This window comes from Phodopus roborovskii, unplaced genomic scaffold (genome assembly GCF_943737965.1).
Source record: "Phodopus roborovskii unplaced genomic scaffold, PHOROB, whole genome shotgun sequence".
Lineage (NCBI taxonomy): Eukaryota > Metazoa > Chordata > Mammalia > Rodentia > Cricetidae > Phodopus > Phodopus roborovskii.
Window position 1 is genome coordinate 1,371,863 of NW_026126646.1, and position 70,566 is coordinate 1,442,428.

The 70,566-nt window shown below is 50.0% G+C and overlaps 2 protein-coding genes across 3 annotated transcripts; both read right to left on the reverse strand.

The window, feature by feature from the left end:
• Positions 1 to 1,317: 1,317 nt before the first annotated feature.
• On the reverse strand, positions 1,318 to 20,642 carry Tmem201 (transmembrane protein 201). Of its 2 annotated transcripts, none has more exons than XM_051173829.1 (11): positions 19,991 to 20,140; positions 14,883 to 15,003; positions 14,061 to 14,255; positions 12,956 to 13,132; positions 11,591 to 11,940; positions 10,906 to 11,112; positions 6,019 to 6,251; positions 4,057 to 4,128; positions 3,292 to 3,585; positions 2,590 to 2,727; positions 1,318 to 1,785 (listed from the first exon to the last, which is right to left on the reverse strand). In XM_051173829.1, exons 3-11 carry the CDS (start codon positions 14,217 to 14,219, stop codon positions 1,679 to 1,681), a joined length of 1,737 nt encoding a protein of 578 aa, XP_051029786.1. In that variant the 5' UTR covers positions 14,220 to 14,255; positions 14,883 to 15,003; positions 19,991 to 20,140; the 3' UTR covers positions 1,318 to 1,678. The 2 variants fall into 2 exon arrangements, with proteins under 2 accessions (XP_051029786.1, XP_051029785.1); XM_051173828.1 differs by lacking the exon at positions 19,991 to 20,140 and adding an exon at positions 20,412 to 20,642 and having other exon boundaries at positions 1,323 to 1,785; positions 10,906 to 11,109.
• Positions 20,643 to 25,716: 5,074 nt separating this feature from the next.
• Positions 25,717 to 53,272, reverse strand: Slc25a33 (solute carrier family 25 member 33). The gene is made up of 7 exons (XM_051173830.1): positions 53,084 to 53,272; positions 41,166 to 41,345; positions 35,318 to 35,395; positions 33,232 to 33,332; positions 31,671 to 31,737; positions 27,683 to 27,963; positions 25,717 to 26,179 (listed from the first exon to the last, which is right to left on the reverse strand). Exons 1-7 carry the CDS (start codon positions 53,137 to 53,139, stop codon positions 25,980 to 25,982), a joined length of 963 nt encoding a protein of 320 aa, XP_051029787.1. The 5' UTR covers positions 53,140 to 53,272; the 3' UTR covers positions 25,717 to 25,979.
• Between the last annotated feature and the right edge of the window lie 17,294 nt (positions 53,273 to 70,566).

Below are 70,566 nucleotides of genomic sequence, written 5' to 3' on the forward strand. Positions count from 1 at the left end.
CGGCCTGGCACAAGTCAAACACGGCCTGGCACAAGTCAAAGGTTGGCATGTTTTTTTGTTTTAAGATTTTTTTTTTTTTGCTTTTGTAAAGAAAAATAACGTGTTTTATGTATGAATCAAAACATTAAGTAGAAGCCCCTTGTGGGTGCACAGGGCGCCAGGCTGACCTGCTGGCCTGCAAGAGGGAGCGGCCAGTTTCTCCCGGGTGCTTCCTCAGGGCAGGGCACAGGATGCTGGGGAACAATTTGGTTTCAATAGACAGGAAAAAAAAAAAAAAAAACTTGACACACCCACTATACAACTGCAGACCAAGGAGTCCCACACCCAAGCTGGAACCTTTGGTGGCAGCTGGACTCATGGAGCCCTAACCGCACGCTGGGGTGTGAGACAACCCAGGATGTCATCAAGAGCTCCTAGGGCAGGAGTGTGGAGGTCAGGTCAGGCCACCTTCCCTACAGTTAAAAAAAAAGAAAGAAAAGAACTCTAGAAAGCACCCAAGCTTAACAAGCGGCCTCCTGGCAGGGAGAGCGGGAGGCGTGTTTTAAAGCACATGCCTCACCTGGCAAAAAATGTGTAGAAAAATAAAGTTACATTTTATCCCTGAATGACAGTGAAGACCCTTCCCTGCCCCATGCCCCTCCCCCACAACAAATCCCAAGCAATGTAACACAAAGACACACATATACACACTCACACACATACACACATGTACCTGGGGCCAAGGCCTGGGCTGGGGGATGGGACTAACCCCCACAGGCACATGTGACCCCACAGTATTGAGAAGGGTCAGTGTTAAGTCAAGGTCCCTCCTCCCTCCTCATGGGACAGATGTGCTCCACAGGCCTGCAGTGTCCCCAACAGGGAAGTGGTTGGGCATGGAGGCCAACGAAGGTGGCTGGAGCCACAGGTGGGGGGGGGGGGCAGGACGAAGGAGAGAACAGTAGGGCCTCAGAACTGAAGGACACAGGGGTCTCGGTGTGGGGAGGGGTCCAGTCTCATCTGAATTGGCAGCTCACGAGGCACTGATGGGCCGGGCCAGGACTCTGGATGACGTGCGTGCGCGGCGAGAGTCTTAGACAAATGGGCACGGGCGGTGCTGGTGCTCTCAGGGCGACAGAGCTACTTGCTGAGAGTCACCAGAAGTCACAAAATAGGTGTGAGAGGCAGGAGTCGGGGACAGGGGACACAGGTACTTAATGCAGCCCCAGGCTCCCCGCCTGCTCAGCCCTGGCCAGAGCCAACAGTCAGGGGCAGGGTGGGCGCCAGGGCCGCTTGCCCCGGAGTGGGCAGGTGTAAGGATGAAGCGACTCAGGGTTCCACATGTCTCCCAGGGGTTTTCTTCATCTGGTTTTGGCGGGGCTCTGGTGTCTGGGAGCGGAAGATGCGCCTCTGGGCAGCGGTAGGGCAGAGGCAGCCCGGCTGGTCCCTGCTGCAGCGACAGCACCCGTGTCCCTGGGGCTGGGCAGCTGTCAGAGATCCCTGGCTTCAGGGTCAGAGTGTCAGCACCAAACACAGCTGATATCTGCAGTCTGTCCGGGGACAGCAGGTATCCTGAGGTCAGGGACTCAACCCAGGGGGTCAAGGGCCCTGGTGTCAAGGCAGAGACAGAGCCCCTCAGGGAGGGGTCTGAGCGGCAGTGGTGGGAGCAGCAAGGGCCTGGGCCGTACCCTCGGGGCAATCAAGGTGACCGGCGCAGGCTCTGGTACAGGTAGGCTGAGGTGAACAGTGCATTGATGGTCAAGCTCACAGCCAGGAGGCCCCGGACAACAGTGGGGCCAACACGAGCTGCAAGCAGGACATAGTCAGAAGCAGTGTGGCTGCCACCCCAACCCTCATGTAGGGTGCTCAGATCTACCCCAGCTGGCCAGGCCACATCTAGTCTTCCCTCCAGGAAAGTCCTCCCTGCTTGGAGGACCTGGCGCTCTCCCGGGGGTCCCGGTTGGCCCTGCTTCTCTGAAGGTCTATCTTTCCAGAACCTACCTGTGTGGCCACATGGACCTTACATCAGACTGTCTGTGACTGTACCCAGGTAACAGGGGGGCAACCAAAGCACCCATGCTACAAAGGAAGAAATGGGGGCTTGTGGGGGACTGCCAGGCTCAAGTCTCAGAGGTGTGAAAAGTAGACTCAGAGCTGGGAATGGTGGCATGTGTCTATGATCCCGCACTGGGGAGATAGAGGCAGCAGATACGGAGATTTAAAGGCATTTTTAGCCTAGTGAGTTCAAAGCCAGCCTGAGCTATAGGAGACCTTGCTTAAAAACAACATAATAACCAAAAGTAGAATGAGGTCCCAGGTCTTTTCATCATGGCCTCAAAGTCACCAGACCAAACTCCAGATTTGGTTCAGGGGCAGGAAACCTCACTTGCTGACCTGTCCCTTCTGCTACCAGTGTCTTGTCTCCCCTATGTGGGGGAGGTCACCAGGATTCACGGATGGTCTCACATCCCACCTGTCATTAAGCCAGGCCCTGTGCCCAGGCCCACAACCTGCTACCACACTGAGACTCTCCAGAGAAGTGTCATCCTGGATGTCTTCAGTGGCCAATGAATGAACATCTGGGATCTGTTCTCCCACCCGGCCACAAACCTTTCCAGGGAGCAGTCTCCTCTGAGCACCCTTTGGTGGTGGTGTCGACCACACAGGTGGAGGACTGTGATGAGTCATCCTCTTTCTTGATGGAGTGGCTGCTGCAGGCACCGTCTCTCGCCAGCATCGATCTCATGTCTGCAGAGGGAAGACACCTGCTGTGCCCACAGCTCAACCCCAGGACTTCCCAGCAGCTCTGCTTCTGTCCTAGGGCAAGGTCCTCGAGTTCTAACTGCTCATCTCCTCTGAGCAGCAGAGGGCCGGGCCTTATCTGGACTCCGTGCTGAGGTCAGGTCAGGGCAGCACTCAAGTGTGCCGACTGGCACCAGCAAGTGCCACAAGGCAGCGAGGCTTGAGGCTGAGGGTCAGAGCGGCTCCAGGGCTATGGACCATCTGCCTGTCCCCTCCTCTACACTGCTTAGCTCATGTGGTCAAATCTACCCACATTTACAGACCCAAGAAAGCCACATACTCCGTGTCAAACACTAAATTCTAACAGGGTCCAATTAACTTTTAAAAATGCTTGGTAGACAACGGAAGCACCCTTGACAGGCACAGACTGACAGCACACATCAGGCTTCCGAAGGTCACTTCTAAGAGCAAAGGGTAAAAGCACCCATTGGAGAGGATCCAAGGTCACCAGAATCACACGGGTATTTGACTACAGAGGCCCCATTACACACGCTTCAGGCCCACACATACCCATGTTGTGTTTGGTGTCCTGCGTGCGATTCCTTTGGGGGAGCTGGGGAGGCTCAATGAAGAGGCTGCCGTTGGCCGGCGAGTGCTCCTCCGAGCTGCTGGGGGTACTGGGCGATTCCCCGGGGGTTGAGAAGAGCAGCAGTTTCTGCCCTTTCAGGTTGAGGCGGGCAGGGCTGATGAGGGGCCTGCGGTGGCGCAGGGAGCCAGAGCTGGAGGCCACGGAGCTGGCGACCGAAGGCGTTGGGGAACGGAGAGAAGAAGAAGGGAAGCTGCCCGACAGCAAAGAGAAGTAATCTGCAGAGGGGGGATGGAGAAAAAAGTGACCAGATGGGCATCTGCACAGTGACACTGACGTTTGCCACCGCCCACTGGGACCTCATGAAGGAAGGTAAGGTGCAGGCTGTGGATAAGTGGGAAGCCCTACAGAAATCTGAGGGAGGAGGGGCTGCGGCCACACCAGAAACTGAGCAGCAGCGGGGGAGGGTTGGGATGTCCTAGAGCCTTGCATCTCTTAGACCTCCCTGGGCTGAGCTGGACCAGCAAGAGCAAACTCTGCTCTGCGGTCAGCTGGCCTGAACTCTAGGGCTGCAACTGGCACCTGGCTCTATCTGTAAACACAGCATGCCGCTGTCTGACCCCAACCTCCCCAGCCTAGGTCTAGAACAGTTCCACCGGCCCAAAAGCTCGCGGTTAACCTGCCTGGGGGGGGGGGTGGCTCCTGGAAACAGCTTTCCAGTCCCTTCTGCCTGCTCTCCTCCTCCTTACCTGAAAGAGAAACCTCCCCAGGTGGAGATACCCGAGATGGTGGGCGGCTCCCACTGAACAGGTATCCTGAGTCTAGGCAGAAAAAGAAATGCAACATAGCCAGACCCGAGGGTGATGGCCACCACCCTCTGTCTCCACATCCCTGTCATGCAGTACGGCATGCTTCCATGGAAACAGGTGCTGCCATCCAGTTAAGTTTATGGGTAGAGTCACGGTTAGGCTTGGGGTTAGGGTGGTGGTTATGTTTAGGGTTAGGGTTAGGTTAAGAGTTAGAGTTTAGGTTAGGGTCTCAGTTTCAGGTTTCCTTGGTCAGGTCCTTCCAAGGACCCCACACCATAGCTGTCACTTGACCATAGCTGTCCCCTCCCTGCACAGCCAGCGGAGGCCTACCAGCACCTTTAGCTGTGGACTGCCTGCACTGCCCTCAAGCTTCATGAAGAGCTTGACACTTGCTCTGAGGAACAGGAGGGAGAGGCTGGCACTATTCTCTTACAGGAACCTGGCTCACAGGGTAACCCAAGCCTTCACACTAATGACATTGCCATCTCTACCCATCCCTACTCCAAGGCCTAGACTCACAGCCCTGCTCAGCTCAAACACGCACTCCTGCAGTATACAAGTGTTTCTGGCAGGGAGATCACTCCACCTGCACACAGCAGGTAGAGAAGCAGCCTGAATCGAGGGGCCTGGCAGCCAAGCTCACATCCAGCTTTGAATGCAGGGGGACCTTGAGCAAGCCACCAAAGATTGGGGTTTTCACGAAGTTGTCAGCGGAAGCCTGACTAAGAAGAAGGGGGATGAACCAGAACCACATTCTGCCCTAAGCTCACTCGACATCCAGAAAGCCACAGGACACTCCTGAGATCTCAGGTAGGTTCCCAAAGGCAAGTGAGAATTGTCATTAACATATCGGGATTAAACGTGTTTAAAACTGGGTATGGGGCTTGACAACCTGACCCCACATATATGATCTGGCACTTGCGTGCGCGCGCACACACACACAAAGGTCTGGCACTTGTGCACACACACCCCTGCCCCAAAACTTTAAGAACAAAATGAGCAAATAAGTCATCTTCCTAGCAGATTCTACTAGGAAAGAGGGGGAAGACAGAGTCCCTCCAGCCAGGGCTGGGACTTGGTCTCTTCAGGCTCCCAAAGACAAGCAATGAACAAAATCCTTGCCCTGCAGGTGCACGTCTTCCAGTAAGATGGGGAGAAACACTCTCTGAGGACTTTTAGGGAAGGGGCAGGGGTAGACACAGGGTTACACATACCCCAAGCTGGTATCAAACTGGCTATATAGTTGGAGATTGTTGTAATTTTTAAAAAGTGGCTCTAGAGAGAAAGACCCCACTTAACAGAGTTCAAGTGGAGAGGCTTTTTGTTAAGGAAAACGGGGAAAGGGAAGGGAGACCAGCCTCCCGGGACAGGAGCAGGAGAGAGGAAAGAAAGGTGGGGGGGGGGGGGGCATATCCTGTATGAACTTCAAAGGCAGGCCAGTACAGATGCCTACATACTAACAAAGATGACCCCAACTTCTGATCCTCCTAGCTCTGCCTTCAGAGCTCCGGATTTACAGGTGTCCACCACCAATGCCGGGTCTTTACAGTGTTGGGGATAGAACCTGGGACCTTGTGAATGCTAGGCAAGTACCCTACCAACTGAGCTACATCACTAGTCCCTTTCTGAGCCCTTTAAATATATCACTTCAAATAACACAACCACTCACGAGGAACATTCTCCTACAGGCCCATATTTTAAGGAAGGAGGGAAACAAGGGGTATGATCGCTCAATGTAGCTGCTGAGCAGGCTCACTGGGTCTGAGCCCGGCCGGCCCTGCCCATCTATCTCCTCAGCTGGAGATGGAACTAACTCTTTGGAATTGCCCCATCTCCTCCTCATAGGATCTCCGCCCAGCTGTCCTCAGCCCGAGTCTGTCACCAATACTTGCAAGGTCTTACCTGTCCGGGTCAGAGAAGGTATGGTTCCCAGTGACAGGGCCCGGCTGAGGCGGCCTGGCAGCGAGGAGGGGGAGACCCGTCGGGGAGATCGGAACAGCTGCTGCTTGGTGAGGGGCAGGAAGCCGGGTGGAGTGGGGATGAACAGGGATGCCGGTGAGCTTGTGATGCTTGGGCAGGACATGGCCAGGCTAGGGCTGGAGGGGAAAAGGCCGGCAGAGTCTCCTGAGAAGTACCTGCAAGGACCCACGGGGCACAAAGAGTTGCGAGTGAGCCCGGAGGACCCTGGAAGTAGCCTCTGCACACTCCCAGGACATGAGGTGGGCCTGAGTTGGGGGTCCCAGAGGAGGCGTGCGTTAGTTGAAGCAAAGGGGCAACTGTCCACTGATTAGGAGCAGGTGGCTGGGAGACGCCAGCATGACCCACCCCATCCCGCATGCCCCCTCCGGCCCCTCAGGCTCACTGCAATCTACCTCTACTATGAGTCTCAGCATTAAAGTGACACTGTTACCCTGGCCGGTCTCATGCCAATCCCCTTGGTCCTGCCTGGCACTCAGTGAGGCTCACTGGACTTGGGCTCTTCTGGCCACCGCCATTCTTTGCCTAGAAGCTCCCAATGGAACGGCTAACTCGGGGACACTTTGGGTGGTTCCCAACTGGGCTGGGATGCTGCTATTACCTCTCTGCTGCAAGCCTCACGAGGCTGCCTCCCGCAGCACAGGGGGAGATGGCCAGGCCCAGAAAAGGCTCTTAACAGTGTACATACCAAACTCAATCTTAGAAAAGACCCCCGAACAACTATCAAGGTGCCCGAAAGACAGAAGGTGACAGTGTCTCTTTAACTCGAGAACAGAACAAATCACACAACAGAACCTGATGGCCGCAGGCCAGAATATCAACCATGCTTTTGATTAAGGCATCCAATTACAGAGGGGAGAGGGGCAGAGTCAGTTAATACATTAGTCTGCCATCTGGAAGAGCTTCCGGTATCCAGCCTTACCTCAGTCCCAAGGGACAAATGAGCCCAGCAGACAATGTGCCGATGGACGGGCTGGTAGGGTCAGACCTCATGGTGAGCAGGGGTCGAGGTCCCCATGCCGTCATAGCTGAGGGCTAGGGGCTACAGCTAGCCAAGCTCCGTACTACCTTTCCCCATTATTTTCAGTTTTGTGAGAGAACCGTATGTAGTCATATGGTGAGCGCCCAGAGAGATGACCTTCCCAGTCTCTTGCAAAGCACCATGAAGCCACCTGAACTTCCAGCTCATGTTTGGGGGACACAGGGAGTCAGGGCACAGCAAAATTGCAGCGGGGCATTCGTGGTGCACCCTAGCTCTGCTCCTTTGGGGGCTGCTGGAAGCCCCCACTCTCACTCTAAGACTCTGGGGAGTACTGTGCCTTAAACAGAAAAGCTGGGTTTTGTGGGATGGGGTTTGCATCGGTGGTAGAGTATTTGCCAAGTGTGTGTGTGTGTGTGTGTGTGAGAGAGAGAGAGAGAGAGATCTGAGTTTGATCTTAAAAAAAGTAGTTTATCTTTCCATTTTAGGATTACAAATGAGTCTGGCAGGACCTCAATGAATGGCTCAGAGGGGATACATGGACACATTCAGGCACTTAAGGGCCAGTAGAGGTGAGGCTGGAACCTGGGTACCACATGCTTGACTGTGTGTGTGTGTGAGGCCCTTGAGAACTTGGTGGAAGTTGTGGCAGGTGTCAGTCAGCCTAAGCGGGTGCATGGGCATGACCAAGCCCTTCCAGCAGGTGGCAGCAGGACACCACACTAGGCCTCCTGTGCCCACCCACTCCTGCATAGCCAGGAGCCGGGTGACCTTGGATTAGGCAACCCCAAAGGATCAGCAAGCAGTGGGGTGCAGGAGGAGGAGAGGTCCCAGGCAGGCTGGGCTACAGACTCCTGGTCCCAGAGGTCAACACCAAAAGCTAGGCTGGACCTCGCTAGCATATCCCTGTTCTCTCCAGCTCTGCTCAACCCTGAGGCCATGCGGTGGTCAAGCCTGGGCACAGGGATGCCGTGGGCCTTGAAGCCTCTGACAATGTTAGCATTGTGAGAGAGGTCTTTGGAGGTCTGTTTCCTCTGGCTGTGACACCAGGTGGCATCATCAGATGAGTGGATCCCAAAGGTGGGAGCCCCGGGCAGCGTCCTCTGCAAAGGACCCAGCAGCACTCCTTTAGTGAGTGGTCTTGGATGCCGGCACACTCCAACCCAGCGCGCTCAGTCTCCTGTTTCCTGGGAGCCCTGACTGTGAGGAGGGCCATTAGGCCAAGGCTGGAACTCACTAACCCAACCCTGAGGGAGCCACCAAGAGAGCAGCTGCTTAAGCACAACTCATTCCCATGGGAAAATCATTGGGCAAGACAAAGGAACAGCTGTGCCCTGAGCCATTCCCTGTCATCACCAGCTCCCGGCCCGCTCCCGTGTAAATGCGAAGCTCCCGAAAGCCACCCAGCTCCCACCCTGGCACCGAAGCCTTTCTGAAGGACCATGAAAGAAAAAAAAGACGCGGTACCTGGTGCCAACCGGAGTGAGCGGGTCCAGGAGGCATTTATTGAAAACACAGCATTCAAAACATGACGCTATGGCCAGCGGTGGTTACAGTGATTAGGGTCGCTAGACAATTAGTCACAATCCTACTACACGACACAAGACTTGTACTGGGTGCAGATAAAGACATGGCAGGGCTGATGGGCTGGCTAGGGGAGGGAAGAGGGTGTTTCTGGTGCTTACTCCAGGGCAAGTGTTACGGCAGAGTCTGCTGGACCAGAGCGGGGACCCCAGACCCAGGTGAATACGGTAGAGTCTCCCTCCTTCATTTTTCAGGGATACGACCTGTATGAACCTGGGATGATCCCACTCTGACCAGGGATGGCCTGGCGGTTGTCCCCAGTCAACAAGCCGCAATCCAAAAGTGCCCACATTTTCTCAGCTTCTGCCAGCGACACCAAAACACGCTGGCACTTTCTCCAACTAACACAACTTTAAAGGACTATTAATATTAAAAAGTAACACAAAACTCTTTAAAACACCAGGAGCCTTTGTTCCAGCATGTTCTCCACGCCCACCAGAAGGTAGGAGCAACATGCTAGCAGGGATCCTGGCTGGCCAGAGCTGGCTCTGTGTATCATAAATAATTTAAATACATATACACACAAACACAAACACACCCTGCTTCTATCCAATGCCAAGAAAGCAGAAGTAAGCAGCACCCTACTGTCAGCCTCTCTGAGGGAGAGCGCCACAACATACACCAGAGGACGCGCAGACTGGCTCCACCACCTGTCGTGGCTGTATGTCCCCCCCCCCCCCCAGTTTCTTGGGAGAAAGCGACAGGCAAGTGTTCCCTGTTCTCTAAGGCAGCTGTGCCACACAAGGTCATCAGTAGCAAGCCCACATCCCAACCATGGCCTCATGGCCTCACCCACACCTCTTCAGAGGGGCTGCCACACCCTTTACCCAGTGCAAAGTGAGCCCTGCAGCGCCAGAAAGAAGCCCCAGCCTGCTGACACTTCGGCTACCCACACATGGGAGCTGAGTGAGACACGGCGGCTGTCTGGTTAGGAGGTCAGAATGGCTTTTATGGACCTTCAATCAGGCTTATACTGTGGGCCTGAATGCCGCTCTCCAGTTTCCCATGGGGTTCCAAGAAGTCATCTGACAAAGACCTAGCAGCAGATGGCCATGACCGATGTGACTCCATTCATGTGCAACCTGCTTTTGCCCTCCCTGGGTTCTGGTACAGAAGGCAAAGGAGCCTGCAGCTTAGTGGGGTTTATGTTAGGAGACAAGTAGTAGGGACAACGCAAAGGAGGGTGCAGTCCAATCAGAGGCCACCAGAGGGCAGTATGCCAGGTGGGTATAGCATTAGCCTATGCTCCAGGTGAGGCCTTAGAAGATGACGTTCACGGACAATGGCCAGGCCAGGTGGTGGACCATTGTCACCAAGCGTAAGCTACCTCATGTGGTCCTCAAATCCACTGAGGCCACTACCCCAGGGCCCCACAGAAGTACCCACTTCCCACTTAATACGGTTAACCAAGGGTAAGGGACAACAGCGGTTTGATCAGAACCATGCAGCTAGTAAGGGCCTGATCTGTGGCCCTTCCCCTAAGACTTTTAGGGGTGGCATCCTAGGAAGCTGTGCCTGAAAGGAAGGTGAGGTTGAGGCATGAGCCTGCAGCTGCCCCTAGATAGTGTGAGGCCGAAGCCTTGGCCCCCTCCACAAACTCTTCAGGGAAGCCAGCCACTGATGCTAGAGCGGGACAAGGTGGGAATGACTTGGAGCTCCTGATCTGGGACATCCCCGTAGGACAATCCATCCTCAAGCCTGGCGGGCTACAGGGCCCTGTGGACCACAGTGCACTGTATTCTCCACTCCTCCCCAGGAAAAGACCCAGGAAGGTCTTCAAACAGGGAACTGGGAATAGGTGTTGAGAGGGGACGAGGGATCGGGAGGTTCAAGGGCTGAGGGGGCAGCTCTGCTCTAGACCCAGCTCATGCTGAGAGGCCATGGCCTTGTCACCCAGCCAGTGCCAAGCAAATGACAAGGGTAATTGGCCAGTCTGCACCCTCACCTGGAGTCAGAGCCAGTGGGGGAGAGCTGAGACAAGACAGAAGCGCCTGTAGCTAAGAGTGAGCATGGCTGGGAAGCAGGCAGGTCGCCTGGGGGCTGCCTATGTTTAGATCCCCAGGGCTATGAAAGGGTCTCAGGCCAGAGGTTGTGAGCAGCTACAGGGCATCTGGGAGCACCGGCATTGGGGGTTGGGGGGCAATGGAGGGGGCAAGCATGAACTCAAGGCCCCGCTAACGGGGTGGGTAAGAAAAGACAGGGTCCACCACCTGGCCTCCCCCACCCCCAGTCACTGCTGCTTCTCTGACCTTCGGGGCCGGGACCTCCGTGGGCCTGCCGCCTTCCTTGTAGCCACAGCTGCGGTGAAACCCACCAAGCAGCACAGGGATGTGGTGCTGAGCTTGAGTGTGTCCAGCCAGCTGGGCGACGCGGCCTGTAGATACTTCTCTGCCAGGTGCAGCCCCAGCAGCAGGGCCCAGAGACAGCTGGAGAAGGCATCGATGCGGCGGAGCCTGCTGGAGACAGCAAGGTGAGTGTGTGCCCCGCGGACACTACCGACCACCCCCCTCCCGGGCCCCGCCACATCCTGCCCCACACCCCATCTCTCAGGGAAGAGGCAGAGTGAGGCCAGCAGAGGTCTGAGTCCACACAAGGTATCAAGGCTGCCCTGCACTAAGAAAGCCAGGGCTCCTGCACCTGTCGCCTCGCCTGGGGACTGAGGTAGGAAACCATCCTCACTTGAGCTCCCACAGCACCGGGGCAGGTGGCGTCTGTTACTCTGATTTTAGAGATTGCCAGGTGACTGGGCCCAGCGGCATTGCCATCTGCAGTCCCGTGCTGGCCTCCTGGCCCCCGGAGAACTTGGACAGCCTTGTCTAGCTGCATGGAGTTCAGGCCATAGCAGGGGACCGGCAAGGCCTCCTGGTCCCCGCCCCCGGGCAGCGATGCAGTGTGCAGACCTCTGCCCGCCCATGCCCAAGCTGCCACACATACCTGATGCGGCCAGCCAGTAGCATGGCCAGCAGGCAGGTGAGCAGCCCCACTGCCACAATGCCGGTCTGGTGGCTCTGTCCGAAGGCCCAGGCCTCATGGAGCTTCTCTGTGGTGTGCTCCGGCAATAAGCTCAGCAGCTGCTGCCAGCCCTCGGCCTGAGTTGTAGTGTTGTCTGAGGCAGCAGAGCTGTTGCCCCCAGGAGGCAGGGCTGGGGGCAGGGCGGCCCCTGGGGCGGAGGGTTCACTGGGGCTGTACAGTGTAGTGGACAACAAGAAGGCACAAGCCAGGAAGGCCAGGGCACGCAGCAGGATGACCTGGAAGGGGGCCTTCATTGCCGAGGAACTGAAGCTCTGAGGGAGGGAGAGACGGGTAAGTGAGAAGCCAGAGAGCCACCATCGGCCACCCCTGTGCCCACCATGTAGGGTGGCCAGGGCTCAGATACTTAGCGGTCCTGTTTTTATGCCCTTGCCTTAATGCTCAGGCAGCCTCACTATGATGGTCACTGTGGGAGGGGCTCTGCTCCTTCTCTACAGAAACCCTTTCTATACACCGGTGACTTTATTCCAAATTTTTCTATCACTGTCAAGTTTTCATCAAAAATTCTTATGACACTTAACTAGAACTCAACTAAAATGTGCAGCTAACTCTGGATAAAATAAAAGTTGAATGAAAATTTCTGCTATTCAGTTACTCGGGTTATAAACCAGGAAGCTAGAATAAGAACTAAGGGTTTGAGGTCAGGGGCTGCCTGTCCTACTGAGCAGACACAGGTGAGCAGGGACAGATGTAGCATGGCCAAATGGTCAGTCTGGAAAGGACTCAGCGAGCGGACGCAGGCCCCGTCTCCGACACAGGTGGAGAAGGAACCTCCTTGTGGGGCGAGTCTCACTCGCAACACACTTGGTCTGACTCTTTTACCTCTTGCAGACAAGTGGCCATCACTACGCCACAGTCCCCTAACTTACTGTCTACAAACCCAGGCTATGTGCTTACATTACACACCGTGACAAAACTAGAGTTACTTTAGCCATATATTCTGGGGTCTGACCCCCGTGTGCCATGTGTGTAGCCTTGTAAGCATCTCAGCCTCCACGCTTGGTTCCCACAGCTGTGACCAGGAGCCACAGTGCCTACCGTAGTACAAGGCTGCCAGGAAGGACGGGTGCAGTAGTGTCTAGGAAGTGGAAAGTCAGCAGGGCAACCCCAAAACTGGGCTAAGCTACTCTTGTCAGGAAGGGGCCACCAGGCAGCTGCTTCTCAGGAATGGGGTCTTGGTATGCTGCGTTATGTCTCAGTCACTAGGGCCCAGCTCTCAGAGCATCTTCTCACACAGACTCAACACCCAAATACCCCATGGCCTCAGACCTGTCCATGGGCCTGGTCAACCTCCCGGCGCCGGAACTGGTGGCTGAGCAGCAGGGCACGCAGCTGGCGGTTCTGGTGCTTGATGTAGTACTCAACAGCTGCCTGGCATGGGCGGCACAGCTTGTACATCTGCTCCAAGTGGTGGCGGTACACCTCGATCTCCTCATCATACCTGCCCTGTAGGCAGGGTAGAGGGTTGGTGTCACACATGGGAACTGGGTTCGGATGCCGGCCCTGCCTGCGGGCTAGACAGTGACTTTAATGACATCCTGTAGCATAGGACCTGCTCAAGTGATACTCTCTAGGTTCTGGCAGGAGGATGACCTAGGATCGGGTCCCACCCTTCGCCTTGAGTCTGACATCTAAGTCCCTCACACCAGGGAGCTGACTGCTGGCTGAGCCCGGGTTTCCAAGAGCCAACCAGTCCTTCAGTTTCACTGTAGCTCATGGTGGAGGGAGATGCTCCCTCAGAGATGCATCAAGGTCCAGCTAGTACACCAGCGGGAATGGCTGTTAGTGTGATCTCTTGTTGGGGCATGAAGGAAAGTTACCTGCTGCTGCTCATCTTTCCCTTGTGGCCTCACCGTAGAAAACTCAAACCATTACATTTACTCATTTACTTAGTGTATGTATAAGCATGGAAGTGGAGGTCAGCGGGCAATCTGTGGGACCTTGTTCCATCCTCCCATCATGTGCACCCCAGGGATCAAACTTAAGATAATCAACCTTGGCAGTAAACGCTTTTGTCCTCTAAGCCATCTTGGCGGCTCTTCCTCTTGGTCTGACTCATTCCTGATTTCCCCTCTTTCCTAGGCATCTCGGAGCCTCAGGTGGATCTGCCTCTTTCTCCCAGGATGCCCTGCTAGGCAGGACAGACTAGCAAAGGACACCAGAATGTAGCCCCTAAAAAATTGCAGCCGGAGCTCAAGGCACAAACCCTTCTGGCCTGCCAGGCCCTGGTTTCCACGGTGTTCTCCCAGTGGTCACAGCAAGATCACCCCGAGCACGAGCTCGGCTCCAGCTGAGAAGGGAGCCACACACCCTGGAATGTGGGGGCAGCATGAGGTGAACAGCTATCTGGCCCTGCCCGCCCCTGCATGCTCACCTCCTCACGCGGCGTGAAAGCAGCCAGCTGCTTGATCTTGGTAGTCTGGTGGTGGCTGCACCTCCGGCACAGCAGGACCTGGCTGCTCACCCACTGCTGCGGCTGCGCGGGGTCCCGGGAACTTGGTGCACCGCTCACCACGTGGTTCAGGTGCTCCATGTACTGTGCCGGGATCGGCTTGTTGTAGTCTCCATTCTGGGCAAGGGAAGGCTCCTGGTCAGCGGGGTCCACTCAGGGACGTCAGGGGTTTACACAACCCTACTCTGGCTTTCTTTTCACAAAGAGCAGCAATTCCTTCTGATGCCACCTCACACGGTGGGTGGAACCCTAAACATCTAGGTGCTGATACGCCACCCAGCCTGAGTGTCAGGGGAGGCCCCGGAGCGCGCCTTGCCCACATACCTCACCCTGGTTTTGTCCCTGAGAGTCACACACACTGAGAACTAAGGCTGCAAGCTGGGCCTATGGGTAGGCTATCTGTTTTTACTAAGTTTCAGTAAAAGCTACATTCTGACACCCACACGCTACACGCTACGGTGGCTGGCCAGTCAAAGTCGAGACAGAGAACAAACCACCCACGAAACCGAAGACCTTCTGTTTGCAGCAACTGGGCTGCAGCCATCTTAGCTTTCACTGTGAACCCCGATCTTGCCACCTGCTGCGGTGACAAGTGGCCACAGCTCCCTGCACCTGTTCTTCCTCAAAGGGAGGCACGGTGGCAGGATCACAGTTAGAACACAGTGGCATGGTATGTGTAAGCTTGAGCCAGCTCAGCAGCAGCCTCAGCCCCGCCCACCCACCGCCAGCCTGCAAGCACCGCACCTCTTGGAAGCCGTTGTACTGCTCGCAGTGGGGGCAGTCCCAACAGTTGCGATTCCCATAGGGTACCAGTGTGTCCTGGTTGCAGAACCAACAGTTGACCACTGTATGTGTTGGCTTCACCCTGTGGACCAAGGACAACAGCATCAGCCTGGAAGACCTTGATGCAATCAATACACATATGAGCGCAGCAGTGGCATCCAAGGCGGAGGAAGGCCCAGCCACAGGAGGAAGTCATGGCAGACTTTACAGGAGGCAGCTGAGACTCACTGGCTCTGCAGAGTATCCACCTGGGAGCCCAGGCCCAGCAGCCCCCCATTTCCGGGTCTCAGATGGTAGGGTGGCACAAAGGCACAGGGCCAGGGCTAGCTAATCAATGGGCCAATGGCGATGAAGCTTAGGATCCCTGTTCTCCCACGAGGTCTGCTCCTAGAGTGCACAAGTCATGTTTTTGGAGAGTTCTAAGACTAAAGGGAGCTTTCTGTCCTTCCAGAAAAATTCCCTAGAGGAGAGAGAGCCAAGGAGGCCAAGGGGTGGGGACTGGTGACAGGGACAGTGACAAGTCACAGCTGCCCAGCCAGGGCCCAGCCTTGGGGGGGGGGGGCAGAGTGCAGGCCCAGAGTGGGTTTCACTGGGCACACACTGGGGAACAGGTGGGGCCTGCAGGGTAGTCCTGGCCCAGACGCTGGGGTCTGTGCAGCCCAGGGACTGAGAAACAATTCCAACTGTGGGGCACCCCACAGACAGCATGACTCTCTGGCCTTAGCATCCCAAAGAGAAGCTGGGTCCCTGGTGTGCATGTGTGTATGTATGCGTGTCCCCAGGAGACCCCCATTTGTCAAACTCAGCAGGTAAGCCACATCTGAAGTGGACCAGGCACAGTACCAGCTGCTTCCGGGGGTCACAATAATGCAGTGACAAGATGTAAGGAGCTATAAGGGCCACCTAGTGGGGGCCAGGAGGGAGAACAGCTTTGGAGGTGGGGCTCTCGTTCCTAACTCAGCCTGGCCAACAGCACTACTCCCTACCCACTGTGGGCAGACTAAGGGAGACACCCTGTCACCGGGGTAAGAACACCCCCCCACACACACACAGGCTTGCTCTTGGGAGCACTGAACAGTGTTCTAGACCAGTCAGTATCAATAAATTCCAGTCACACAGGATAGTGATGCTAGGGCTCTGTAGCAGCCCAGCCTCACACCTCCTACCTCAGTTCAGCAGGAAGGAGTGTGGAGGGGCGGCTCCGCGTTAAGATCACTCACTAGCCTTGCAGAGGACCTGAGTTTGGATCCCAGCATCCACTTCTGGTGGCTCAACAACTGCTCATAACTCCAGCTTCAGGGGAATCTGATGCCTCTGGCCTGCACAGGCACCTGCATGCATGTACACACACACACACACACACACACACACACACACACACACACACACACACACGACCCTGTACCACGGTCTCTACTGTCTTCCTCCTCAAATGAGTCGCACAGCCTTTGCCCTGGAGAGACCGTTGCTAGTACCTGGTACCTGACAACTTTACTGGCCCCACATGGAAAGCCATGCAGAACCCTGCGGCACCAGCTGTGGCTGGAGGTTTGAGAAAGAGCTCTGCTTTGGGGTGTTTGGCATTCCTGGGCAATTAAGCACTTACTTTGTGGTAATTTGTACATCTTTTATAGGCCTCTTTGTAATTATGCATGAGGCACGCCTCACAGCTGGTACTTAGGCAGCATGACCTCTCATCTGCCCCTGAGTCTGAGACAACACACCCACCTGGCCCTGGGGTTCCTGAGCTCTGCTGCATTTGATGGGAAAGGCCAACCTCTGGGCTTGCTCTGGGTACCAAAGACAGACAAGCAGGGACTGTGGCTATGGAGTGACAAGTATGCCAGGAAGCCCCTCCTACCCAGGAAGCCATCATTTCCACTCTGTTGCTAGGGAAATGGCTCCTGGCCTCTGGAAAGAGCCTGGTGTGGAAGAGGAAGGCGGGGGATTCATCCTCCCTGAAGTCAGAGGCTAATCTCCGCCGGGGTGGATGCTGCAACGGGGTGTTCTTTTGTGGCCAAAGCAACCATTGTTCTACACCAGAAGCCACCTCCTTCAGGGACAGTCCCCAAAGGTATGTGGCAGGGTGGCTGGCAGCATCTCAGCCCCTCCAGCACCAACCAGCGCCGCTGCAGCACGTACCACAGGCTAGGTGAGCATGAAACAGCCCCAGCTGCCACTGCACACTGCTGCCACCGTCCCCAGGCAGACCAGGCAGCTCTGGCTGCAGAACTCATGCAGGTTTTCTTTGGGGAAAGTCCCTTCATGTGTCCCTCAAACTTCTTAGGCCACTTTCCTCCTCAAGCTAACAACCTGGATTCTGTGATAAATCACATTCAGGGCATAAGGTGAAGGTGAGGAGACGAAGTGACCCTTTAACACAGGAAGGAAGGTGACTCGGCAGGGACAGCACCTCAGCCCATGGCCAAGCCCAAGTCCTATTTATTGCCATGGGTGGGTGGGGGACTTGGAAGCCATTTTCCCAGCTGGTCTCCTTGACACTTAACTCTTGGGATGTCAGAAGTAACTTGAAGAAGCCATGTTGGATGGATCCTTATAGAAGGGGACAGGGGCAACAACACGCCTGGTATCCTCTCCATGGGCTAGGAACACACATGGGGGAAACATGAACATGGGCCTCTGGTCAGCCCAGGATGTTTAGGAAGAGCCAAATTCCTGCCCCCCAAACTGCAGCACAGATGGACCAGTTAAAGTTCCCGCCCCAGGAACCAGTCAGGGCCCATGCTACACCACACAGAAGACACTGGAAGGGGCTCAGTTATCCTAGGGTGCTCTGAGTCTGGCAGTGTACCCATCTCTCCCTAAGGGGGCTTTGTCTGTGAGATGCAGGCTGGCACCTCAGCCTTAGGGACAGCTCAGTTCCACAGAGGCTCTCTGCTCTCCAAGTGTGACCTCACCAAACAGAAGAGTCCAAGGAGGCACATCCTGAGCTTCAATGGTGGCAGCATTGGCCTGCCGCTCTGCACAGCCTGGACCAATGTCACAGCAACGCCATCGACAACAGCAGAGACCCCCAAAACTGATCCCCTGGAGACAGAGGCAGCTAGGGGACGGACACATCCCCTCAGTTCACCAAGCATCACACAAGGAGACGAATGACAATTCACAGACTACCTGGCAACATGCTATCGGCCACAAACGGGAGCCCTGAGCAGCAGGGCCGAGGACAGGAGAGAGTGGCGTCCATTCAGCTGGACCGGCGGCTCGGAACTGTGAGTGTTGAGGAGAGCCCAGCCACAGGAGTAACTGCCACAGGACCTCTGAATGCTAGGACAGGCATCCGAGAGGCTGTGTCCTCATCTCCAAACACAGAAACTACGATCTCAATCAACACTGGCAGATGCCACAGGCTGTGCAAGCTGGACAGTGATGGGTGCCGAGGCGCACTCACAAAGGGCGAATCCCAAGTACATTATGTGCAAGGATAAGACACATCTGAGCAGTAGCGCGAAGAGTTGTGGCACAGGAGGAGTGGCCTCTCACCCCAGGTACACAGGAGCTGCTCGGCTGGTAGTGCAGTGTGGGTGTGAGACTGGGGGGCGGGGCGGGGGCTTCCATTCACAGCTGGGCGAAGAAGGGCCGTCCTGAGGCTTAGTTTCCCCAGCTGTAAGGTGAGAATGGCCTCCCTGGAGCTGCTACCTAGTGGCAGGTACTGTGTGCCACCCATCGCCTGCCCATGGCAGCTGCTCTCGTCATCAACAGTAACCAGGACAAGAAAACGCCATGGGTAAGGAAGCAGGGTGGTCCATTTGAGTCTCGAGGACTTCCCAGCAACCACTTTGGGGTGGGGGGAGTCAGGGTGTGTGTGTCTTAGACACGGATTCTCTGTATAACAAACAGCCTTGGCTGTCCTGGAACGTGCTTTGTCGTTCAGGCTGACCTCAAACTCAGAGACCTGCATGCACCTGTCTCTGCCTCCCGAGTGCTGGGATTAGAGTAGAGTGCCTCCACGCACAGCCACTCTTTAGCCAATTTTAAAACTCTGGAAGGACTGACCTGAACAGAGATAATGAGACGTTTTCTTCACATGGCTCCCCAGGCCCACAGTCCTGCCCTTCGCTATCTCTGTGCTTAGCTTGCAAACACCCACTCCGCCAAGAGGCCTTCCAAAAACAACTCCTTGTAGGCCCTTCCTTGGCCCACTCAACCCCCATTCTCCGCCACAGCTGATGGTCCCTGCCTGCCACAGCGCTGCTCCCTAGGAAGGAAAGCTGCAGCCCCTTGCTAAGCCAGTCTTGTTCCAAAATTGTGAGTGGCCAATTTACGCCCAGATGAGATCAGCGCTCATGGAGACAACGCACAGTACCATTCTGACACCAGTCTGTGGCAGTCAAACTCTCCACCTTGATAGTCCAATGCGAGTGTGAAGGATGCTCCCACTGCAGGAGTCCTCACCAAGGCCTCAGATTCCTGTCTCCAGCAGAGGGCAGGCAGGGGTGACAGGCAGTGAGGGACCCAGTCCCAGTCTGCTCTTGTGGCCACATGCCCTATCCTGGGCTTGGGACAAGCTCTGCTTGGGACCTGAACAGACTGCCCAGGCTCCCTGTTAGGTAGGCAAGGAGGGGACGGCTGCTTTGGGCTGGCTGATCTTACAGGCCCCTCTGACTTCCAAAAACTGGGTGAGAACGCGATGAGATGCTTGGGCTGAGATTCCTAGTCAGGCACTCTCTCTGTCTTCCCCTTCGACGTGACCCCCTTCTCCAGACACGGCTGACTTCCATTTCTTCCTCCTCAGAAGCCTCCTGTGACTCTACTTACCTCTAACACCTATCAGCCAGGCTGACATGAGCTCAAAGCACAGCTCCCTGTTGCCAAGAGACTAGGGACAAGTCCTGAGCTTTGCACATCCCTGGCTGTCCCCAGGAGGCTCCATAAACCCGTATATGTCCCTGTCCTCGGGAGATGTGTTTGACCATGGAGGCGAATGGCCAAAGGCAGCTTTGAGGACTGGGGCCGCGTAATCTCTAAGCCCATGGCAGCCACGGCAGGGCAGAGTACTGCCCCCAAATCCCTTCCAGACAGGTGTCAAAGGAGTACGGCGTCCTCACCTTTGGGTAGACAAAGTTCCCTAAATGTGTGGAGTGCAGGCTTCTGCCTCAGGCTGCTACTGTTCACACGTGCCTCTCCTAAGTATTCAGCTCGAAGGCTTCTCCGGGGAAGGCTTCGGTGAGGAGCGTTATTGCCATCGCATGCGGACCAGCTCATCACCCGACAGATGGGCTGCAGAGGCCCGGCAGGGCAGTACAGCCCGGGGCTCAGGCCTCGAAGGGAGGAGCAGGCAGGCAGCCCCCTCCCCCAGCCACGCACGGAGGCGGCTTCCGACGAGGTCTTTAGGGGGCGAGGGAAAGGAGGCGGCGCGGCAAGGGTCCCGCGCATTGGTGGGCAGGCCTGGTCCGCACGGGGACTCCGGCGTGGCCTGGCGGGGGCGGGGCGGCGGCCCGGGCCGCGTGCAGCGGGGCGCGCACTCACCTCCGCGCGATCCGGTAGAGCAGCACGCCGGCGGCGGCGCACGCCGTGATCCCCAGGCCGCCCGCCAGGCCGGCGGTGGGGTAGCTGGCCAGCAGCGCGCTCACTCCCTCCATGGCTCCCGGGCGGGGACGGCGGGTTGGGGGCGCGGGGCCGCAGAAGGGATTCCCGGCGGCCCGCGCGCTCCTGCTCGCGCAGTGACCTTCGCCGCTTTGTAGCCGGAGCGGGCCCGCCCCTTGACTCGGCGCGCTCCCGCCGTGCAGCCAATCGCGGCGCGGGGCGAGCCCGGGTGGGCGGGGCTCCGGCGGAAACGCTCGGTGCCGGCTCGGAAGCGCCCTCCAGCGGCCGGTGTTGGAAAGCCACGCTCTAGGGCTGGACGGAGCTCCGCCCGTGCCCGCTGCCTGCGCATGCGTGCATCCTGCGTCTTCCTGTGCTTAGTAGAGTCGGCTTCGTCCTGCTATCCGGAATGCTTGCTCCTGCTTTCCTCCGGTTAGGCCTGTTTTTCTGGCGTCCGACCATAGCTGGCCTGTGCCGCTCCAGAGGCCACAGTGGTTAAAAATTAGCTTGCACAAACACAAATGTCCAAAGACGGGAACTAGGTTGAATAATCACAGGGTAGGCGTGTTTGAGAACATAATGCAGCCATTAGAAAGAATGGCTGAGCGGGAGGTATTAGGCCTGAAGGCGTGGCACTTTATTATTTTTTTTATGTCGCATGCAGATAATTTTCATAGTATGCCAAGTTTGATGAACTCGAGCACTTCAAATCGATTTACCTCAGGGGGTGAGATCAAGGCAAGAGCCACGTTATCAAGTGCTTCAGCACTGATGTGAGCTAAATGACTGATCAAGAAAAACTCACTGAGGTTTAGTGGTGTGCGCCTTTAATCCCAGTGGAGGCAGGTGGATTGCTGTAAATTTGAGGGCAGCCTGGTCTACATAGTAAGTTCCAGGATATCCAGACAATCCAAAGACTACGAGAGGCCCTGTCTTTAAAAAAAGGAAGGAAAAATTCTAGCAAGAAATACTTCTATTACGTCGGTGGTATAGTGGTACAAACCTTTAAGCCCAGGACTAGGGAGGCAGAGCTATCCTGATCTACAGAGTGAGTTCCAGAACGTCTAAGACTATGTAGAGAGGCCCTGTCTCAAAAAAAAAAAAAAAAAAAAAAAAAAAAAAAAATTAAAAAGGAAATGCTTATATTTAATTACATATTGTTCCTGTGGAACACACACACTTTTATGAGTGCTTTGGATCAGGTTCTCTGTGAGCCATGATGGGCTGAGGGTCACCATAATCCCTTGCTTTCTGTTCCCAGTTCATCAGTTTGCATACCCACCCACATACCACCCACGCACGTATGCGCATTCGCAGGGCAAGAAGCAAGAAGCAGGCTGAGTGAAGGGAGTCAATGGGAATCACGGGGCTGGAGGGCTTCGCTTGCCCATCAGAGAATAGGCCTTTCCCGGCTTCCTTTGCGACTTCACTGGCTGAGTGTGTGAAGGTAGACAATGTTTGTCTAAGACAAGCCTGCACGCACGTCACTTACCATCTCAGGCATCCCAAGATTACTGGTACCTCCAAGTCTCAGGTAAACGGGAAACTTACGGACCCGTTTGGACTCGGAACCGCTACAGATTGGCCAGGTCCCCAAATGTCCCCCAAAGCCCATGTGATAAAGTTTTGGTCTCTAGCTGGTGAGGCTACTGGAAGGTGACAGATGGACACTTTTAAAATGAACAACAGCAAAAGAACCCTTTTATTTGTATGAGTCCTTTGCCTGCTGTCTGTGAACCACAATGGTGCCTGGTGTCCAGAGGCCAGGAGAGGGCATTGGGTCTTCTGGAACCAGGGGGAGATGGTTCTGAGTCATGGTGTGGGTGTCGAAACTTGAACCCACATTCTCCAGAAGAAAAGCCAGTGATAACAGATGAGCCATTTCTCTAGCCCCAAGTGGTGAAAACTTTTAAGAAGGTCCAGTAGATGGCCACTAGGGGTACATCTTGCAGGGGACTGGAGTTTAGTCTCCTGCTTCCAGGCCATTAGCTGGCTTTGCTATGCTGTGCACCTGATGTCATGTGCTGCCCCTCTAGAGGCCCCCAGACAATGGATCTGTCAGTCATGGACTAGAACTACTCAAACAGCCAACACAAACCTGTTCACCTTTTAAACAGACTACCTCAGGCATTAGAACCTTCAGGTTTCCTGGCCTCTTGGCCTTCCTTTATTCCTTCACCATCCAGGTGGAGGGAGACACATTCCAGGTCAGTTTTTCATTTGCAATCTGCGTCATCTCAAGCTACTCATGTACAGTCAGTCTCACCGCCGATGGCTGCCCGGATTAGCTTACATGGGAAAATACCCAAGTAAGCAGTGAGGGCTGTTAAAGCCAGGATGCATACAGATGTATGCATAAGGACTGTTGAAAGGTAATTAGGCTGCCTCATCGCTCTTACAGAGGACCAGGCTCAATGCAACAGACAAAGCATTCAGACACGTAAAACAGTAAGCCTCTTTTAAAATTTTATTTATTTTTATTTTATGTGCGTTGGTGTTTTGCCATGGGTGTTTTTCCAGGTCCCCTGGAACTGGAGTTACAGACAGTTGTGAACTGCCATGTGGGTGCTGGGAGTTGAACTTGGGTCCTCTGGAAGAGCAGTTGGTGCTCATAACCACTGAGCCATCTCTCCAGCCCCATAAAATAAATCTTTAAAAAAAATTAAAATGAAAAAAATCAAAACACATAAAATATTTAAAAATTATAAAAATAAAGTAATAAATAGATAGTCCTCAAAATAAATTAAATAATGAATTTCTAGGACTGGGTGTAGTGGTGAGCGCCTTCAATCCTAGCACTCTGGCAGAGGCAGGCTGCTCTTTGAGTTTGGGGCCAGCCTGGTCTACATAGTGAGTTCTAGTTCAGTCAAGACAACACAGATCCTGTTTCAAAATCAATTTTTCCCATTGCCTGCACTTGTGAAGCAGAAGGAATAAATGACAGGATTGCTCTAGCCACCACTCGAGTGATCTTCTGTACTTTATATCCAGCAGCCTCTTCCCCTTGCTTTCTAGCTTTTCCCTTTCTGCTATGGGTGTCTTTCAACGCCCTGGTGTAGGGAAGGCAAAATGTTTACTTATACTTGCTCATATAAAATGTACTTACCTACATCTAAAACCACAAGAGAGAGAAGCAAGCAGTCTACCCAAGTATGGTTCCACACCCCTGTCATCCTAGCAGTTGGGGAGGCAAAAGCAAGTGGACAGTTCAGGGTCCTCTTCAGCTACATAATGAGTTTGAGGCCAGCCTAGAATAAGTGTAATCTTATCTCAAAAAACAAAACAAAACACAAAAACGGACAAACCTGGGTTGGGGAGATGGCTCAGTGCTTAAGGAAGGGCACCTATTCTGAAAGAGGACTAGGGTTGGATGCCCAGCGCCCATGATTCAGTCCGGCAGGACCACACACCCTCTTCTAAACACCAGGGCCACACCAGGCACTCCCCTGTGCGTTTTGTATGAAGACAAAGGGTTGAGCAAAGCACTCATACATGTAAAATACAAAACAAAAACAGATAAGAACCAAAACAAATTAAGGAATCTAATTTTTAAACATTAGGATAAAATTATCCAGGTTTTACTAGGAGTATTAAAAACAGGGCCTGTTGCCTCATGCCACATCAAGCAGCTACGGGTTTCTAGGATGGAGGCCACTCTGTAATGCCTTCAGGAGCATGAAGAGGCAGTCACTTGCTTTGACTTCTAGATATACCCTGAAGCTAATACTGCTAAGGGGCTGGAGAACACCCCGTCTAGTAGACAGTAAAGGAACAAATGAAAATGACATATAACTGAAAATCTCCTTTCGCCATTCCCAGGGCATCTGCAGTTGGATCTACTTCTGAGTCAGCAGGCATTTGCTCGGCGTTCTGACGGAGACCCGAACTTCCTGTGTGACACTTGCTCAAACTACTGATTTTTCTGCCTCTCCTTCTTCCTGACACAGGGTTTTACATATAGCCCTGGCTGGCCTGACTCCTTATGTAGCTCAGGCTGGCCCTGAGCTTCTGGTTGTACTCCGGACGTTGGCCTTCCTGATCCCTATTACATTCCTATAAGTCAGGCACAGACTGAGGGTGCTTCTTTAGCATGCACAAAGCCCTGGGCTGGATCTCCAGCACCCCATAGACCGAGTGTGGGGGTGCATCCTAGTAATTCTAACACTCAGGGAGTGAGAAACAGGAAGATCAGAATTCAAGGCTTGCTGGGCATAGCAGTGCACACCTTTAATCCCAGTAGCTGGGAGACAGAGTCAGGCAGATCTCTGTGGGCTTGAGGTTAGCTTGGTCTACAAAGGAGTTCCAGGCTAGCCAGATATAAGGATTATAGTTTCAAAAGAAGAAACAAACACAAAACAAGTTCAAGGTCATCCCTAGCTTTGAATAAAATCCTAGTACTTATTTCATTTTGAGACCGCCTCAAAGTTTATGTCTGACTCTCCTGCTTCTATCTCCTGAGTGCTAAGATTATAGATCTGTAATCTGGTTAATTTCAGTTATTTAAAAAACCTTAGGCTGGGCAGTGGTGGCTCACACCAATCCCAGCACTCCAGATGACACTCTCCGAGTTCAAGGCCAGCCTGATCTACAGAGGCAATTCCAAAACACCCAGGGCTACACAGAGAGATCCTGTCTTAAAAAAAAAAAAAAAATTACTTAAACTAGAGGCTGTGGTGTCTCACCGAGAAGGCAAGTAGACGGTAAGCAGTTCTTTAAAACTGCCTTCAGTCCAAAAGTGGGGATGAGTACAAATGCAGGAAAACGTATAAAATGCAGCTAACAATATTTCTCGTCATGCCAGGTCTGGAGGCTGAGGCGTGAAAATTTAAAGTCTGAGATCAAGCCTGTGATGCATGCCTTTAATCCCAGCACTTGAGAGGCAAGAGACAGGTGGATCTCTGTGAGTTCAAGGCCAGCCTGGTCTACAAAGCAAGTACAGGACAGGTAGGACTTTCACAGAGAAACCCTGTCTAGAACAAAAAACCAACCAAACAAACAATTTCTGAGATCAGTTGACTATAGTAGTAAAACCCTGTTTCAAAAAAAGGGAAGGGGGCCAAAGACACATTCCTCCCCACCCCAACCCCCCACGGGAACTAGAAATGTAGAGGGAAAGCTGGGAAGTTTGCACAGCGTCACAAATGTGACTGCTCTTCCCTGCCCATCAGGGAGTCCTTACGGTTGTTTAGAAAACAAGTTGTGGCTGGTTCATGGTACAGTAAGCATAAAAGAACACAAACCCAGCACAAACTTAAATTAAATAGCATGATTTAATTTACTTGCTGCTCAATCCTCAATCCTCTTAAGTTAAAAAAAAATTATAATTAACTATTAACGTTAATGAATTAAAACCTTCCAGAAACATGAATCCAAAAGGAAATGTCCAACAGGTGAAGACGAGCCAGGTACTCTATGGCCTTGCTGTTTCAGTTTTGAACACTAAACATCAACGGAAAAGAAAATCTCTAGGGTTTTCAGTTTTATTCTTCTAGAGCACAACCGTGTGGCCTGTCACTAAGCACGCTCTCCCAGCAGGTACACGATGAACTCATAGGTGGACAGCACAATGGCAGTATTGGGGATCTGCCGGATGAGCTGAGCAAAGAGTCCTCGGTAGAAGGCGAGGTAGCCTTCCTCCCGGAACACCAGGCGCGCTGTCTGCACAAACGACTTGTACTTGGTGCCTTCCTCCCGGAGCCGTGTCCTGATGACTTCTGTGGGAGACAGGGCATGAAGAAGTCAAGGCTCTGTGTCTGCCGGGCATCTCGGTTCTAACCTGGATGGAGCAGTAACATGCTGAGAGGGACAGTGAAAAGCTAAGTTCTGGCTGGGCATAGTGGCGCACATCTTTAAGCCCAGCACTTGGGAAGCAGAAGCAGATGGATCTCTGTGAGTTCAAGGCACCTGGTCTACATAGTGAGTTCCAGGGCAGCCAGAGCTACATAGTGAGCCCCTGCCTTGGAGGAGAAAATAAGAAAGAAAAATTCTTTTTAGACCATGTTCTACTTGGTCTAAAAGATTCCCTCTGCTTTCCCTACTCTGTCCAGCTGAAAAGCCACCTGGCTTCCCTCCCAGCACACGGGCCCAGTGCTGCTCTCTCCAGCTCTAGCAGACTTCAGAACCTGGGAGGAACTGCTGATCTCTCCCCCAGCATGCTTCTGCATTTTGTTGGTAGTGCTCCGGAACAAAATGGGACCTCACCCTTATTCCTGACACTGGTACATCTTTCACTGCTGTGCAGGGGGCTTGGGAAACACAACTTGTTGTTTTCATAGCACAGTGAGCTGTTTGTAAGTGGGTTAGTGGGTCAGTAGTCATCTCATTCTTGCATTCTGGCTAGGAGTGCAGCTCACCCATCCGCACAGCATGTGTTTAGCATACATAGGCCCTGGGCTCGATCCCGAGTATCATAGCAGTGGATCTGCTTGGTGCATGCCTTTAGTCCCAGCACTCAGGCAGAGAGAGGTGGATCTCTATGAGTTCAAGCCCAGCCTGGTCTACATAGTGCGTTCCAGGACAACCAAGGCTATGTAGAGAGCAGTTTCAAAAAAACAAAAACCAAAAACACTCAAAGGAACAAAAAAGCCCTACTACTAGATTTAAAATAGCACCCTACTCAAAGTAGAAGCTGAGTGACTTTCATTTGTCTCCCCTAAAACTTTCTGAATCAGGGAATTTTAAGTAAAATCTAGTTTTGGGCTTCTTTGAAAACAGAAGATCAGTAACCCACACTGGCCCAGCAAATTCTTGTCACACTGAGGTGGAGCTGAGCAAGGAAAGAGGCCAGCACTCACATGACTGTCAATGCAGTCAGTCAATGATGGTGTCACTCGGCTGGAGCAGACACACTTAACCAGTGAAACCGCACATCCTCCAAGTGAAGATCTCTGGACTCAATCACTCCTGTCACATGCATTTTGGGTAAGGGACACTCAACCTATGTCACGGGTACTTCAGTCTGTGCCACCAAAGCAGTAGAGTATATATATATGTACAGTGACAAATGACAAACCCCAACAAGTGCCCCCCCACCCCCCAAGGCAAGCGTTGCTCTGCGTAGCCCTGGCTGTCCTGGAACTCATTTTGTAGACCAGGCTGAGCTTGAATCAGAGATCCACCTGCTTCCCAAATGCTGGGACTAAAGGTGTGGGCCATCACCACCTGGGTTCCCCCTCAACAACTGTTTTACTGCTCCTAGAGAACAGAGCAGAACATACCGTGTGGGTAAGCAATGCAGGAGGCACATCCCTTAGAAACAGCAGCAGCTGCCATGAGTCCAAAAAAGCCAGAGGAACTCTTCTTAGCCCCGTCCGTGGAGGAGACTATTGGAGCTTCCTTCAGACACTTCTTTAAACTCTCATAAATAGCAAAGCAGATGATGGTCTCTGAGATCCCAGCATACGAGGCAGTCAGCCCTCTATAGAAGCCCCGGATGCCTTCTGTCTGGTACACATGCCGAGCACACTGGAGTGTGTTCATCTGCTTGCAGCCTCTCACCCTGTCAGACGGGATCAACGGTAAGATGCTGAGAGACATTACACCCAAGTCACATGAGGATCACCCATGACACAGAAGTGACACAGGAGAAGAAACCTGTCTTTCTTGTCCTGAGGCCACCTGACCTCTGACCCACTGTGAGGCCAGTTCAATTAGCTGAGAGACCTGACAGGCGCACAGAATAGATGGCAACTGAAATGGCAGTCACTGAAGCCAGCTTATAGCCCTTGACCCAATTCCAGAAAATGCTAATGGGGGATAACACGTGTCAGAGAAAATAGTTGGAACCATTGAAATATCTAAAAACAGGACTAGATGAGTAAACTGTGGCACATAAGATGACGAGGGAAAGCTAAGTAGAAAGCTAGACACACCTTTAATCCCAGCACTCAGGAGGCAGAGGCAGGTGGATCTCTGTGAGTTCAAGGCCAGCCTGGTCTACAAAGTGAATTCAAGAACAGTCAGGGCTACATGGAGAAACCCTGTCTCAAAGAAAACACAAAACCAAGCGACCCCCCTACCCCCCCAAAAAAGCTGAACATAATGGTACACAAAGTAAAGCACTATGACACACAAGGAAAATGCTAAGGGAAAAGGATGATGGGACAGCTTTCTGGTACACTGGGGATTGAACTCAGGGCTTTGTGCATGGTGGGTAAAGTTCTGTACCACCAAGTTCTGCCAGCCCAGATACTCAGATACTCACTCCTTCTTACCATTCTTCCCTGGAGTGTGATTTGTGTTCATGACAAAGAATGAACCCAGGACCTCAAACTCGGGGGGTGGGGGGAGAGAATACACATACATGTATATATTTATAATGTGTGAACACAATATATATCAGTATATATTTCTTCTTAGTTATGTTGTATAGAATTTTTAATCTAGGTATATACCTGATATTTTACACATTTATTTACTTTTAAATATTTACTGATATTTTGTGTGTGTGTGTGTGTGTGTGTGTGTGTGTGTGTGTGTACAGGCATTAGATCTCCTGGAGCTGAGGGCTGTTGTGAGCTGCCTGATGTGGTGTGAAGAACCGAACCCGGGTCCTCTGTAAGAGCAGTAAATGTTCTTAGCTGCTGAGACATCGCTCCTGCCCATGGTGGCATATTTTTATTCTATCATTCCTAAGGTTAGTCAGTTAGCCTTAAGCTTTAAAAAATGACAACTCAGAGTGAGCTGATGTGCTCCGTTTCTTACTATTCTTCTGACTCTGTCCTCAATTTTTGTTTGTTGTTTGTTTCTTTTCTACGCATCCCTTTTTGTCTATAAAACAGTGTCCTCTGCTTGAGAGTCACTGAAGACTGACGCTGTTTTACAGAATAAGAGCTGCTGACACTAGAGTAATGAACTGAAACAGCCAGGGGTGGTGGCGCATGCCTACACTCCCAGCATTTAGGCAACTGAGAGGATGGATGTGAGTTTCAGGCCAGCGTGGATTAGAGTGAGACCCTGTTTGAAAAAAACAACAAACTACAAAAAGAGACAAGCTGGGGCTGGAGAGACAGCTCTGTGCTTAAGAGCACTGACTGCTCTTCCAGAAGACTGGGGTTCAATTCCCAGCACCTGCAGGGCAGCTCACAGCTGTCTGTAGCTCCAGTCCTGGGGCCTTTATGCCCTCACACAGACATGCATACACAAAACAGTAATGTGCATAAAATAAAAACAAATAAAAGAGACAAGCTAAATTGCTAAACTTCTGTACTCTGTTTTCTTGCTTAAATCTTTTTGTACTTGCGCCTAGCTCCTCTTGAGACAGTGAGAGCTGCTATTGCCTCAGGAGGCTTGCCCATCCTCTTTAACCCCATCCTGCCTAGGTTATACTGGGGACACTCCAGCACACTGGGCACCTCACACACTTTGTCCCACCAGACTATAACTCTCTTAGCTCATTGGTTGTGATGCTGATAAGACAGAAGGCAGGGACAATCTCCCTGGCAGCCACTGGAACAAGACATGCTCCTAGATGTTCACAGAACCCTCCTAAATAAAGGTCTATAATGTCCTGAGCACAGTGCTAGAAAGGTTCTCGATCAATAGATGCTAAACACAGGTGACATCGGGACACTGAACACTTAGCTCTGAGTTGATACCAAAGGCTGCTAGGAAATGAGGCCGGCCAGAAGCTTGAAGCACAACCATAAAGAGGAAGGGCCATTCCCAGTAAGGGACTGCACATGCAGGAAGATGGCCATGTAGGACACACATGGCATTTTGGCATTTTTGGAAAACTGCAAAGGACTACCTGAATGATTAGTTTAGAAGTTAGAGTTTTCCTGTGGAAGTAACTGGTCCTTGTCATAGGATTATCAAGGGCTTCAGAGGGCAGAGTGGACTGGAGGGCCTGGGGGTGGGGGTGGGGGGTAGATCAGGGGATTCATGATCACAAGACGATGATGAGCCCAGGCAGGTCCCTCCTTCACCCTGCAGGTACATTTCTCCCCTCTTTCTTAGAGGAAGCTGGAGGAAAGACAGGCCTACTAGTGTTTCCAGGGTTCTAATTTCTGGATCATACAGTACAAAGGTGTTTAGAATCCGGGCAGTTCCTTGAACTTAGACTGGGAGAGCCTGAATTTCTACTGGAAACCATCATTCTTTCAAGGAGTATGAGTTTGAGTGCTAACCCACAGAAATAGCAGCTGTGGTTTTATACAAAAAAAAAAAATCATTTCCCTACACATTGTCATAAAATTAGAAAGCATTGTTTAGTATCCTTGATTCCTTGAAAATCACAGAAGTTGCTGGCCTGATGAGAAATCTGATTTTTGTATAAAAGAAGCAGATTTAGTATATAACAATTTTTGTTTGTTCTTTTTCGAGACAGGGTTTCTCTGTGTAGTCCTGGCTGTCCTAGAACTCACAGAGATCCATTCCCCTGCCTCCTGAGTGCTGGAATCACAGATGTGTACCATCATACCTGATGTACCACAGATTTTTAAAGTACGGCTAATGTTATTTCAATTGGTTTTCATTTCTTTAAAAATCTTGGCTCTATCCAAGGACAGTGGTATAGCCTGTAAGCCTGGCCCTGGGAAGCCTTGCAGCAGCAACACTAAATTTAAAGCAGCCTGAACTACACAGCAAGACTCTGTCTCAACAAAAAACAATACTTCTTTTTCTTGTTTGTTTTTTTCAAGACAGGGTTTCTCTGTGTAGCCCTGGCTGTCCTGGAACTCGCTCTGTAGACCAGGCTGGTCTCCAACTCACAGAGATCCACCCGCCTCTGCCTCCTGAGTGCTGGGATTAAAGGTGTGCACCACCATGGCCCAGCAAAGCCCAATATTTCTGTAGGCTTTGCCATAACACTCAAGGAATACAGAATAAAATGTATTAAGAACTCCAGGTTATGGTTAGGGCAGACAGCTGGTCCATCTGGGAGTGACAGAGTGTCCTCTCTGGTGTCTTTGGTGACAGCCAAGCCTCTGCAGAATGCACAGTGCACCTCCTGATGTGAGAACCCCAGAGAGGAACACCCAAGAAGCTGGGGCAATAGACTGGACTTTCTGTCCATCTTTCCTTGTTCTCTGTGGCCTCCTCTCCCTACAATGCCACCAATAGATCTCAAAAGACGTCTCTACCTTCACTTACAGAGAATCCAGAGGGGATAGCTAAGGACCCCTGCTTTTAATCCATACTTGGTATTGGGAGAAGGAAACAAACCACACCAGAAACTCTCAGATAAGGAAGGAACTATTAACTTACTTTCGTTCTAGCTGCATCCTCGTTTTAACCATCCAAATAGGATTCATTAAGGTATTTGTGACAAACGCTGGAGGGAAAAAACAGTCGTCACTGATACAGTCAGTGTTCACTACAGCTGTCTTTACCACACAGTACTCCAAATCAAGCTGCAGCAGCTTGACACAGCTGGGGGCAGAAGCAGTGTCTGTTTGTCTGTCTGTCTGTCTCGTTCCACAGTGCTACAGAGGTTGCTACTGTGCGCATGGCCTTTCCAGACTCTAGAGGGTGCTGCTAGCATTTGGCTCATTTGAATCCTAGGGCAAAAACTACCTAAAATTTCAATTTAGAAGCTTCAGACTCAGAAATAATTTGTTTCTAAACTTGCTGATAACGACTTATGTCTGATATCGAATACAAGTGTTAAGTCTTGAGTTACCTGAATTCAAACTTGGAAACTTAAGGAAATAACAATTTTAAAACGGATCAATCCCCAGGAATCATTATTTGGTAAGCCTTCGTTCAGCAGTGTTTAACATTGCAGATCAGCCCCGAAGGCCCGTGTCCAGCTCTCCTCCTGCAGCCTGTGCCCACAGTCCTGAGTACAGGTTAATTAGACACCGGGGGCCCCTGCTTTCAAAGGCTCCCCTGTGGTGTGCTTACTTTACCCCAGGGTCTTCTGGGTAATGCTAAGCATTACAGAGCTGATTAACAGGGTCAGGATTACAGCTAATTCACCACGGAGCAACCTGTTTTGAAACGGTATGTTCCTTCTTAGGGCCCACTTTTAAGGGGAAATCACTGCTCTTGCACAAAGTACTTTGCTTAACATTACTTTTTGTCTCTGACTAAAAATCACAATCTGGGTTAGTAATTTTATTGAGAGTGACAAAGGCAGATGGAATTGGTGTGGTTATTTCTTTCTGTGGGGAGAAGGCAGGAATTCTAAAATGCTAATATAAATTCTCTAAAAATACATTTAGATTTAAATGGACAGAAGGCTCTGTGTAAAAGGGCAGAGGCATCTTCTAGCAATTTAGGAGCCCATGCTTACTCCCAAGCATCCCTGGGGAACGTCCTGCCCTGAGCTCTGCAGGCACTGGAAGGCCTTCCTCAAAAGAGAACAGACTGTCTCAAAAGAGAACAGAAGCACAAGGTCTTAAGTTCAAGTGCCACACTACACACACAGCAACAGAGCCCTGACCCTTGCTGTACAGGGCAGATGTACCCCAGATATCCAGGGGACTCAGAGAGAAGAAGGTAGCTCCCACTCCACATTAGAACCCAACAGGGAAAGCAGGAAGACATGAAAAACGTCCATATCCCTTTAGGAGAAGCACAGCTCACCCATGCAGGGAAATGTGTGCATCTGGAGGGAGAACGAGAAGCTTGAGTGGTCAGAGACAATGAAATCTGTTTACAAGCTGCTGTTTACAAACGCCAATATAAAGCTTTTGGAACATGATTTTAGGTGCAAAAGAGGTAGGGAGTTAACTTCTAATTCCTGGAAGGAAAAAAAGAAAGCAAAACAAACAACACATGCTTTGGGATGTGAGTCTTCATCTCACTTGTTAGGGTTACATACCTGCAGAGCCAGCCGAGAAAACGTGCACAGTATTGCTATTAGGCACAAAAATGCCATTAAATTGTTCTTTGGCTTTGGAGTAACATGCAAAGTACACAGCCCTGTTAGGACAAAGAGAGAACGCTATGAAGACATCATTGTGGCACTTTAAAGTATATATGTCCCTCTGCAACATCTACAACATATAGGAGACTACAGAACAGAGTAAGGGCAGGGCAGTGGTGGTGCACACCTTTAATTCCAATACTTGGGAGGCAGAGGCAGGTGGATCTCTGATTTCAAAGCCAGCCTGGTCTACAGAGTGAGTTCCAGGACAGCTAGGGCAGTTAAACACAGAAACCTTCTTCGCTGGCAAGGAGCCAGAGGCTGGACTGGCACCCAGGCTTGCCACCATACCTGGGATGGTCACGCCCCTCCAGCAATGAAGTAGTGACAGCAGTGGCCAAGATAACAGAGTAAAATGAGATTTTTGGAAACACATATAAAAGTCCTTCCACATTCTGTATGCTGGATAATAAATGTTAATCGTCTGAGTAGGGGACACTGTCCTTTGCTCCCCTCATCCTGCCTTGAGGTAAAGTGTGTGCAGACTGCAATCTGACCCGCCAGCAGTGTCTCATGGACTCCATAGCAGGAGCAGGAGCGGGAGCGGGGCTGCGTCCCTGCCACGCAGGAGAGATGTTTCTCTTTGCCCCTGCTGACCAATGGGTCTTGACTACTGTTGATCAGGATCCCAGGAGCCACTGGTGTAGACTAAGCTCTGGCACCAGATCCCAACAGAACAAAAACTGGGGTGTGGAGAAATCATCCATGCTGAAGTCTCCACTTCCTGTCACCAAGTCAAGTCATCTGGCCTTCCAGGAAGTCACAGTCACAGAAAGGCAACAGAGCCCATGAAGGGCGGTCCCAGCCAGCAGGACTCCAGTCCGGCCAGGAGAGGGAGCCGAGGTGAACCAGTCCTCAGGTTGCCACTGTTCTCTTCTCCCCCTGTGACTCTGAAAGGTGGGACCTTTTGATGTATACTTTTTGGTCCTCATTTATGCTTTTCACAACCTTGTTCTATGTAAACAAACAAACACATCAATCTTATTTTATGGAATAAAGCAGGGCCAGATTCTAGAATAAAAAAGGCAATTAAAATCAAAGTGGTACACTGCTAGGACTTTGGCCCGTGACACGCACTGCAATGTGTCCCTTTTACACACACAGTTCCTTTCTCTATTAGCACTGCCCAATAACTGTAATTCAGAGACACTAGCTTTTTGTGGATAAGGAGTCCTTGAAAAGTGGTCAGTATTTCAACTAATTAAAAAGGTGAATGGGCCAGGTAGTGGTGGCACACGCCTTTAATCCCAGCACTCGGGAGGCAGAGGCAGATGGATCTCTGTGAGTTCAGGGCCAGCCTGATCTACAAAGCTACAGAGAAAACCTGTCTCTCTAAAAACAAACAAACAAACAAACAAACAAACAAACAAACAAACGGTGAGTGGAGCCAGCAGCTTACTGTGCTGGACTAGTAAGTACAGTTCTACAAAAGCTTCAAAGAGAATGAAAAAAATCAACGATGTAGTGTTACAGGAGCCTTTATAATTCCTTCCGACTAATGTTCCTCAGTAACCTGAACATCCTGCTGGGAAGGCAGATTATGACATGGATCTGGGTGTGCCATACATAACACTGGGCATTTCTACACCCAGGGACTGACCATACCACACTCAGGGTGGAGAGTTCGGAGTATTGATGGTGGATTTATTTTCCCATGTAGAAAGGCAAACCCATGGTCACCACTGTTTCTCCATGGTTCAACATGTTTGTTTCTGATTTTTGAGACAGGGTTTCTCTGTGTAGCCCTACCTGTCCTGGAACTTGATCTGTAAACCAGGCTGGCCTCGAACTCACAGAGATCCACCTTCCTCTGCCTCCTGAGTGCTGGGATTAAAGTCGTGCACCACCACTGCCTGGCTACATTTAGGCGATTTTAGTACGGGGGTGGGGGGAGCAGTGACTCATCAGTGTCGCCCTTGGGCAAGAAGATTCAGTACTGCATGCTGCTGTCGATGAGCTTGCACAACAGTTAAGTGCTTACCTTGATGGTGCAACTCCAACCAAATTTGGACCCAAGCCTCTAAACAGTGACTTTGGTCCCTCCTTTTCCAGGATCGACCTGAATAGTAAGAAAAGACACAGTTTTAACATCTCTGAGACGATTTAGATGGGCTGGTTAGGTAAGTGCTACCTAGGGCATGTGAAGCCCGAGTTCCATCCTCAGCAATAAAAAGGGTGTGTTGTACACACCTGTACTCACAGCCCTCAGAAGGTCGGAGCAGGAAGATCAGTTCAGAGTCATCCTTGGCTACAGAGAGTCTGAGGCCACACAAGACTGTCTCAAAACAAAACTAAGACCTTGGAGTAAGACCTGTCTTGGTAATAAGAAGCCAACCTTCACCGCTTCCTTGAAGGAATAGAATTTAGGGTCCCTAGACTTTCACTTCCCCCAGCTACAATGTAAAGCCAGAAGGCTGTAGCACTAGGCAGGAATGCTCCAAGGAGCAAACCCATGGGAAATACTGTCCCAGGAAGTCTCTGACCCTGTTTCTCAGTTACTCTCCCTTCAGTCTGAAATCTCACTTCCTCAGCAGGCCGAGGCAAAAGACCACATGTTCAAGGGCTGCCTAGACTACCCAGTGAGCTAAGGGCGGGAGCCCCGTCTCCAATTATGCAAAGCACAAAAAAGTGGGGGTGCAGCGACGATGCAAGCCAGTGGTACAGAGGGTCTCACCCATGGGAGACTCTAGGTTCAGATCTCCGCTCTGTTTCCCCTGAAACCTGGGCCCCACTAGATCAGTGTGATTTTATTATTACTTCTGGAAGCAGACTCACTATGTAGCCCAGCTGGTTTCTAACCTGCCAGCCTCTTCCTTCAGCCTCCTAAGTTCTAGGATTACACGTATGTACCTCCTCATATTTAATAGATGAAATTCCTTTTTAAAAAACTACTCTGTGTGTGTGTGTATGTGCGCGTGTGCGCACGTACGCAGGAAAGGTTGTTGAACCCTGCCAAGCTGAAGTTACAGGCAGCTGTGAGTTGCCCAGTGTGGGCACTGATGTTACATCTCTGGAAGAGCAGCAAGTGCTCTTAACTACTGAGCCACCTCTCCAGTCCCAAGAGGAAAATTCTTGAACTTGGAGACTACCCTGTGTTCTTGAGAACATTTTGTCCATAGGAAATAAATGGTAGAGAATTAAGGGCACAGGGGTAAAAGCATGATGCACACTTTCAGGTTCAGGACAGTGTGTGGACACAGCCAAAATGAAGAAGCCAAGACAGCACAAAGCTAAGAACTGCTGAATCTACAAAAAGGAGACAGCCACATGTGCCTCCTGCATCTTTTCTTCTATTAGACATCATTGCAAAGCAAAAGTTTATCTTAAAAGCCACAACAAATCTTACTACAGTTCACACAACCAGACCAAAATTATAACACATGAAGTTTATAAAAAAAAAAAAAAAAAAAAAATCAAGGGTTTCATAAGAAACAGCTTTTGGGCTTCTAACAACACAATGCTTCAAAATGAAATTCATGGCGTCACAGTGGGCAAAAGCACCTGGCTGTTGACAATGAAAACCCTTCACTTTTATTATCTTCCCGCAAGAGGACTGTTTCCAAAGGCCAAGCTCCTGGAACAAAACGTCCCCAGGAGCTCCTGCTGTGACCTGTACAGTATGACACAGCGAGACTACAGATTCCAACCCTGTCTGCCTGACAGTTGGGCAGTGTGGATTCCGACTGTGGATGTAGCAATGCACCCATGTAGCCTAGAGGCTACCCAAGAAGGGTCAGGGAGCCTCTGGCACCAGGAAGCTAGGAGCCCTCATCCATAATGCAGCAGGGAGCATATGTCCTCAAGTGACTCCCGCCTTAAGAGCTGAAGACAGTCTCCATAGTTAGGCATTTCACAGAGGCAACAAGTCAAATCTGTTACATAAGCTGCCTGCACCTCTGCCCTACCTGGGTGTGGATAAACTCTTCTGGAACAATCAAGTTCCACGGCACACGGCAGCTTTGAAAGAACAATGCAGGATCCAGGCTCGCCCTCCCACATGCCCACATGCATGTCACCTTTCATATTGGAAAAGCGTGTAAAAAGCAATTAGTATTATTCAGAGTCCTCCCCCCTCTCTGTGTGTCTGCATAGGAGAGGCAAGTATCTCATCAAGTGTCTACCAGAGCAAGGCAGTTTTGGAACAATATGGACTGGTTAACTGAAAGGAATGTAAAATTTCAGACTGAAATGGAGGACGGAAAGATGGCTCATGGTCACGGTCCACTCACTGCTCTACCAGCGGACAGGCAGCCTACATGTGTGTGTATATACCCACATACAGGCATACACATTTAAGCTTTGTAAAATAAGTGTTAAAACTTTTTAAAGACCTTAAAAAATTAAACAAGGTACCTCAGTAGTCCAAATCTTCATTAAAAAAAAAAAAAAAAACTTTCCTAAAAAAAGAGACACCTGGCAGACATTATCTTTTAAGACTTGTGTTGCATGCTGAATACGTGTATCCTTGTGAAGGTCAGAGGTTGATGTCAGGCTGCTTCTCTTGTTCTCCATCCCTATCTTTCCTTCCTTTTTTCTGAGACAGGGTCTCACTAAGTAGCTCTGGCTGGCCCAGAACTCAGGGACATCTGCTTGCCTGTGCCTTCCGTGTGATGGAATTAAAGGCTGCACCACATCCAGCTTCCTTATTTATTGAAACAGAGTCTCACTAAACATGGAGCTCACTAACTTTGCAAAACCAGCTAACCAGTGAGTTCCAGGAGACTCCTGCCTGTTCTCTACCCCTCCCTTCTCCCTACCCCTGTGCTGGGATTACAGGCACATACACACAACACCAGTACTATATTTCTAATTTATTTTTTAAATTTTGCATGGGTGTATGGATTTCTGTGTGAGTATGTATGCAGGTGCCCCAGGAGTCCAGAAGAAGGTTTACATTCCTCAGAGCTAGTGACAGGCAGCTGTGAGCTGCCAGATGCGGATGCTGAGACCTGAACTCAGGTCCTGGGAGGGCAGGAAGGACTCTTAACCGCTCTGCAATCTCTCTAACCCTACAACACTATTAGTGGTGGCTTTGACTGGGCGCTGGGAATCCAAACTCAGGCCCTCATGATTGTATGACAGGCACTTTCCTAGTCGACTGAGCCATTTCCCCAGATCCCTCCCCAAAAACATCTTTTCTTTCTTTCTTTCCTCTTTAAAATTTGTGTGCACAAGCAAACTGGGTATCTCCTACCATATGGGATCTGGGGATCACACTCAGGATACAAGGCTTGGCAAGTGTCTTACCTGCTGAACCATCATGGCAACCCAACCCCCTTTCTTTTGAAATACGTTCACCCATCCCCCAGTGAGTCTGTATTTTTCCTAAGTTAACCTAAGACACAAGAGTGATTCCTAATTTGAAGACTCATAAGCAAGCAATTTGGTATGACTTTTATAAGAGTAGTCACAGGAAGAGCAGGGTAAGTAGCCAGCAGCTGAGTTTTAAATGAATGACCACATTACTCATCTGGGCTTCTGATAATCAAAGTGTCTCCTACAATTCAGAACAGAACCCAGGATAGGCCCTGCAGTGTACAGAAAAGGTCTGGGGCTTGTCCCTGCTCACCATCTCTTTCACAAAGAGCCCTTCTGGTCTAGCGCCACCTCTGGGTTAGCTCCGGTAGTTCAGTCGGAGGCAGCCATCTTCATTGACCACACCACCCAGGGCAGTACACACTGTTCACTGCACTGGGATCTTATTAGCTACAAGAACATCCACATGGCCAGATGGCATGCTTCAACAGATAGGAATTGCAACCTCTGTTGCAAAGCATACCTTAAAAACCTCAAGAAAGTACTCATGTAAGTAACCAGCCCCTCTGGAGGATGGAGGCAGAGGCTGTGGGTAAAGGAGGAAAGCAGGGTAGTGTAGGGGAGCTCAGTTCAAATACCTGGGTCACCACAGGATATTTCTGCCAAGGTGTCAAGACCACAGAGATAATGTCCAGAACAAGGAACTTGTGCTAGCAAATGTTCTTGTCTCTTATTATTCATTTAACTTTCAGTCAGGGTCTCACTGTATAGCCCTGGCTGTCCTAGAACTCTCTATGTATGTAGAACAGGCTGGCTTCAAACTCACAGACATCCACCTGTCTCTACCTCCTAAGTGCTGGGATTAAAGGCGTGCACCACAATGCCCACTCCTGCGCCTTCAGAGGAACAAGGCGGCTGAGGGTGCAGTGCAGTTACAGGACTGTGGAGTGAAGACCCTGCAGGCTGCTCTGCTGAGCACAGTGAGGAGGGTGCATAGCTAAATCTCAGCTAGGCCAGCTAGGACGCTAACACTGACACACAGGACAGCACTAGAGGAAGCCATGGGCAGGGGGTTGACAGGATTTACTGTGGGTTGAGAGGTCTCCAAAGATTCTCCAAGGTCCCAGACTGTAACTGCAGAATGAAGCTGCTTTAACCTAGCAGGCTGGGGGCCCAGCAGGCACGAGTTCTGGTTTGCTCCCATCTTATTTGGAATGCTTAGAAAACATTTATGCTAACCTCACAGACAGCAGGGGTGGGTGTGAGATGACTAAATGAGACCACGGAGGGACAGCTGTCACAGTGGGACCCTGCTGCAGCAGGAAGAGGTAAGGTGGTAAGGCAGCAGCCAGTGAAGGGGACGAGGTTCTGCTCCTGGCATCTTCTGGGCCAGCACCAGCTACACCTCTGCGTAAGACCTGGAAGAGGCTGCGGCCCAGCTGTGATCTGGGCTCTTCTGTTTTTGTTTTTATCTCAGCTGTTCTAAACTGTTCTAGAAAAAAGGGGGCCATGCAATGCACTGAACACGACTCTGGGCATCCACAGCTGCTAATCTGCATGTCTTCCTCTCTAAGAGGAGAGCAGCTAATCTTTCGAGGCTGTTGTGAAAAATCAAAAGAATCTTCTCATCACTAACAACAACCCAAGTGAGGGGAAGTCTGAAATCTGCACCCCAGGCTAAGGAAACACCTCTTGGAGGAGCAAGACAACTGCACAGAACCTTTCTAACATGGGCAGGACCATTAAAACAAGAACTTAACTCCGTGGTTTACCTTTTGACATGAATACAGTAAATGGATATTCGTGGGTAAGTCCCACTCTGTGACTTCACAGCCAATGACTGTACCAACCAGTGACTGCAGGGCCAAGGTGAGGTGGGCTTTTGTGTGGTGTGGAAGTGGTCCCTGCATTCCCAGTGACAAAATGCCCCCTGCCTTTGGTTCCCACTGTAATGAATAACCACTGAGGGTGGGGCTTCTGGAGATATGAGAAACCAGAGATGGAGGGTGTGCATTCCATAAAACTCCCAGTACAGGAGCATTCTATTTACCTTACAGGCTTAGCCTTGTATACAGCTACTGTTGAGTAATGGCTTCTCACGAACAGTATGTTAACTGGACACAGGTTGCATGGCAAGTCTGTATGGAGCAATTCATTCTGAATGCTAGTGAAGTGGCCTGATTACCTGCCTCCATGTCACCATGAAAGGTGTCACCTGACACCAAGCAGGAAGTATTCTCTTGGCCGCTGAGGACCATGGGTCCTGTTTGTCCACACTGAGGATGTCTCCTCACACCCAGTCCTCTGGCCTTCCTGTGCCTATTGATACCACCTGCTTTGGGGACTTCCCTCCCTTCCTCAGCGTTAAAGCTGAAATCCTGATCCTCCCAGGCAGCATGATGGCTCAGCGGGTAAGGATATTTGTCACCGAGCCCAACCTGAGTTTGACCCCAGAGTACACCACCCCGCTCCTTGCAAAATAAGTAGGAAATCTGATTCCTCTGTTTGAACCAACATGTACAACATGATCAGGCACGTGGCAGGAGAGGGCCTCACGAAAGGCCTGCACTTACTTCAGAACCTGTATGAGTCCAGGTGTCACAGACGTTGGCCTCATCATCCCAGCTCCACTAATGGTCCCCAGGTGAACTTGAGGGTAATACACCGTCCGGAGAGCTAGTCGGGAAGACTGCAACCTCGTCTTAATGACTTCTAGTGGACATGTGAAAATAGCACCAACTGTGCCCCCACACCTGCAGGAAAGAAACCACACAGGGTCAGAAGGGCAAGGCCAGTCTGCAGGTGATGTGAGCGCTATCTAGCCTTTTCCTCTTTGGAACAGAGAGCTTGCGTTCATTTAATACAACTTACAAAGGAGTCACAGTCTTAGTGAGGTTCCAGAACTAAAGACACTTCACAATGACCCGTGAGTGCAGGTGCCACATGACCACTTGCAACAGTTTGGCACCATCCCTCTGCATCTCCACACAGTACTTGGCCAATTCTCGCTGCTATTGGCTCATCCAGTCTTACCATGAGACTCACCATGAATAGCCACATTTCAGGCCAAATACTCAGACAGTGCTAATTTGAAAATCTGTTTATTACAACACAAACCTTCTACTGAAGGTTACAGCAAACTTTCCACTAGTAAAGCCCTTCTCCCTTCATTCACATTGTTTTCCCAGCTCCTGTCCCTCTGGATCATTCCTCCAAGTCAATCACTTCAATTCTGCCCTTCACAACATGCTGAAAGCAAGCAATTTCTTGAATTACTTTTTAAATACTTTTCTCTTTGGTACAAGAATTGAACCCAGGCACACGCTAGGCTAAGGCTTTACCATTAGCTACAATCTCAGACATTTATTTTTATTTGATTGCAAGACAAAGTCTCACTAAATCGCCCAGCTTGCAATTCTCCTGCCTCAGCCTCCTGAGCAGCTGGATCACCTGTGTCACCACCACACCCAGCTTAGACACCTTTCTTCAAGACAGCTCACTTATTTATCCTACACTGCTCATTCCCATCTTCTCTTACATGATGCTGGATAGGCTAGCTGCAACAAATGATGTCGTGGACCATCTAAAGTCACCGTCCATACAACCAGGGATTTTCCTCCTTGCCAAGCACGCCCTGCAGCAGAGCAAGCTCTCACCTTTGCATCTGTGGCATCAGGACCAAACAAGTTCACAAGGGGAAATTATTCGGTCAAGAGTTATTCAGTTGAGAATTCACAGAGAAAGTGTTATACTCATTGGGGAGGGGAAAGCATACCACAGCATGTGTGCAGGTGAGGGGACAACTCAGAGTGAGTTCTCTCCCTCCACCACGTGGGTCTGGGGATTGAACTCACTCAGGTCGTCAGCCTTGGCAGCAGGTACCCACGCCCCCCCAGGCCATCTTGCCAGGCAGCCATCTTCACATTTGAAGGTGTAAATACTTGGGGAAGCACGCACTCTGCCTCTTGCTCGCTGCCCTCTTGCACTGGACTGAGGACTGCTGGCATGTTAACATATGCAGAATTTTACACCAGCCTCCCTGCAGCACTTAGTCTAAATGTTGCAAGTCTACTGAGTAACAGCACTTAATACAGACCCCAAAGGGAATAAAGCAAAATCTCCAAATAGGACTTAAACGAGGGACCCAGGGCTGGCAAGCAGACTCAGCAGTACGTAAAAGTGCTTTGCACAACCCTGATGACTTGAGCTCCCAGAATGCCTTTCTTTCCTTTTTTTAATTTTAAAGCTGATTGGAGTGGTGTGAATCTGTAACCTCAGCCCCAGCATCCTACAGTGGTGGACAATGGAGGATCAGCCAGAAGCTCACATACAAAGGGCAGAGGAAGACTAACAAGACAGACCCACCATCAAACACAAAGTGGAAGGGGCTGGAAACATGGCTCAGGTTAAGGGCGCTTACTGATTTTTCAGAGGTCCTGAGTTCAGTTCCCAGCACCCACAAAGCAGCTTATAACTATTCTTAACTCCAGTTCCAGGGTTTTCAGCGCCCTCTTCTGGCTTCCATTGTACACATACAATGCTCTTTACATACATGCAGGCAAACACTCAAACGCATAAAGTAACAATACATCTTTTAAAAAAAATGGAAGGAGAGGGGGCTGGAGATGGCTCAGTGGGTAAGAACACTGACTGCTCTTCCAGAGGACCTAGGTTCAATTCCCAGCAACCACATGGTGGCTCACAACCATCTGTAATGAGATCTGGCGCCCTCTTCTGGCCTGCAGGCAAACCTGCAGATAGAACACTGCACACATAATAAACAGTAAGGAAAGTCTATAAGGAAAGTTTAAGGAGAGAATCAAGTCTTGAAAAGTTTTCTTTGACCTTAACGGGCACACAGCAGCATTGCTGGTCAATATAAGGGTCACAGAGGAAGCCATGTCCCTGCTGAATGTTGTGGATCACATGGACAATCCCAGCACTCTGGAGACCAAGGAAGGGGATCTTGAGATTGAGGCTAGCCTGCACTACATAGCAAGACACAGTCTAAGAGAGAGAAAGAAGGAAGGAAGCAAAACTACCATCTTGTGACAAGTATTCAGTTCTCCAACAATCTTCTCGTGAGGCAGGAACATGTTAGTCCCAATTTATCATAAGGGACCTGAATGTTATGAAACAGAAATGTATCTAGTTGAGGAAGGGGGAGAAAACAGCTATTTGGCTATTTAAGCAACCCTGCTTTAAAATTGGGACCACTGCTGGGAGGTGGTCCACGCTTTTAATCCCAGCACTTGGGAGGCAGAGACAGGAGAATCTCTGTGAGTTTGAGGCCAGCCTGGTCTGCAGAGCTACAGCCAGGGATACACAGAGAACCCTGTCTCAAGAAAAAAAAAAAAAAAAACCAAAACAAAACAAAAACCCAAAATGCAAACAGGATCATAGCATGTTGAGAGAGAGAGAGAGAAAGAGAGAGAGAGAGCTGTTATCTACTACCAAAAAAGAAGGGAGGATGAAAGGGAACAAGCAACAAGGGAAGGAGGGCAGGAGGGCAGGAGGGCTGGGAACCGGGACAGGAAGGAGTGGGGGCTGGGCATGCTCGGTGTATACCTGGGACCCAGCATCTGGGAGACTAAAGCAGGAAGTCCCTAGCAAACTGAGGCTACAAAGCAAGACTGTCTCAGACAAACAAAAGCAGAAAGAAGCACTAGATGGCAACACTGCACTGCTATTACAAGTGAGTTAGCACTCACTAGGCAAGCGTCACTACAGTGTGGTTAACTATCCACCTGGGCCCATCAACCCCAAAAGCAATTTCAGGAGCTGTGACGAAGACTGGGAGGGAGGAAAGACAGAAAGGGATGGACACGTTCTGTTCAAGGCTTACTTTTATTGATACAGTAGATGAAAATGTCTGGGTGTATCTGAGGGTTAACTCGGTGTGGGTCTCACCATCATATACACTAGGGTTGCATGGAATAAAGGGGAAAGGAGAACGCCCACTAGCGGTGTTCTCTCTGCTTGCTGGCCACCTTGAAGTGTTGCTTTGCTCTGTCCACCATGATGGAGTGAAATCCTGAACCCAAATAAACCCTTCATCCTCTAAGTTGTTTCTGCTGGGTATTTTGTCACAGCAACAAAAAAACCTAACACACTTGGCCTGGAAATTCTGTGTCAGCATCAAGTATTTTCTCTTTCTCTAGTCTGCATACTCTTGGGCACTAAGCTGGTGAGGCCCACGAGAGTGTCCTTCTATGTCCTCTATGACCGCCCCATGGTAGGAAGAGGTCACCCATGTCCTTCTCCAGCCTCTTCTCAGGTTGTTGCTTGGACTGAGGTACAGCCTCTACCTGTAAGAAGTATATAGAATGGGCTAAGCGCCCTCAGTCTGCAATCCAGACCTACTAAGGGCTGGGGATAAAGTAGGGACCATAACAGGAAGACATTCCTTCCCCAGCACGCTCCACTTCACACTGATGGGGCGCAGTGGGCCTCTCTTGGTTCACTTGAACATCTTCAGCCAATATTCAACATGCTGACCATGTAGCATCAGACAGAGGTGGAGAATCAACTATCTGAGTGGATAGGATCATTTAGACCATTGATCAAAGTCAGTGGTACTCAACTTTGCTAATGCTGAGACCCTTAAGTTTCTCACATTGTGTCGACCCCCAACAATAAAATTATTTTCACTGCTGCTTCATAACTGTTATTTTGCTACTGTTACGAGTTGCAAGGTAAACATCTGACATGCAGGATAACGTATATTCAACCCCCTCTACGGGTTCCGACCCACAGATTGAGAATTGCTGTCTTAAGTGGAGTATATATTCTGAGATAAGTTTCTAAGCAGCCATTGGTGTAAAGAAAGAAAATAGGGGCTGGCGCTCAGTTCCCAGCACCCACATCCAGTGGGTCACAACTGCCCTAACTTCAGCTCCAGGGGATCTGGAGCCCCTTTTTCAAGTCTCCACAGGAACACTCCCTCTCTCTCTTCTTCTCTCTCTTCTGTCTGTCTCTCACACACACACAATTTTAAAAGGGATGTACAGAGAGAAAAATCTTATTTTACTTACAATCTTTACCACTTTATATTTTATGTGTATACCATGTATGCCTAGAATTAACAGGGTACTAAAACTACACATGGCATGGGTGGGGGGAGATGGCCCACTGTGTAACCCTAGTGATGGGAGGCAGAGACAGCTGGGTTCAGAGTTCACTGACCAGCCAATGCAGCCAAACTGATGAGCTCCAGGCTCTATGAGAGACTCTGGCTTACAAAAAAAAAAAAAAATTTGACCTTCAGGCACACACGCTACATATGGAGAGATGTGAGAACATTTTAATGTTATGACCATGTGATCAAAATCTGAGACCACTATTTTAGCCTTGGTTCCTTGGTTCCTACCCACGGCAATTCTGCCTCCACCCCCAGTGACATCTAGCAATGTCTGAAGACATTTTCGGTTGAAAAAAAAAAAAAAGTGATGTTGTTATTAACAGGCCAGCATGCTGCTAAACATCCTAAAATACATAGGACAGAACAATTAATAGCACTGCCAAAGTTGCAAAACTCCATTCTAGATCAATAAAACTGACAGCCCACCTTGGAGGCCGTATAAACAAGGTGGCATTGCTGGCAGCATCCCAGCTCACAGCCCCTCTGTCCTAACCAGAGCTATTTCTTTAGCCACACAGCATGAATGGGATCAAGGGCATTTCTAGTTTTAACTCTGACTCACTTAAGCGCATTAACATGACACCATCTATTCTGCCACAGTCTGTTCAGAAAAGTGCATGTGATCTGGCCTGAGATTCTCGGCACGAATTCCGTTAGAGCTATGACTGGTTTAGAGATGGGTGTATCTCCAAGCTAGCCCTGTAATTCAAACTCAAGACCTGCCCAGCGGTGGGTGGGAGAGACCAGAACTGCATGCAGGCAAGGGACCAACATTATCACTGGGAGGCAGAGCAGTCAGGGTTCCAGGCACTGTGGCAGTTTCCGAAAGGGTCCCGAGCCTGTTCAGGCGTATGCTTCAAGAGTTAACCAGTGCAGAGTCAGTTTGCTACTGCTTACAGCAATTCCTTAAATTTACACTTAAACTTTTCAAGAAGGCTCACAGGTAGGAGGTTTACTATTGCAGGTAATGTTCAAAGGGCAGTCAGCAATCCTGTGTGGGAGACTACATTTCCAATGGTTACATGGAAACTTCCTGGATGCTAATTTAATTTCTCTCCCAGGGTAAGTTTGAACTGGTTACTAATGCCAAAGTCCAGTAAAATTCTCTGGAATGTCCTACTCAGAGCAAACATGGAAGGATTTGAAGAGAGTAATAGAACAGCACTGTAGAGTGCTTAAATATGTAAAAGACGACACAGGACACAGCTTGGCTTTGAAGTTTATTTGCCTAATTAATGTCTTTAAAAAAAAAAACCACCACTATAATTTAGATTCTTTTTTCTACTTGTTCCCTTTTATATAAAAATATGCTTCTAGGCATATCTCCACTTTCTCTCATTCTCCCTTTCAGGGCTGAAGTAGCATTTACTACACAAAGGCACATTTAACCTTTATCTCTTGATATCCACACGGCCCTTGCTTAATTTCCCCTGTGGCTAGGCACCTCTCCTCCAGTTTGCAGTAGAACAAGTACTACAAAATATACGCTGAACATCTCTGCTATTTTTATGGGATCACAAGGTTACATAAAAATTTTAAATTATGTACATAAATTACATTTCACCTAAGAATTTCAAATAATCAGGAAAAAAATCTAAACATGTTTTCAGTAAAATGTGCTGTTTCTTGAGCATGTACTCACTCACCTTAGTCACCAAGGTCAAAGCCAAAGTGCTTTTCACAAAAGAACAACAACAACAAAAGAGTGTTTACTTTTAAAATAGTACATTTAGTGTGTGTGTATGTGTGTGTGAGATTATGTGTGTATGTGTGTCTGTGTGTGAGTGTGTGTGAGTGTGTGTGAGTGTGTGTGAGTGTATGTGTGTGAGTGTGTATGTGTATGTGTGTATGTGTCTGTATGTGAGTGTGTGAGTGTATGTGTATGTGTGTGTATGTGTGTGTGAGTGTGTGTGTATGTGTGTGTGTGAGTGTGTGCGCGCGCATGTGATGATCAGTTAGAACTCTCCTTCCACCACAGGGGGCCCAGACACTGAACAAGGTTGTCAGGCTTGGTGTCAAGTGCCTTTAGCAGCACAGCCATTTCGCTGCCCGTACATTTTCATTACAGTTATTCTCTCAGTGTGGGGTGTGCCGGTGTGCATGTGCGGCTATCAGCGGACAGTTCTCTCCTGCCATGTGGATCTCCTGCATTGGACTCATGTTGCCGGGCTTGGCAGGAAGCCCTTTGCCCACTGAGCATCTCTCAGGCCCTGATGTGTATTTATTATAAAAATCACTGCCCAGCTAGTGGTGAGCTATGTCCATGTTCATGGACCATAACAGGCACACAATGGGGCTCTACCAACAAATAACACCAACAGGGACTCTGAAGCCTCCTAATCTTTGCTAATTTAATATTTTCCTCTCTTCTGCTACTTCTGTAATCACTATTTGAAGTACATTAGTTGCTTTTGGCATACACTATAATATCTGGAAACTTTATTTGAATATCTGACCTAGGCTTATGAAATGTCAATTATATAAACTGCATATTGTTTCCTTAAGGCAAAACAAACTATGGATGTCACTATTCTCTTAGATGACACAACTTCTATTCCATTTCATTTGGAAAGAAAAATTTAAATAGTACCCTAAGCAAGGTTGGAGATGTCTCAGTAGTTAAAGAGTACTGGCTTGCTCTTGCAGAGGGCCCAGGCTTAGTTCCCAGCACCCACAGGGTGGCTCATAACTGTTTATAGAACTCCTGTTCCAGGGGATACAATATCCTCTTGTGGCCCCTGTGGGCACCAGGCATGCATATGGTATACATATATACAACCAAGTAAAACACTCATACACATAAAATAAAAATAAATAAACCTTAAGGGGGGGGAAGCATCCCAAATGAAGAAGAGTCACAAATAAGAGAAATCTAAACTAACATTACCTTGTACCAATATAGTTCCAGCAAATATTATTGTGTAACTCAGCAATAAAGTACTGTTTCTCTTTATTTAGGACAATTCAGACCACATTAATGTACACCCTTGTTAAGTTAATAAATTGTTTAATACTGACTGGTAGTTGTAAACTGCCTGGCACCACAGTTGTGAAGGAAGCTAATGATATCTACCTTCTAGAAACTTCCATCCTACTGGGCATTTTCCATCCAAAAACAAAACCCAAGACCTTTTCATGTATGCAACTATAGTAGATGGAATTAAAGTCAATTTATATTCATGATGGTATATACAGCCTGATAAAAAGTATGATTCATTATAATTGTTTAATCAAAATTCCTGTAAGCATGTTCATTGTCTTATATAGTTTAGTAGCTCCAACTGAGCACTGTGTGTGCTAGCCATGCTTCACACTGAGATACAGCCTCAACCTAGGCAAGTTCTGAATGGTCTATCCCTAGCTACTGGGACAGCCATCTCTGTAATGCTTCCAGTAATCAAGATTAAGTTGGCAGAGTGCCAGAGCACATCTGTCAGCCACCACCAATGATCTGTAGGAAGACAGTAAATTCTGAAACTATCTACCATGTTCCCGTTAAAATATTTTCTTTGGAGCATGTTCGGGATTAAACCAAGAACCCGGGGCCACAGTCATGCTAAACACATAATCTACCAATAAACTATTCCCTGGCCCCTATTTAAAAATATTTTAAAGGTCATGTAACTGTGTATTATTATGACAAAACATACACACATGCATGCGTACACATACAAAATCACACCATAAAAAAATAAGACTGAAAGCATCCAATTCAGATTGTCGATCTAAATCTACTACAGTTTAATCCAGTTGCACCAAGCAGATCTAATCACCACCCCCGCAGTAGCACGGTAGCCCGGCAGGCAAAGGATGTCACTAACACTAAGACATAAATAAGCCTGAGACCTTTAAGGCAAATCAGGTCTTACAAGGAAGGCCACTTCAGAGCACTCTGGCCTTTGTCTTGATGCATGGATGGATGGGTTAAGCCACAGAGGAGTGATAGGCTGTATCTGTTCCAAGTAACATCTGAGCACTTTCTTGCTGACAGCACTACAGGAGGAAAGCAGACCTTACTTACAGGCACTTTTTGGTTTTGTTTTTTCGAAACAGGGTTTCTCTGCGGAAAAGTCCTGGATGTCCTGGAACTTACTTTGTAGACCAGGCTGGCCTCGAACTCACTGACACTACCTCTGCCTCCCAAGTGTTGGAATTAAAAGTGTGGGCCACCGCCGCTGGCAGAGGCACTAACTTTTAACACCAAGAAAGGAGCTCATCCATGCAGATGCAATAAACACTAAGAGGCAAACTGAAAAAGCTGAGACCAACAGACATGTGTAGACAACAGCCCATAGACATAAAATAAGACCTACAAATGTTTTGACTCAGCAGATGTGTTTCTGTTAATTTATTCAAAGGAAATAGATCTTGTCCACAGGGGAGGATATGATTTATAATGGATGAAAAGGAACAAAAAGAGTAGAAGGATGTTGTCAGTGTATTTAGGAGCTTGCTATAAATTATACCAACATCTTCACCGATCCCCACTCTGAGGCCTCAGAAACTGAATTTGCTTCACTGTTCTCTCCACAACCTGGCACTGAATATTAGACATAGATTCACTAACAACAAACTGTTCTCAGAGTACATGACCACGATCGTTCAGCATATCTCTAAGAAAGCAATGTGAAGAAGAGGGGTGTACACTAGACTGGCAACACTGGTCAGGCCCTGTCAACCTACTGTCGGAAGGCTGAGGCACAATTGCTGGGAGTCTGAGGCTCGCCTGGGCTAGACCTGCCCACACAAAACAGACAGGAAGGACGCAATCCTGTAAACCCACGGGGAACCTTTTCCAGAGTGCTTATTTCTACATGTTGGTCCGTGGTGCGCTTTCTTTTTGCTTTCTCCTCAAAGGGCATGTGCTACACTGAAACCTATTATATGTTAATATAGAGGTACTTTCTCCTTTGGCAATAACCTTTGGAAATAATCTAAAAACTTGGCTCTTCAAGGAAAAAAAAAAAAGTACAGACTATGAACTGTTTTGGTGTAGTCTTTATTTTTCCAGGATCTAAAATCAATTTTTACTGGTTACATTGACTGAGAAGCCTGTTATATATAGCTAGTATAATCTTTGTATATCCACTGGGACCTGGAGGCACACATCTTTGTTTTGTTTTGTTTCTTTGTTTGTTTGCTTCTGAGACAGGGTTTCTCTGAAGCTTTGGAGTCTGTCCTGGAACTTGCTCTGTAGACCACTCTGACCTCAAATTCAGAGATCTGTCTCTGTCTCCTGAGTGATGGGATTAAAGGCATGGGTAGCATACATCTTTAATCCTAGTACTCTTGAGGCAGAAGCAGAGGCAGAAAATCTCTGTGAGTTCTAGATCTTGCCTCCTAAAAAAAAGTTTGTACTATTTTTAATTTCGGATAGCATTAAATCTGTCTGAGAATATAGTCTATTATGCAATAAACAGGGGAATCACAATAGATTTTAAAGGCAAGATCTCTGACTTCTCACAGGCAATGAACTTAGCTCCCTGGGAAGAGCTAGTTTAGCAACAGAGGAAAGCGATACAAGGACCCCTGGGCTGAGAACTTTTAACTACAGCCCATGCTGTGTTTACTATGCTCAACTCCTTTCATGCAATACCTTAAAAGGGACACAGCTATTTTGGGCTGAAATCCAATTAGTGACTATGAAAGCATCCTTTTGAAGGTTCATTTCTTATCTTCCACAGGGCATCTCAAACTGCTAATGAAGGAACTAGACCTTGTTAAGCACCATGGCTTCAGGCACAGCCCTAATAAACTCCCTACATACTAAGACTCTTGGAAGTCTTGCTGCCCACTGCAGTATTCTCTATCAGAATGTAAAAAGGCTGGCAGCCAGAGGGCACTGTGAACCGTTTACAGGGAGATCCGTCCAGACAAGCCATCAGCTACAGTGGACCTCACTAAGCCAGGCCACTCTGTAACTCCTCCAGGCAAGAGCATAAACACATACAATGTAAGAGAGCACCTCAGTAAAAGTAGCATGCAAAAAACAAAACAACAACGACGACAAAACACTGATTATAAACTTATTCTTTAAAAGTTCTCTTGGCTTTAAAAATATGCCTAAAGGTTTTTAAATCTCCAGGTCTGACAAATTTATATGAAGTGGTCTACTTTTAAGGGTGTCCTCTGAGTGTCACTCTCAAAGGTAGTATCAAGGAATGACAGCGTGACAGAAACAAAATGAGTAAGAAATTCTCTCTGTCTAAGCACAACCATTAAGCCTATGTGTCTGGAGAAAGTAACTGCCTGCCATGAGTAAAAGTAGAAAGGCACCAGAAACTATTCCATCATGACAATTTTCTGGACAATTCTTCAACCATTACTTGTTTACTATAAGGAACTGTTGGGGTAATAAATAGTCCAGGCCACAATCAAAGTACTCAAGATGAAAACACCGGATAAACCCTGAGTGTTATATAAAACACCCTACACTTAAAAATGTGCTAAGTCAACGAGCACCTCAAGACACCGGGGCGGGAATATAACTCCCCAGATAGTTTGCCTAGCATGGGCAAGCCCTGGATTTCATTTAGCACCACATATAATCCAGGCTCAGTGGTCCACAACATCTTCCTGGTGGGTGAGGCAGGAGATCAGAAGTTAAGAATCATCCTCAGATACAAGACATGAGGACTTGTCCCAAAAAAACAAAACACCACCACCAAAGGGATCCCATGACAGTAGGAGCTATGACAAAAGGAAAAATAAAAAAAAGCATATTAAAAAGATTTTAACTTTTTTGGGGAGGGGGAATCCCATCTCCTATTCGTATCGTTCATACCATGTGTTCCTACACTGAAAAGCATTGTCGCGGCTTAAGGATCGACTACCACAGGCATACCTTCCGAGGTCCCCATTTGTGTGTGTCCTCCCCCGACGTGGTGCGGGCCAGCATCCGTTCCCCTACACTCCGCCGGCCACGGCTGCCGGCGCGACACCTGCTTGCAGCCCTCTGACCGCGCGGTAAGTACCTCCGGCACTAGCTACGCCAGGATCTCCAGCATCCGCACCTCTGAAGCGGTGAGTGACGGACCGCAGCGTAGCCAGGGAGAAAGAAGCAGGGGGCTGGAGCCACGGGGGCTCGACGCGATCGCCCCCGGTGACAGCCACACCGGCCGGGAATTGTTCAAGAGGAGAGGACGCGGCGGAGGGAGGCGGGTGGGGGATGGGAGCGCGGACGCGCCGGTCGGAAAGGCGCGCCGGTCGCCGCGGCCGTGGGGACGCCGAAGCCCCAACCCCGCCCAGGCCGCCCGCCCTCGCTTCACCCCAGTCCGCGGCGGGCGGGGGACGCGGCCCGCCGGGGCGGAGGAGAGAGAGAGGGCGCACGGCTCGGGCCCCGAGGCTCACCCGCCGGCGAAGAGATGAAGCAGCGTGTTCTCCTTCTGCTGAGCGCCCGTCGCCATGGCCGCGCCGGCTCCGCGGCCCGCCGCAGCCGCTCGAGGGACGCGCGAGGTCTCGGGCTCCGCTGGCCTCGCTGGCCCTCCCTCAGGCGGCCGCCGACGCTCCCATGCGCGCGGGAGGCCCAGGCGCCCGGCTCCGGCTCGCTCGGCGGCGTGGCGGCCGGTCAGTCAGCGGCCTCTGCGGCGGGCGCTGCTCAGCCGCTTGCCAGAGCCCGGCGCGCGGCCGTCACGTGGCGGAGGCTGGGCCGTGACGTCACGGGGCGGGGCGCGGCGCGGCGGGGGTGTGGGCCCGTGTCCCGCGTGCCTATTGGACGGCAGATGGATGTGGGCGTGGCGACCGAGCAGACGCGGGGCGGGGTCGGTCCCCGGAGGCTGGGCGCCGGAGGCTGGCTAGGCTAGCGAGTGGATGGCTTGAGCACCGGGCGAGGAGGCTTGGTTCCTGTAACCAGGCCCCATGCTCCAGGCCTCGCCTCTCCTTAAAGGGGGACGGGTGTGTGTGTGTGAGTGTGTGTAAGTGTGTGAGATTTGTTTTGAGACAGTCTTATTGTGTAGCCCAGGATAGGCTGGACTTTGTCGTGTAGACCAGGCTACCCTCAAATTCTTATTTGATCTGCTGCCTCCTGAGTACTGGAATTAAAAATGTGTTCCACCAGCCCTGGCATGAGTTTGTTTTTGTTGTTGTTGTTTTAAGACACGGTCTCACTATGTAGCTCTGATTAGCCTGCAACTTTCTACGTAGACCAAGCTGATTTCGGAGACACATCGATCCATCTACCTCTGCCTCTGCAGTGCTGAGATTAAGGGCATCCACTACTGCCAGGTGGTGGTGGCGCGTGGCGCTCACCTTTAATCCCAGCACTCGGGAGGCAGAGGCAGGCGGATCTCTGTGAGTTCAAGTTCCAGGACAGCCAGGGCTACACAGAGAAACCCTATCTCAAAAACAAAACAACAACAAAAAGGCATGTGCTACCTGCCACACCCAGATGTCTGTGTGTTTTTTACTGTGTGTGTTGGGGGTATTCGAGGTCTACACATGCCACTCTGCATGTGTGGAGGCCAGAGGAGAACTTGCAGGAGTTAGTTCTTGCCTTCTATTGTTAGGGGTTCCAGGAATTGAACTCAGGTGATCAGACTTGGTGGCAAGTACTCATACCCTGAGCCACATCCCTAAACCATCGGATCTTTTTAAGAGTTTAATTTTGTAATATTTTCATATGCAAAAGTATACAAATTACAAATTTGCATCTCATAGATCTGATCTTAAGAGGAAAAAGTACTTGATCTAAAGAGCCCCCTCCAGCACAGCACACCCTTAGTATTTAGTGCGTTCTCGATCTTTCTATAAATAGCGTTATATTTAGTATGTAATTTCCAGCATAATTCTGTACTGTGTGTTCTGATATGCAGACTGAGATACCCAAACTGGCTCTCTGCTTAAATGTCCTGGACCACTGCCATGCTGAGCCTGGCATCTTCTTACCTCCAGGCCCGGCTCTGGCTGGGCCTTGCCTGGTTACCCTGGCAGCACCCTGATCACGTGACTCTGGCGATGTTCCGCGTGTGGGCTTCCTCACTAACAGTTTTATTTAAACTGTTCTAACCATCCTGAAATGTGAGCTTCGTGGAGGCAGGGACCTTGTTTTTAGACTTCATGGTTGGTTCTTGACAGATTGTTCCCATCACGGTACCTGCCACCTAGCATTGCCCAAGAAACCAATAAACAAATGGCCTAGGCTGAAGTGACACTCTACTCCTCCCCCAGACCCGCTCAGCCTCTGCTGTTCCCTGTCCTGTTAGGGACTCTATTCTTGCAAAGGCGCCGAGGCCATTAACTCCTGCTTCCAAACTGACTCATATACTCTCCGTCCTCCCAACCCTGCCTCCCCTCTCCCTCCCTTCCCCCCCTCCCTCTCCTTCCTTTTTCTCTGCCCCCTCCCCCGTGAGGGATTCAGGGTCTGTGTTTGTCTTGCCTACTTTGCAGCTAGCTAGAAGCCACCTGCCCCGCACAGGCCACTCCTTTGTCCCTTTACCCTCCAGAGTACCCAGAAGCCAGAACACACCAACCCTTTGTGTTCCATTTTCTGTTTCCCAGACCTGATGAAAAGCACCACCTGTTACAGACCAAGCTGCTAGATGACTGGAGTGGAAGGCGAGTTGTGAGCAAACACAGCCAATCTGTATTTGATAGTGGGCACTAAGCGGAGACAACTGCCAGGCTCAGTCATCTAAAACACAAACACAGTGATTGCTCTATATTAAAGCTATTACTGCCAGGCAGAGTGGGGACACAGGAGCGCTCCAGGTGTGGGAATATAGTTCATTGGTGCAGCCCTTGGTGTGTGTGTGTGTGTGTGTGTGTGTGTGTGATGCATACCAGCTATACTCTAATATTACAGAAAGGAAAGAAAAATGTGAGATTCTCCATGCTTCCTGTATCTACCAAACCCTTTGCTTTCATTGCTTAGGAAATGAGAGCCCGTCTTGGCTAACGTTGACTTTTTTTTTTTTTTAAAGTTTTTAATTTTAAAGAAAGTGTATATAAGCGTTGTTTTTTGCCTGCATGTGCATATGCCACATGTATGTCTGGTGCCCAAGGAGGCCACAAGAGGGAGTCAGATCCCCTGGAACTGGAGTTACAGGCTGTTGTGAGCCACCATGTGGACGCTGGGAAGAAAGCTAAAGCCCCCTCCAAGATGGCTGCGCCATCTCTCCAGCCCCAGCTAGAGGTGGTTTGTAGGGTAGTGGAGAGCTCAACCAACGGACTGCCAGGCTGTTAACCAGAAGGGAGCTGTCCCTCTCTAGGCAGGACTCTGGGTTTTGGTTGTCCGTGTCTGTGTCCTGATACAGGGTCTCACTATGTAGCACTGGCCAACCTGGAACTCTCTACATAGACCAGATTAACCTTGAACTCACAGAGCTTGGCCTGACTGCCTCAGCCAATCAGAGGAGGTGCCGGCCTTGGAGCCCACCCCTTTCCTGGGCTGCTGTTTGAGGCTGGGACTCAGGCAGAACCAGTCTCCTGGCTTCTCCATCATCTCAGGCCTGTCAATGCAGTGTTGGGCTGGACGCAGCTGAGGCTTCTTGTCCTCTGTCAGCAGCGAAGCTGCTCTTGCGTCCGAGCTTGTCCGCGTCCGAGCTTGCCCGCGTCCGAGCTTGCCCGCGTCCCAGCTTGCCCGCGTCCCAGCTAGCCCGAGGTCTTTCACAAACGTTATCTGACTGCACCCCCAGGTTGTTGGCAGCGCTGTTGTTTTGTTCCCTCTTTGCGAATGAACAGGACAGATCTGCTCAAGGTCAACAGCTAAGTTGGTGGCTGATGTAATGATTTGTCATGCCTCTGTGCTTTTGAATGCCTTGCTCCTGGTGCCAGGATGTCACCCTTCCTCCACTGCCCAGGTTCCTTCTGCAGTGTAGTGAACCAAACTGGCGTTTACTCCCTGGTGCATGGCTTGCTGGGAAGGAAGACTAGCGCAGCATTTGCAGAATTCTGGAGATTTCTGTTGACATATGTAAATAAGTTATTTGGCTCAGCGATCCCACTCGGAGGAAGCTAATGGTTTCGTTTGTTTAGCTCATCTGTTGGGACTTTACCCTGCTTAAAGCAGTGTTGTGGGCTCTGAGGGGCCAGCAGAGACTGAAATGGATGCAAATCCTCTATGAAACATGCACGCCTTTGGCTCAGTTGAGCGTGCTTGCACAAAGCTCTGTGCGTCTTATCCAGCACGGCATAAAAAGTGGGCATGGGCTGGAGTGACAGCTCAGGCGCTAGCGGGGTTGCTCCACTGCAGGATCCGGTTTGGTTCTTAGCACTCTCAGGGCAGTTTGTTTACAACTGACCGCAACTCCAGTTCCAGGGGATCCAACCATCTCTTCTGGCCTGCAAGGGCACCAGAAACACAGTGTACACAGACATACACAGAAATAAACTGGGTGCTGTAGGCAGAGTTTTTCATCCAGACTGATGGCTCCCCAAATAACCACACAGAGATTTATTATTAATTATAAACCCTTCATCAATAGCTTAGGCTTGTTACTAACTAGCTTGTACAACTTAAAAATTAACCCATATTTCTTATCTACCCTCTACCCTGTGGTGGTACCTTTTTTTCAGCATGGCATGTTCATCTCCTGTTTCCTCTGTGTCTGGCTGGAGACTCGACTCTCCTTTCCCCAAGTCCTCTCAGCTTGCCTCTCCTGCCTAGCCTCTTCCTGCCCAGCTATTGGCCAGACAGCTCTTTAATAACAACGAGAGCAGCAGATCTTCACAGGGTACAGGAGGGTTATTCCACGGCGGGCATGGCGGTATGTGTCTGTAATCCCATCACTCAAGAGGCAGAGACAGAAGAATGAGAAGTTCTCAGTCATCCTTTGCTACATAGTGAGTTCGAGGCCAGCCTGGGTTATATGAAACTTTGTCTCAAAAAAGAAGAAGGAAAAAAAGTAATCAAATTCAGTAATTACAGAAAGAATGTAAAATGTGGCCAAACGACTCATGATCCAGGAATGTGAAGGGGTTTTTACCACTGGAACCCCAATAATGTACTTCAGCAGGATGACAATCATGTTGTCAGCAGATTGACAGATCAAAGGTGGGTGGGGAGGAGGAACCAGGGTGTCGGGGAAACACAGAAAAGTGTTTGGCAAAGGCACACACTCTTCTTCACGATAGAAACCCTCAGCAGCCTTCTCCATGATAAACAATGTCTCAACTAGGTGTGGCAGTCCATCACACCTGTAATTCTAGCCCTGTGCGCTGTCACGGCCAGTTGTCTAGGGTTGTAGAAACCTATTATTTCCTCTGCCTGTTTAAAAAAGCAGGAGAAGCAAGGTCTCACCACAGACAATTTTTAAAAAATGTTTATTTTATGTGCTTGGGTCTTCCGTCTGCATGTACATCTGTGCACTACCTATGTGCCAGGACAGAAGAGAGCATCGGGTCCCCTGGAACTGGAAAGTAAAATCGGGTCCTCTGCACTCAGTGCTCTCAGCCACAGAGCCATCTTTCCAGCCCCCTCAGCCAAGCACAGAAAAGCAAAGCACAGAAAGAAAGAGACAGCTTCCCAGGTGGGAAGGGGCTGAAGCAGTTTTGGAGTTTGTCTCAGAGACAAACTTTCTTGTGTTTGGGGACTGGCTTCCCCCGCATTTTTTTTTTTTTTTTTTTTTTTTTTTTGCCTCAGAACTGCCTGGTTTGGGCTCTCCCAGGGTGTCAGGTAATCTAGACTAAGAAAGAGAAATTGATTGGTTTTAGACACAGGAAGCCAGCCGACCTTCCCCTCCTTTGCAAGCCCCACTGAGGAGTTCCCCTGGCAGGAAAAAACCCACCAAATCTTGGTCTTCAAGGAAGTCAACCACCTTGAATGTTCGAGTGAAAAGTGTACTAATCCACCTGGAGCCTTTTCCCTTTCTGCCTGCCTGTTCCTTCCCTCGCAGGGTAGAGGCAAGAGGATCCGGCATTCAAATCGGGCCTGAGCAATGTGAGACTCCTGTCTCAACAATAACAGTCCTGCAGCTGACATCATACTTAATGGTAAACAGCGACTGCCTAATCCCCAAGATTAGCAGCAAAGACCTCTACCTCATTGCTGTGGTCATGGTCCTAGACAGTGCAGTAAGGTAAGGAGAGACCCCGTATGCTAGGTCGTTGACAACAAAGCCATCTTGCTTTATCCCTGTTCTCCGCATTCAGACTGTCTGGCTCTAACGAATAAGAGACTGGGTTCAGCCCTAGTGGGAATGTCTCTATTAAACCCCGCACCACCACTGAGACTTGGGGCAGAGGAGGCTGGAGAAGACTGCTGTGAAATGCCGTTCTGTGGGTAGGATCTGACTATTGCAACCATGAGCTCATTGGGGTTGCAACAAGACCTGTACAAGATCAAGCCAGCCAAAATCCGGCATGGACAGGGGACAGGGGACAGGGTAGATGATCTCCAGGCCCCGCTCTTTCCTGAGGGGCCATCTGCAGTGGATAATTGCCGGGGAGGAAGAATTGTTCATTTCTAAGGATGTGGCTACTGATGGGTTTTCCTTGCCCAGTGGATGGCCTCACACCCATGCACATATGGGCAGCACTAAATGCACACACAGAGAGAGAGAGAGAGAGAGAGAGAGAGAGAGAGGGGGGGGGGGCGGGAAGGCATGCTGAAGAAACGTGGGGGAGGGAAAATGGGGGTAAATGACACACTTCTTGTGCCCCAATATTGGACTTCTCCACCCACACAGTAAGCCAGATCAAGCTGAATTGAAAGGACCAGGTTTCTTGAGCCAAGCACTCCCTGATGATTCTCCAGCTCCCCAGAGGGGAGGGGAAGAAGAGATCACATGGCAGGTCTCTAGGGTCAGGGGCTTAAATGCCCTGTGGGGGAGCCTTTCTGAGGAGGGTGAGGCCTGGAGGGGGGGGAGTGGGGCTGAGGCAGATTTTCCAGTTGAACGGTAGATATGATCATATTTCATTATATGGATATACACACATAAATACACACATAAGTATGTGTGTGTGTTTATGGTGATTGCCAGGAGAGTATCCCTTCTGGCAGGTGCCAAAACACCAGACTACCTGACTAAAGTTCTCAGGGAATGCTTGCTTCTGCACACTTGGCCCTCATGTAAACATCCCCTCCTTCCCAAAGGTCGGAAGGAGGTCTGGGGATGTTAGTCCAGGTAAGTAGCCTCCTCAGGGAGGCCTGCTGTCTCTTCCCCAATGTTAGTCTCTTGGATATTGATTGACCTTCTGTAACAGGCCTGCGTTTGTTAACATTTGGAAGGGAGAAGTAATAGCCTCTTTACTCACAGATGATGCAATTGATGTGAAATCCCGAAGGACTTCTGTAACAACTCAGAACTAATCGGTAAATTCAGCAAGGTCACAGGAAGTAAAGGCGATATTCAAAAGAAGCTTCTTCTTTTTTTTTTTTTTTTTTGCAAATAATTGGCTTACGAAGCTTTAAGATGACTCAGCAGGTAAAGGCACTCGATGACTCAGCAGTAAAGGTACTTGCCACCCAGTCTGGGTGACCTGGCTTCAGTGTCCAATGGGAAGAGAAAGCAGACTCTGCAAGCTGTTCTCTCCATACATGTGCCATGCCGCGTGAGTGACCACACACATTCAAATAAATGTGATTTTAAAAATCTTACTATTTAATAGCATTGACAGGGGAAAAGAGAGATGGGGAAGAGAGGAAGAAACAGGTATAAAAGAGCCCATGTTGCTTATATGACGTTCTAGTGACATGAGTGGCTGGCTGCCTGGGATGGGCATGAGGAAGGAGCTGACTACGTGTCTAAGTTAGGCTACTATTATTGTGATGAAACACCATGACCAAAGGCAACCTGGGGAGGAAAGGGTTTATCTCCCTCACAGTTCCATACAACAGTTCATCATCAAAAAGCAGTGAGGGCAGGAACTCAAGCAGGGCAGGCACCTGGAGGCAGGAGCTGATGCACAGGCCATGGAGGGGTGCTGCTCACTGGCTTGCTCATCATGGCTTGCTCAGCCTTCTTTGCTCTACAACCCAGGACCACCAACCAAGGGATGGCAACCACTCATGATGGGCTGGGCCCTCCCACATCTATCACTAATTAATAAAATACCCTATAGACTTGCTTGTAGATTGATCTTAGGGGGGCATTTTCTCAACTGAGGTCCCCTCCTCGATGAATTTAGATTGTGTCAAATCAACATAAAACTATCCGGCCCAGCATATTGCAGAAGCTGAAGGGAACCTCTTAGGCTCAAGAAAACGTTCTGTGTTCTGATATATAGGTGTAGGAACCTAATGAGAATAAAATAACTGACAGTTCCACTATTGGGCTGGGCTGATGGCACATGACTTTAATCCAGGACTTGGGAGAAGGAGACAGGATGATCAGAAGTTCAGAGGCATCATCGGCTGCATATTGAGTTCATGGCCAACATGGAGACTCTGTATCCAATGTGAAAATTGTAAGCATCCAGGCATTTACACCAGCCTGCTCGCGGGGACCTAGCAGGATGTGTCATAAGCAGCAGCCAAGAGGTGACACTAGCTGCTGCAGCCACCAGCAGAGCTCTCTCCCAACGCACATGTGCTATATATACCCCCTTACAAAAGGCAAGCCCTTCGGGTCCCTCCTCTCCCTTTCCTTCTGTTCTTGCTCAAGGGCCACCTCTGCCCCTCCCCCCAGTACACCTCCCGTGCGTGAGTCTGTTGCACTGTGTGACTTTGTGGTGCCCCTTGGTTCCAACCCGACAGGGTCGCCTTCCAACGCTGAACTACTACAAAAATAAAGTTTAAATTTCCCATGAATGGTGGGTCACGCCTTTCAACTTTTCAGCCAACCTGTGCAGACCTTGTCTGCTGGACCTGGAATCGGAAGACCTAAAAGAATGAGCTAGACTAAAAGTCTAACACTGTAGACAATTCTTCAGTTTCAGTGTACATCATGTAACATAAATGTAACAAAAAAAAAAAAAATGCAGTGATCCGAGGAAGGTTGTTTGAGTTCAGAAAGACATGTAAATAAATGCCAGTGAGCAAATACTGACTAGTAACAGAGCAGCCCTTTCCTAGAACTTTCTCAGGACAGAGCAATTAAACACAATTGCCGGGCTTGCACTACAGATTATATCTAGGGAGGCGCAAGGACCAGGCAGAAGGTTAAGTCCAGATGCAGGGTGCCTTGACCGGAGTGGGTTCTATAGCTGCCTTCTCACATCCAACAAGAGTGAACTGTCTTATGCAGTGAATGTAAATGTCTGTCACAGGAGGCATGAAATCACACCAAAGAACAATCCTTTTTTCCTGGACCCTCTCTCACAGTTCCCCAGGGCATTGTTCATCGTTCTTTTGACCGTGTTCCAACAGTGCCTATAGCCCCAGCGTGCAGGAAGCAGAGGCAGGAGGATCAGGAGTTCAAGGTCATGGTTGACTACATAGCAAGTTTGAGGCCATTCTGGGTAACATGAGGCCTGTCCCTCCACCACCAAAGTCCCCTTTATAAAGACACATTTTTTTGTATGTATATTGCAGCCAAGTGAAGTTGAGTAGAAAAAAAGCAAGGCCAATTACATGTACCACTAGCCCAGAAGTTGGGGTGTAGGTCAGTGGTAGAATATATGCTTAGTATTCACAAGGCCATGGATTCAAGTACCAGCATAAATGAAGAGATAACGTGAACAAATGTACCACATGTCAACTTCACAGATGAAGAAGTACACGGTTACCCATTGACCCATGTGTTGTCCCTGAGCTGGCAGGTAGGAGAAAAGCACCCTTCCCTACTCAGGTTTCCGAGGCCAGCGGCTCCCCGTGACCTGAGGCGGGTTCTGTCTTGTGTCTTCCCTTACTGCTGCCTCTCAAGCCTCTAATTATCTAACTCCTGTTTTGCCACAGAGACTGCTGGCTCCAGTGATCACTCGCCACCACAGTGGCTTTGGGGTTTCACCACTTTGAGGGCAGTTGTAAGGAGCATGTCTGCTTTATGAGCGCCGGAGGCTGGGGTAGGGCTCACTTCTTTCTCTAGAAGCTCCTGGGAGCTTCATGTATAATGGAACGATAGGGAGCCTATGAGACATTTCCTATCGGGGGCAGCGAGGGTAGAAGCAGCCGTGTGGGGGTAAACGACAAAGGCCAGGCCGTCACACTTCTCTCTTTCTCCGCTAGAGATCCAGCCTGAGCCAGCTTTCAGTGAAGATCCTAGTGGGTGAGATTTTGCAAGCCAAGCTTCCTTGTTAATGAAAGACCGATGTTGTCCTTGCTTGGCAAGGGAAAGCCAGGGCAGCCTGTGAATCTCTGCCAGGTTGGAACCTGCTTTCCCTGACTCTCTGTGAGTTCCCCGTCCCTGCCCACACACAGCGCCCATGATCGTTTCTTAGAAGGAAATCACCTTTGCAATGAAGTCAGATTGAGGAAATTATTATTTCCATAACTCAGCAATTGTGGTGGTCACTCCAATGACTCGATGGCCCCTCAGGGTCAGTAGACTGGCCAGGGAGTGAGTGGATGCTGCAAGGAAAATGTCTCCTTTCTTCCCTTCTGCAATTGTCTTGGTCTCAGCTTCTGAAAGGGCAGCAGGACACAAGGCTGTGACCAAAGAGCCACCGGTGCCTCAATTTCCTCACGTGTGTGGCAAGGCTAATGTAGCTGGCACTTCAGTGTGAGGAATAATAACGACTGTGTTAGGAGCTGGAGAGATGGCTCAGCTGTTAGTTGCCTTGTGGGTGCTGAGAATCGAACCTGGGTCCTCTGTAGGAGCAGCCAGCACTCTTATCTGCTGAGTCATCTCTTTGGCCCAAGATGGCTCAGCTGTTAAGAGTAATTGCTGCTCTTGCTGTGGACCTGTTTAGGTCCCAGCACCTACATCAAGTGGCTCACAACCATCAGTTACAGGGAATCTGATACCCTCTTCTAGCTTTAACAGGCACATGCAAGCACGCACGTGCACGTGTGCGCACATACACCCCCCCACACACACCCACACACATACCCACACACACATGCAAATCTTAAAAAAAAAAAAATGGAAGTTTCAAACACTAGGCTGTAAAGAAAGATGCTAAGGATGTTAACATCCTTAAAAGGACTGTCATTTATTGAGCTCCTATTGTATGCCACCGTGGGCCAGAGGGTGTAATAAGCACAATCCCTCATCTAGAAGCCTTGCTTGGGATATAGCTCAGGGGAGAACGTCTGAGCCAGAGGCCTGGGCGTGTCTCACAGGCCTGTCTTGCAACACTTTTAAAGAAGTTGGATAGGGAATATATCTGACTCTGGGCGGCTCTCCATGTTCAGGGATAAAGGGTTCTGAATAGTCACACGCAGGGACTTATAAGCGGCTTTGTGGCCAGGAAAGGCCAGGTGTGCTGCCAGATGCAGTGCTGCCAGGTCAGCTTCTGATCCAGCAGGGTTAGCCTCTCGCTTTTGTGACTTCAGGGTTTTACAACCTCGGATGGGTGACTTCAGGGTCTGGTCTCCATGACAGCCAGACACAGAGCTTGAGTGAATTCTACAACCCTTGCCATGCCCCCAAGCTGGAGTCTCTGTCCTACACTCCACAGAGTACTGAGTCAACACTATTGTCACTGAGATGTATCCTCAGTCCTGTCCCTTGAGCCTGGAGTACATGGCACCTTCCATGTACCTTTTCCTTTAAAACAAAACTCAATTCTTTTTTTTTTTTTAATTTGCTTTTACTTTATGTGCAGATCTTGGAGTTACAGACAGCTGTGAGCTGTCACGTGTTTGCTGGGGACTGAAGCCCCATCCTCTGGAAGAGCAGTCAGTGCTGTTAGCTGCTGAGCCGTCTCTCATGTGCCTTTTCTATGTGAGCCTCCCCACCACCATGCTTTCCTATCATCATTCACCTATGCTGGAGGGAGGGTAAGCGGGTGTGGGGGATGGTTACTAACGTACCTGCTGAACAAACACTTGAGAAAGGATCCCCGAACCCACAGGAAGCCAGGCTGATGGTGATGGTGTGCATCTGTACTCCGGTGCCAGGGCTGAGGAGGTGGAGCCAGCCAGCCCGGACCAATGAGCTCCAGGTTCAGTAAGAGACCCTGTTCAAACAAGCAAACAAAAACAAAAACAAAATAAAGGTGCGATGTGACACTCTGGCTTGTGCACACATGTGTACATGCTGCATCCACACACACAAACATATACCACATCCAAAAGAGACAGAGAGAGAGAGAGAGAGAGAGAGAGAGAGAGAGTGAGAATTTTAAGTCACTTGTCCTGTCCAGAGTCAGAAAATGAACCTGGCTGCCCCTGCCTGCAGAGTGGGTTATGTAATGCTGAGCTGTTGTGGAGAGTGAGCAACTCCCAGGAGAGTCGGGCCAGACGGTTGCCCATCCCAGGATGCTGAGCCCACCTCTGGGTCTTGCTGAGCAGTGTCTTCCCTACATAAAATGAGATGGGCCTTAATCACACCTACCTCCCAGGGCATGGTAAGGATTACACAGGACAATTGGGGTTGCCTAAGGAAGCACCCAGTTAATGTGAGCTGGTTTTGGTTCCCCAGCTCTCAGCACAGGCTTATGCCACACTGAGTGACAGAACGGCCTTTGAGGACCCTCAACACAAGAGAAATAGTGCCGGGTTCTTGCTTACGGAGTGTGCCGCTGACCTGAGGAGAAGACACATTACTCCTCAGTCTGGTACCCAGCATTGGCTGCCTTGAGTTCTGAGGAATGCTGGGCCCAGGGCATTAATATGGCCATCTCATGGTGGAGATGCAATAACACCTGAATCCATAGCAGCATCCAACCCAGAGGAGGGGGGGAGACAGAACAGACCTCACTCATTCATCCACCCACTCATTCATTCATGTCTGCATACAGTGAGTGGGGATTTGCCTCCTCTGCTACAGATCTGACCATGGCCCCAGCCTTCAGAGCACAAGTTTCATGGAAGTCCTCAGAAAATGCAAAAGTCCTAAAAGGTATGGATGGAACAAGCCACGGCATTCCTCTGGGGAGGCATGAGGAGGGCTTCTCTGAAGAAGGGCACCTGACGACTGATCAGCAAGGGTTGGGAGATCTCAGGGCACAGGGTGTCAGGGGACAAGGCCTGGTGCCTGGAGAGAAAGGCTGAGAAGCCGTGAGTCCTCCGAGGCCAGAGAGTGGCAGGAAGGGACAGGAAGAGAGAGCCTGGGATCACCAGTCCACCAGTCTACCCCAAAAGCAATGGGAACTGCTGAACAGTTCTGAAAGGGTCATCTTGGTGGCCCTGTGGGAAGGGAACTGTTAGCAGAAGGCGGGGACCTGGACGTTAGGGTGGGGCGGGGGGGGGGGAGGGGAGTGAAGACAAGGAGGGGCGAGTGTGAGGCCTGTGTCATAGCCCTGAGTTGGTGTAAAGAGGATGGCTGTAAACTGACTTTGGAAGGACACTCCAGGTGAGAGGGCGGGCCAGCCATGGCCTCTGTAGCAGACAGAAGACTCATGGGAACCAGCGAGGAGCCTGCTCAGTGGGTCCACACCGGATGGGGGAGGACAGTGTTCCTGTAGCCAGGAGGGCAGTGACCCCTAAGGCTGAGGCTTTCCATCTGAGCATTGTCGGGAGCCATGAGAGGGGACCTACAGCTTTGCAGCTCATGGGGCATGGCTGGGTGGTCAGTAAAGGCAAGCCTGAGTGAGCCTTGGAGAGGCAGAGTGCTGAGGATTATATGTCCTAAGGACCTCACGCTGTCATTGAGCACAGCTGTGCTGATTGTCCTGGAATGTAACCGCACTGTAATTCATATTGCTTGAAAGATTTTGGTAGGGTACCATATTGTAATTTATATTGCTTGAAAGATTTTGCTGGAGTATATAAGCCATAAGGGAGAAAATAAAGATAAATAGAAGGAAAACACCAGAAAAGATGGAGAAGGAAAGGTGGAGAAGGAAGTCATCAGGGAAGAAAGAGAAGGGAAACATCAGGGTAGAACAGAACAGAAAAAGAATAGCTTGGCACAAGCAACAGAAAAGATAATAAGACGGAAGAGAAGAGAAGCTTGTATCCCTCAAGAAAGGAGTCTGTGTGTTTTTCTTGCCGACTCTGCATCTCATTGGCTGTCTCTCTGACCTGCAGGAAGCTGGACCCTCTGCAGAGTATCAGGGTTGAGCCTAGGTTGTCGAGGGCCATGGCTTGCGCTTCACCTTCAACACTAAACTTTCTGGTCATTCTGCTGGGCCCTCCAACCAAGCCTGAACTGGTTACCGTTTCGGTTTCAACCTGTGGCTGACCTAGAGGGTCAACCAAAGTGCTGGTCCAAGATCCACTGAGGATAGCTGGCTTTCCGAGCCAGTGGTGCCGAAATCCGGAGGCCTCTTCTCAGTCCACTAGGTACCTGCCTAGAGGCCACCGGGAGGGCAGCCCAGCCGGTGAGGCAGGCTCCGTATGTATGCGAATGCGTGTGACTTCCCCTTACTTGTACCTGACAGCATTTTTAGAGTTCCCTCTGGCAGATCAGGACCTGAGGAGTCCCTACACCTCCAGACATGCAAAGCAGAAAGGCCCAGGTGCCTATCGGTGACACCAGCAGTGACTCACACACACAGAAGTTCCTGTCGTGGAGGGGAGGCAGAACAGCTTCAGATCGCCAGGTTGCTTCTCCAGGAGCAAGTTTTGTTTGCTGTGTTTTGAGCCAGGCTCCTGTGTAGCCCAGGCAGGCCTCAGATGCAATATCTAGCTGAGGATGGTTTTCAATTTCTGGTTCACCTGCCTCCATCTCCCCAGCACAGGGATTACAGGCTTGCACCGCCACACCCTGTTTATGCTGTGCCGGGGATAGAACCCAGGGCTTTGTGCAAGCTAGGCAACCACTGAGCTGCAGCCCTAGTCGTCTTGGTCCTAGCCCTTCGTGGGTATTTCTTTTCTGGGCCCAGTTACCCTGAGAGAAGGAGTCAAGACACTGCCAGGGCCCGTAAGTCCCAAGGGCTTGAAGAATTCATTAGCTCACAGAAATGCACCACGTTTGTGTCCTTCCAAAGGAGCTGGCTCGGGTTGCAGACTTGGCATGGACACCTTGTGAGCAGGACAGAGTTAGGAGGCTTGCATGCAAAAACAGGCTCCCACTCCAGACCCAAGCAGGGGGAGGGGACAGACCTGTCAGACCCATCGTCTGGTCACATGTAGGGAGTATCTGTTTCATGTTGTTCCCTTTGAAGTTCACTCTTATGCCACCATAAAGCAGAGGCAATGTTATCACTGTCCTCCTCTTAAAAAGGAAGAGTTTGGATCCCCAGGGTTAGCAATGACCTCGCCTGCCTGCTCCCTTGGGGGTCTGCCTACTCCTTCCTTACAGCTTTCATGGCTCTGCCCTCAGGCCCCTCCCACTGACCTGTGGGTTCCACCAGGCCAGGGCACCATATCCCCAGCACCAGTCCTTAAGGACACGGGAGAAGCGGTTTCATTTTGCTCAATAAAGTAGGCCAAAGGGCAGGGGTGGAGCTCTGTGGTCGAGCATGCACTGAGAATGTGCAAGGTCCTGAGTGGGTTTTATCTCCAGCACTGCAAAAGTGTGTGTGTGAGTGGCTAGAGATGGGGCTGGAGAGATGCAGTAGGTAGGACTACAGTTCAGATCCTGGGACCTCTGTAAAGCTGTGGGAGGTCTGAGGCAGGAGGATTGCTGGGGCTTGCTGGCTACCAGCCTAGCTCCAGGGTCAGTGAGAGACCCTGACGCAAGGGAATAAAGTAGAGAGTGAGAAAGCAGGGCACCCAAAGTCTCCCTCTGGCTTCTGCACGTGTACTTGATCAGGCATGTGCTCTTGCGTGTGTGCGTACACCATATGCGCGCACACACACGTATGAACCACATAGATATTTGTGCATGTATCTGTGCCTACATGCACAAATACACGCAGCTTCTACCCGAATTCTTCCTGAATGTCAGGCCCAGGTGTGAGTAAGAAGTACTCCTTATCGCTCCCGGAGCTCCATAGTAGTGGGGATCAACCTCTAACAAAGGAGTACAGGGCATCAAGTTCCTCCGGCACTCAGTGCAGGAAGGCGGTAAGCGTGTAACCGTGTGCATCTCAAGTTCCCTTTGGGGAGCGTGCAGAGCTGGCATGAGGCTGAGACACGAGCATGCAGAGAAAAACACTGGGAAGACACTAGGGAGGCGGTCTGAGCAAAGGGGACAGGAATGGAAGGCCCTGAGGGGGACGGAAGCTCTGACTGTGCAGGCCTGAGAAGCAAGCCAGTGTGACTGAAGCGGAGAGTTGGGGGGGGGGGGAGAAGCAGCTGGGCGTCAGTGTCAACATGCAGGAGGTCTTCATTTTGTCCTCCAGGCCTGGGAGCTTCCAGCAGCCCAGCTGTGAACACATCCTAGTTCAAATGTCACAATGTCACCTGGCTTAGACTGTTTAAGACAGGCTGAGGCACACATCAAAGAGGATGCAGGCTCAAACCAACAAGCCGCAGCATCTTTAATCCCAGCATTCCATTCAAGAGGCAGAGGCAGGCTGGTCAAGGTGAGTTTGAGGCCGGCCTGGTTTATGTAGTAGGTTCTGAATGAAACAAAAACAAAAACCAAAAAGGAAGAGACATGACTGCTCCTAGGTGCGGTGGAGGAGAAAGCTTGTTGTAGATAAAAGGGAGAGCACAGCCAGAGACGGGGACATCTGGGAGAGTTCAGAGTGGACATGGCCCTGAGCCCTGTGAGCACAGGGGAGTAGAGGGGAGGGAGTCCAGAAAGATAAAGCATAGACCAAAAGAGAGGCCAGGTAGCCAGAATGGTTAGATTATATGGGGAAGGGCAGCCTAGCCCCTGGGCTGAGAGGTTTAGAGTAGGGTCCAGGGTATGCCAGCCTGGTCCTGTAACAGGTAGACTGAAGTATTGCGGTAAATAAGGATCAGGATAAACAAATAGGCCGAATAGATGTTTATTCAGGGAGAAATAACTTACAACCTAGACAGATGAACACCAGGAAATTCAACCAGATCCTCTCCGAGTCACGCCAGCAAGAGAGAGCGCCTTCCTGGCCCCCTCCGACCTCCTTCCTCAGGTCACCTCCGCCCATCGCTCCACCCCCAATGGGCGTGGTCAGTGTTACAGAAGGACTATCTCACTACAATTCCCCTTTTAGTCTAAAGAAAAGATTTAGGCTTAATACAAAACTATATACAAAACAGTGATAACAAGTGTGCTCTAAGAAAAGGAAAATCGAGAACAAAATGACCTACATATCTAGTCCTAGGGTGAGGGCATAATGGAGTTTACAATAGAGTTGTCCTAAGCTGGAAAACGTAAGTCTAGTACCTAGTATATCTAACTAGGAAGAGAGAATAATAGTTGTGATAGTTTAATCTTTAACTTCATCAAGACCTGAGAAGGAAATTAACAATACTAGAGTAGACAGGAAATGCAGATGGACAACTTCCAAAAGGTGCAGCAAGGACAGAAACAACAAGCCACCTGAACAGTCACCCTAGGTCTCACAGCGACGTTGGTACACCCAGATTTGGCTAAGGCCAAGAGAACTTGACAGACCACAACAACAGCAGGGAAATAGAATGGCTGTCTTACCCTGACTTGGCAAGGTCAAGCAGTCTTCTATATTTGTCTCCTGCAAGCACATAGGACTGCATGTCCAAATCAGTGGTCAAGGTGGGGGCAATTCTATGCCCAAAAGGCCATTAGCTGAGGCGAGATTGAACTCAGCAGGAGCAACAACAGTGTCCAACATATTTTTGGGAAAGTGCACGGTGCTGTCAGGAGCAACAGTGTCTCATGTCAATGGAGTACTAATATTAAAACATTTAAATGCCATGTTCTGCATGTCTATGAAGTGATTGAAGATTAAGCATCTATATGTGACTAATCTCATAGGTACAGGAAATGTGAGTGAAGATAATCTGTAATACTCGGGAACTTAGCTAAAAAGATGATGGGAGATGTCATTCTGTATATGTTTCTCATACTGGTTAATAATAAAGCACTGTTGGCCAATAGGAAAGGAAGATAGGAGGG

Bases quoted from the DNA above. Each gene is read 5' to 3' on its own strand.
- Tmem201 (XM_051173828.1), bottom strand. From the start codon at position 20,524: ATGGAGGGAGTGAGCGCGCTGCTGGCCAGCTACCCCACCGCCGGCCTG. The intron at 6,252-10,905 runs GTCAGAGAAGCA...GGGTCCTTGCAG, and splicing joins CGGAGGTCCCGGCCCCGAAG to GTACTTCTCAGGAGACTCTG. The intron at 4,129-6,018 runs GTAAGACCTTGC...TTTTCTGCCTAG, and splicing joins ACCTTCTCTGACCCGGACAG to ACTCAGGATACCTGTTCAGT.
- Slc25a33 (XM_051173830.1), bottom strand. From the start codon at position 53,139: ATGGCGACGGGCGCTCAGCAGAAGGAGAACACGCTGCTTCATCTCTTC. The intron at 41,346-53,083 runs GTGAGCCTCGGG...TCTTTCCTGCAG, and splicing joins CTTCATCTCTTCGCCGGCGG to GTGTGGGGGCACAGTTGGTG. The intron at 35,396-41,165 runs GTAAGTGCAGGC...CTTACTATTCAG, and splicing joins GGACTCATACAGGTTCTGAA to GTCGATCCTGGAAAAGGAGG.